At 44.5% G+C, this 72,089-nt stretch overlaps 1 pseudogene; it reads left to right on the top strand.

Moving 5' to 3' along the window:
• The first annotated feature begins 28,939 nt into the window (after positions 1 to 28,939).
• Positions 28,940 to 56,392, top strand: LOC112627492 (annotated as a pseudogene).
• The last annotated feature ends 15,697 nt before the right edge of the window (positions 56,393 to 72,089 follow it).

Here is a 72,089-nt window from a genome sequence, read left to right as displayed (position 1 = left end):
TCACCTAAAGGGCCCTTGGTCTAGAGATGGGTTCAATTGATGAGATGCACAAGGAGCGGTAGGCAGGCTAATAATTTGGATCCACTTCATACAGACTTTTCATTGATGTCTTGGCAGTCATTTGTTGGGGAGGCCACAGAGGATGAGGGAAGGAGGTCTCGGTGGCTTCTCAGGGGTGGGAGCATATGCCTGTGTCACAGTCAGCCCACTTGACTGCACGATGCTGAGCTCAGCAGCACACAGGACCCATATCACCAGTGGGCATTAGGGGCCACCTGAAGAGTGACCCCTGCAAGCCCCAAGTGGATTCTCAAACTTGAGAATTAGTCAGAATCACCTGGAGGCTGTTAAAGTACAGACTGCTGGGCCCCACTCTCAGTTTCTGGTTCAATAGGCCTGGAGTGGGGACTGAGAATGTGCATTTCTTTTCTTTCTTTCTCCCTCCTTCCTTTCTTTCTTTTTTTTTCCTTTTTTTTGTCAGAGTCTCGCTCTGTTGCCCAAGCTAGAGTGCAGTGGCGCAACTCGGCTCACTGCAACCTCTGCCTCCCTGGTTCAAGCCATTCTTTTGCCTCAATTTCCAGAATAGCTGGGATTACAGGCTCCTGCGACCATGCCTGGCTCACCATGTTGGCCAGGCTCGTCTTGAACCTGACCTCAAGTGATCCACCCGCCTCACCCTCCCAAAGCACTGGGATTACAGATGTGAGCTACCACACCCAGCCAAGAATGTGCATTTCTGACAAGTTCTCAGGTGATGCTGATGGATGTTGATGCTGCTGGTCTGGGGACCTCAAGAAGAGCATCCTTGAGGAGGAGCCTAGCAAAGTCACTCTTCACATTTCTTTGATGTTTATGGGCCCCTTCCAGGTGGGGCCCCTTCCTTTTACTGGCTGACTCACCCTTTAAACTGATGCGCTGCAAGTCTTGAAAAGAGAGAAATCAAAAACCCATTAGTCTGACTGGGAAAGCCCCGGCCAGCCTCCCAGAGAGGAGTTTCTATGTGATGCCAAACTCACATAGGTGTTTAAAATGTTTGTTAATTTACTTCACCTGAGGTTGCAGTGAGCTGAGATTGTGTCACTGCACTCCAGCTTGGGTGACAGAATGAGACTCTGTCTCAAAACAAACAAACAAACAAACAAATTTACCCCACCTGAAAGGTTTCTGCATCAGGGGATGGTGGATTCTAACTATCTAAGTGGCCTAGCCAGATGAGCAAAAGCTGGTAATATTTTGGGCTCTTTCAAGAGGGGAAGTACAGGGCTGGGCACAGTGGCTCATACTTGTAATCCCAGCACTTTGGGAGGCTGAGGCAGGACGATTGCTTGAGATCAGGCATTTGAGACTGGCCTGGGCAACATAGTGAGACCCTGACTATTAAAAAATAAAAAAAATAGCCGGGCATGATGGTACATGCCTGTAGCCCTAGACATTCAGCAGGCCAAGGCACAAGGAGCACTTGAGCCCAGGAGTTCAAGGCTGCCATGAGCTATGATTGCGCCTCTGTACTCCAGCCTGCGAGACACAGCAAGACCTTGTCTCAAGCAAAAAAGAAGAAATACAGTATGAAAAGGACAATATAGTATGATGAAAAGGAGACTTAGCACATGCACTTCTACCCAAATGTACTTTGTGTACATGATGTCACCAAGCCCATTCAAATATGCATAGATTATAGATTTGCTTGAACCTAAGCCTTTTGCATATTCAGTCTGGTTGCTATGAACACAAACCTGAAGTTGACAGAAGGAAAGAAACCTGGGGATCAATTAAACCAACAAGGCGCATTTTTTATTTTTCGCTCCCACTCCCCAGAACCCAGGTTCTGAAAGACTGTGGCTACTACTCGTTCATTTCCCATGAATGCACCAATGAGTACTATCAGAACTCCTGCACCCAAGCCAAAAGCTGGGGCTGCCTTTGTGCAGAAAGAGGTCCTCTTTCATTACATCTGGAAATACTGAGGAGAGCTCAGGGGTGCTTCTTCCTGCGTGGGAGCCAGCTGGGAACCAATCACTGGGCTGCAAACAATGGCCACATTCCTCTGTCACTGTGCTCTCAGCAAAATGTTATCAGTCTCAATGAAAATGAAATAGGAAAAATGCTAGGAGCCTTGAGGTATTCCTATCTTCTGAATGCAGCTGGCTTGAGAGCTGAGAAACATTCATTCTTTCTAGCCAAAGGCCTATAAAAACCTACAGGTAGAATCCTACGGGATATCTGAAGGAATCCCACTCTATGGGAAAGATAAACATAGTATGCACAAGTTTAAAGGGTTAGTTTCTATTTTTAGGACTCAAAAATAAAATTCAATGCATCTTCAGCACTATCGACTTCATTCCTTAGAAATGCCAGCAGGAAAAGAACTAACCTGGCTCACTTTAAAGAATGCCCTTGAAGATGGAGTATTATCAATCTCTCTCCCCTAGGGGATGGCCCAAGTTGCACTGCTGCTCTAGTCATTGAATACAATCACACTTCTTTCATATGCCTAAGTGAACCGTAAATTTAAAAATGCTTTAAAAATGCATATTGAGAACAAATGCTATCAACTTGATCTAAAACAGCATTCTTTTTTTAAATCTTAGCATCTCAGCCTTGCCTGTAGAGCATGAAGACCATCAAAGAGGCGAGTCAAAGTTAACTAACTCAGAAAAGCTCTTAGGAGAGCCCATCAACACAATTGATTCAGGCTGCAGAAAGCAAAGGAGACAGACCTGGTGGGGTAAACCAATTCAGGAGAGGGACCATAGGCCGGGTGTGGTGGCTCATGCCTGTAATCCCAGCACTTTGGGAGGCCGAGGTGGGTGGATGGCTTGAGGTCAGGAGCTGGAGACCAGCCTGGCCAACATGGTGAAACCCCGTCTCTACTAAAAAATACAAAAATTAGCCGGGCATGGTGCTATTTGGAAAGCTGAGGCATGAGAATCAGTTGAATTCAAAAGGTGGAGGTTGCAGTGAGCCAAGATTGAACCATTGCACTCCAGCCTGGGCAACAGAGTGAGACTCCATCTCAAAAAAAAAAAAAAAAAGGACAGGCACCATATACTCCTTTAAAACCGAAAGAATAAAATAGCCTCAATCAAGAGAAGGAGCAATGAAACAAACGCCCAGAGAAAACTCCAGTAGACTGTGACAGTTGGCTTTCCCCTAATGGTAACGCTGCCAGAGAGGAGAGCTAAATCAGAACAGGTTTAGGAAAAATTGTGTTGCATTTTGTTTCCATGTGGAAGCACTAACAGAAGTGAAGAGGCAGCATGTTCCATTCACTTTTCTGAAAAATCACATGGCTTGATTTAAGGGAGGAGACCACCCCTCATATTGTCTTATGCCCAATTTCTGCCTCCAAAGAAAGAAGAAGTAAAAACTAAAAGGCAGAAATGAAATCTACAAGCAGACAGCCCGGCACCACACGCTGGGCCTGGTAGTTAAAGATCAACCCCTGACCTAATCAGTTACTTGCATTAAAAAAGCACTGTGAAGATCCCTGTCCTGTTCTGTTCCATTCTAATTACTGGTGTATGCAGCCCCCAGTCATGTACCCCTGCTTGCTCAATCGATCACGACCCTCTCACGTGGATCCCCTTAGAGTTGTGAGCCCTTAAAAGGGACAGAAATTGCTCACTCGGGGAGCTCAGTTGTTGGAGACATGAGTCTTGCTGAAGCTCCTGGCCAAATAAAGCCCTTCCTTCTTTAACTCAGTGTCTGAAGGGTTTTGTCTGCGGCTTGTCCTGCTACAGATTAACTTTCTCCCTACCCAGGGCAGGATTGAATAAACCTTACCTCCTACCCCCAGCCGAAGCAAAAGCTACAAAAGGGGGGTTTGTGGCAACAGCTTAAAAAACAAATCAATGAGTGAGAATGCCCAGATGGTCAATCATTATATTTGTTATTTTTGCATTTGGAGGGCACTCCCTACCTCCTTCACCTCTCCCCACCATCACCATCTCCTTCAAACAAGAGTCACACAGAAAATACCTCTCAAATGGAAAATCTATTCTGTTCCATGCCACAGGCTTAGGTGTTTCTGTGGATTCCAGATAATGAGATGGCCATATGTCAACTTAGAAAGGGTGGGGGCTGTGATGTGACCCCAGCATCCTGGTCAGCTCCATGCCAGTACAACAGTCTTCCACGTTAAAATGTAGATAAGACACAAGTACATGTACATTTATGGAGGTTAAATATCAGAAAGTGAATCCACTTTAGAGGTTTATAAAACGAGAGGCGGATGATGGTAGGGCTGCATGTGTTGGGCACTGGTGCCTGTTGCAGTCATAATTAACACTGCTTAACTGACATCTTGCTGAAGAAGAGAGGGCAATGGGGTGGTAAGAGAGAAAGTAGACATAAGAAAGGAAAATGGAGGCCGGGCACGGTGGCTCATGCCTGTAATCCCAGCACTTTGGGAGGCTGAGGTGGGCAGATCACAAGGTCAGGAGTTTGGGACCAGCCTGACCAACGTCTCTACTAAAAACCCCATGATGAAACCCCGTCTCTACTAAAAATAGTAGTAGAATGGTGAAACGCCATCTCTACTAAAAATACAAAAATTAGATGGGCTAATAAATGTCTTCTTTTGAGAAGTGTCTGTTCATATCCTTTGCCCACTTTTTGATGGGGTTCTTTTTTTTTCTTGTAAATTTGTTTAAGTTCTTTGTAGATTCTGGATATTAGCCCTTTGTCAGATGGATAGATTGCAAAAATTTTCTCCCATTCTGTAGGTTGCCTGTTCACTCTGATGATAATTTCTTTTGCTGTGCAGAAACTCTTTAGTTTAATTAGATCCCATTTGTCTATTTTGGCTTTTGTTGTCATTGCTTTTGGTGTTTTAGTCATGAAGTCTTTGCCCATGCCTATGTCCTGAATGATATTGCCTAGGTTTTCTTCTAGGGTTCTTACGGTTTTAGGTCTTACGTTTAAGTATTTAATTCATCTTGAGTTAATTTTTGTATAAGGTGTAAGGAAGGGATCCAGTTTCAACTTTCTGCATATGGCTAGCCAATTTTCCCAACACCATTTATTAAATAGGGAATCCTTTCCCCATTGCTTGTTTTTGTCAGGTTTGTCAAAGATCAGATGGTTGTAGATGTGTGGTGTTATTTCTGAGGTTTCTGTTCTGTTCCATTGGTCTATATGTCTGTTTTGGTATCAGTACTAGGCTGTTTTTGTTACCGTAGCCTTGTAGTATAGTTTGAAGTCAGGTAGTGTGATGCCTCCAGCCTTGTTCTTTTTGCTTAGGATTATCTTGGCTATGCAGTCTCTTTTTTGGTTCCATATGCATTTAAAGTAGTGTTTTTTTTCCAATTCTGTGAAGAAAGTCAATGGTAGCTTGATGGGGATGGCATTGAATCTATAAATTACTTTGGGCAGTATGGCCATTTTCACGATACTGATTCTTCCTATCCATGAGCATGAAATGTTTTTACATTTGTTTGTGTCCTTTCCTTGAGCGGTGGTTTTTAGTTCTCCTTGAAGAGGTCTTTCACATCCCTTGTAAGTTGTATTCTTAGGTATTTTATTCTCTTTGTAGCAATTGTGAATGGGAGTTCGCTAATGATTTGGCTCTCTGTCTGTTATTGATGTATAGGAATACTTGCGATTTTTGCACATTGATTTTGTATCCTGAGACTTTGCTGAATTCGCTTATCAGCTTAAGGAGATTTTAGACTGAGATGATGGGGTTTTCTAAATATACAATCATATCATCTGCAAACAGAGACAATTTGACTTCCTCTTTTCCTAATTGAATACCCTTTGTTTCTCTTGCCTGATTGCCCTGGACAGAACTTCCAACACTATGTTGAATAGGAGTACTGAGAGAGGGCATCCTTGTCTTGTGCTGGTTTTTAAAGGGAACGCTTCTAGTTTTTGCCTATTCAGTACGATATTGGCTGTGCGTTTGTCATAAATAGCTCTTATTATTTTGAGATACATTTCATCAATACCTAGTTTATTGAGAGTTTTTAGCATGAAGCACTGTTGAATTTTGTCGAAGGCCTTTTCTGCATGTATTGAGATAATCATGTGGTTTTTGCCATTGGTTCTGTTTATCAACTAACGGGCAAAATAAACAGCTAGCATCATAATGACAGGATCAGATTCACACATAACAATATTAACCTTAAATGTAAATGGGCTAAATGCCCCAGTTAAAATACATAGACTGGCAAGTTGGATAGAGTCAAGACCCATTGGTTCGCTGTATTCAGGAGACCCATCTCATGTGCAAAGACACACGTAGGCTCAAAATAAAGGGATGGAGGAATATTTACCAAGCAAATGGAAAGCAAAAAAAAGCAGGGGTTGCAATCCTAGTCTCTGATAAAATAGACTTTAAACCAACAAAGATCAAAAGAGACAAAGAAGGCATTACATAATGGTAAAGGGCTCAATGCAACAAGAAGAGCTAACTATCCTAAATATATATGCACCCAATACAGGAGCACCCAGATTCATAAAGCAAGTTCTTAGAGACCTACAAAGACACTTTGACTCCCACACAATACTAGTGGGAGACTTTAACACCCCACTGTCAATATTAGACAGATCAATGAGACGGAAAGTTAACAAGGATATCCAGGACTTAAACTCAGCTCTGCACCAAGCGAAACTAATAGACATCTACAGAACTCACTATGCCAAATCAATAGAATATACATTCTTCACAGCACACCGTCACACTTATTCTAAAATTGACCACATAATTGGAAGTAAAATACTCCTCAGCAAATGCAAAAGAACGGAAATTGTAACAAAACAGTCTCTCAGACCACAGTGCAATGAAATTAGAACTCAGGATTTAGAAACTCACCCAAAACTGCACAACTACATGGAAACTGAACAACCTGTCCTGAATGACTACTGGGTAAATAACAAAATGAAGGCACAAATAATGAAACCAATGAGAACAAAAACACAACATACCAGAATCTCTGGGACACATTTAAAGCAGTATGTAGAGGGAAATTTGTAGCACTAAATGCTCACAAGAGAAAGCAGGAATCATCCAAAATCGACACCCCCAACATCACAGTTAAAAGACATGGAGAAGCAAGAGCAAACAAATTCAAAAGCTGGCAGAAGACAAGAAATAAATAACTAAGATCAGAGCAGAACTGAAGGAGACAGAGTCATGAAAAACTCTTCAAAAAAATCAGTGAATCTGAGAGCATTTTTTTTTTTTTTTTGGGAGGTACCTTGAAGGGAATATGAAATCTTGGCCAGGAAACTGGAGGATTTGTGACTGCAGGTGGTGTTTTCATTATTTTTTCCTGCTCCAGGTAGAACTTCAGGGAGGGGATGATCTGGGAGGTAAATGGCTGAAATCCACTGGATTTGTGTTTGTGGCCTATAGCTCCTAATACCAGAAAGAAGGGCCTTTTCTGGGGTTGGAGTATTTCTTAAGAGGCCTGGGAAGAATGTGATTGCCTTGCACTAACTGGCCTTATGAAGAGGACCTTAAACTGAATTGCCAAGTTATTAATCTCAGGATTCACAGACTTTGGAGGATATCAGGTATGACTCAGAAAGATTTATAGGAAGGAGCCGGAACCATATATATTTATGGCCTCTGATGTCCACAGTGACAACTTGAGAGTAATAAATAATAAGCAAAATGGAACTTGAGATAAAGCATAACACAAAGATGGGAGTGGGGGCAGGAGGGAATGGGATCTGGTCGGCCACTGGGTAAATCCAACTTGCTATGCTTTTAAGGAAGTTGTTTTCTGGTGTTTCAGGCAACATGTGAATTACTGAATTGAATTCTGTGGTAGTACTTTAAGAAGGCTCTATTTGATAAATTTAGGTTCATTTAGAGAATAATAGCCAGGACTGGGAAGAGATTCTATTCTGTGTGCCAGGATAGCTGGTTAAATTATTGTGGATTCAGAGAGGAAAACATGGGGGTTCACCATAGCTTGTCTTCAACTACTTGAAGGACTACATATGTGGAAGCACTAGTTTTTATTTGTTTTTGGTGAACACAGGGCATAAAACCAGAACTAATAAGTCAAATTACAAAGAGGTGATTTTCAACTCAATATAAGGAAGTAATTTGTAACTATTTAGAGCCATCTGGTGATGTAATATTTAAAAAATAGAATGTTCCTCATCCTTAATAACTTAGAAGGCTGAGATGCTAAATGAGAAATCATATAACTTCATGAGATCCTTGTACAGCCTAAGAGTCTGTTTCTGAGTTAACATGTACTAGGATAACTCAAACTTCATTTTAACAGTCACCTTCAATCTTTTTTTTTTTTTTTTTTGAGACAAAGTTTTGCTCTTGTTGCCCAGGCTGGAGTGCAGTGGCGCGATCTCAGCCCACTGCAACCTCTGCCTCCTGGGTTCAAGCGATTCTCCTGCCTCAACCTCCAGAGAAACTTGGATTACACCCTCAACCTTTTTTATTTTTCCTCCTTGAATAACTCTTTTTACTTCTGTAAAATCTGGATTTCTGAGTTCCGGGGTGCAGAGTTTATGGAATAGCATACGGAACCATTGCCATTCCAGAGTTATGGAAGAGCATCTGGAACCATTGGTTATAAACCATTGTTGTTATTGATAGGTAGAGGTTTAATGATCCATATATATACACACACATATGTATATTTATATATACACACACATATATATTTTACCATAAAAAACAATGTTTTCAAATGTAAATTGTGATAGAGGGTGTAGAAAATGTTACGATTACAGAGGGGTCCCCACATGCCTGTGATCATAATTGATACTTCTAGGAATAATCTTAGGAAATCTCATGGACCTGTGAAACTGACTGTCTAATTCCTTCTAGAGGTAATAGTTGCAGTTTAGTAGACTCAAATGGTAATTGTCATGCAGTTTTACTGAAGTTTGTGTTGCTTCTTTTTTGTGATTGGAAATCTTACAGAAGGAGGGGAAAAGATCACAATTTTTTAGGTTAGTTATGAAATTTTCTGTAGACCCTCAAATTATGAGTAATTTAACGAGAATTTTCAAACACTCAAATTCTATTATGTGACGTAATACACATTATGGTGATTAAAATCTAAATATATTCAGTCCTTACTTTGATCATTTCTATGGTTTGGATAGTAATAGTTGCATTTAGGGTAAAAATACGAGTGATGACGTAAGACTTCAGAACTTTCTCCAGAAGTTCTTTGTTCCTACAGTTATTTTTAGTTATATTTGCTTTACATGCTTATATATGTGTTTTAGGGGCTAACATCCTTTTAAGAATCATTTCTGTATAGTCAGAATACATATTAACTGTGGTGTTGATACCACAGAACAGTTATCTGGGCATGATGTTCATCTGTAAAGCTCAGAGAAACAAAAAATATTATTTTTATTAAAAAACCCTTAGTATTACATATGGATGTGCTAAGCTCATTTTGAGTTCTGCCACATGGTAAAGCAATACTGTTTTTTATTTGTATTTATGTGTTTATTGAGACAGGGTCTTGCTCTGTTGCCCAGGCTGGAGTGCAGCATGATGCAATCATGGCTCACTGCAATCTCTGCCTCCCAAACTCCAGCCATCCTCCCACCTCAGCCTCCTAAGTAGCTGGAACTGCAGGTGCATGCCACCACACCTGGCTAATTTTTGTATTTTTGGTAGAGACAGGGTTTCTCCATGTTGCTCAGGGTGGTCTCGAACTCCTGGGCTGAAGCAATCCATGCACCTGGTCCTTGCAAAATATTAGGATTACATATGTGAGCCACTGTGCCTAGTCCGATATTTTTAAACATTTTAATTTATCATTTACTTTTGCTTTTTTGTTTAAAATCTTAAATTTTTTTCAATATTGTTTTTTGTTTACTTACCTGACACCTGCAGCCTAATTTTTGCCATATCTCCCAAAATGTTCTGTGAGTGCAAATATAGGGGTGTGTTAATAGATGTTTGCTTTGTGGGGATTGCAAGGTTTTGGGGAAGCCAGGTTCAAAATATCTTTTACTAAAGGACCTCTTGGAGCCTTAATGCTATTTTCTATTTTTTCCAAATTTGTTTAATAATCTACCAGACAGCATCTCAGAGGATGGTGTCCTTTGGCTTACTCTCTGGGAAATGCTTTGTTGGAAATCTGGAGTTCTGAGTGACTCCCATGTGTTTTCTGCCACAGAGGGAGAAAGGCTGATGTGATCCCTTAGTGGGCAGATGTTAGAGCTCTCTTCTGACAGATTTTTACAAAGTTGATCACAAATATACTTTTATAGTGAGTGGAAGTCCCAGGTTGGGTGTGAAACAGAGTTGTTTATAATTGTGTAAAGTTTCATGTTGTTGCCTTTAAAGCTTCCCTAGACTGTTTTCAATTCGGCAGTAAAATTGTTATAAAAGTACTTCTCTTGTCATAAAACCTCGTGATCAGTTTTGGAAGTTGAATGTTAGGTAACCCAGCCACATATTCACATATCCAAAATAAACACAAGACTGAGAAATAGTAAAGTTTTAACCTTTGTGTCTCTTCCTCACAACACCAGCCTTTTACGAGCTACCAAGCCATAGCTGTTATCTTTTTCATAGTTTAATGTTAAAATATCTTTTTAATGAAACCCTTACTGATCGGGGAGAAAAGACATAACTATTGCGCTTTAGTTTTATGTGCTTGTTTATAAAATTGTGTATGTTTACTCAGTATTCCCATAAGCATTGGAAAAGGAAGACAGGTCATTTTTTGTTCAGAATCTTATTTGAGAGAAAAAAAAAATGATCAAACAAAAGATTTGGAAAAAAATCTGCAAATTCAGGATAAATGTCTAAAAACATTTTTAAATGTGATTATAAAATTGACCAGTATAGCTTTTCAACATTTTGTTGTAAGAATCCCAAGAATTTAAGTTTATGATCTTAGTTTACCACCTACAATAGAGACAAACACATGAAGTTAGGAATAATGCCATTTTCAGTTTTAAAATCCATTACAGTGTCTTCATTCTTTTTTTGCCACAGTGTGTTGTCATTATTCAAATGAGTAATTAGAGTAAGTCAGCTTGTGACCTACCCAAATAAATCTTCTGATTCCTAATAAAGTGTTTTTCATCATACCAAATGCCAGCTATATCAGAGGGGATTAAAAGTACTGAGTACTCCATTGATTATCAAATGCTAAGCATGGACTTAATTTCTCTTTAAAGCAGCAAAAAGTTGCTCTGCCAATAGTGACCTGAAGCCTTCATGAAGTAGGTGGGATCTCAGCTAGGCAGTGAAATGTGAGTGGGGTTTGGTCAGCTGGTGGAAGTTGGAGGAAAATTATTTACGTAGGTGAAAAGTAAACACATTCGGGTATCTAGGAAAAAGAATGAGGTATTCAGAGTATACCAGACCAGTCTGAGCTATAACACAAGAAGGGCAGGATTCATGTAGAAGAGTTGTAGGAAATAGTGCTGCTGTAATATCTTGTACTTATACAGTTCTTATACAGGTTCCATCCACTATTATGGAGGGAATGGTAGTTGAGTTAAATAGTGAAACCCTGGAGCACACAGCCTTTAGGGGAGCTACTAACCTATTTGTATGGTCAGGAAAGACACCTATTTTTCCCTGCTGTCCTCAGCTTCCAGTTATTCTCCTACAGAGTCCCCTAGTCTGTGATCACGTTCAGACGAGAGATTTGTTTTTGTTTTTTCCAGGGTAGGAGGAAGTGGTCACCACTTATACTAAGCAGTCTAGTCTTCTGTTTATAAATGACCAAGGATGGGGAGCCAAATTCTAGAACCTTGACTAATCCTGAGATTCTCCAAGAGAATCCAAGAGAATCTCGAGATTACGCAAGATAGTAAAGTGGTCTCATGTTAGTTGTTTCTACAGCTCTCATCAGAAGCAGACACAGATAATTTTTGTAGGAAAAGCATCTCTAGTTTAAGCCTGTAGGATTCCCAAAGATTAAAAGCAGGCAAGTATGAATTCAGCCAATCATAGCAGTCAAGTAGTCAACCCAATATATTTGAGAATTGCCAGAAATCATGAATAGATATGTTTCCCAAAGACTATAGGTTTTGGAATCATCAGATACAGAACATAGACTTCAGATATTAGAATTGTGAGAAAATAGTTCCATGTGAAATCTAACATAAAGAAAAAAAGAATCATAAAATTGAGCAAGCAGTAAGACCACCAGGAATGATGAGGAAGACCTGAAAAGAAAATGGATGAAATAGAACTTACAGAAATGAAAATATATAGCTGGGTATAGTGGCTCACACTTGTCATCCCTGCGCTTTGGGGGACTGAAGCAAGAGGATGGCTTGAGTCCAGGAGTTTGAGACCAACCTGGGGAACATGGTGAGAACTCGTTTCTATAAAAGATAACTCCCACCCCCCACACCCCCCAAAAATATTAATTGGGTATGGGGCACGTGCCTGTAGTCCCAGTTACTGAGGTGGGAGGTGAGGAGGCTGAGGTAGGAGGATCGTTGGAGCCCAGGAGACCAAGGCTGCACTGAGGCATGTTCGTGCCACTGTAGTCCAGCCTGGGTGACAGAGTGAAACTCTGTCTCAAAATAAAATAAATACAAAATGTAATTGTTGAAGTAAGAAACTCAGTAGATGGATTAGACATCAGAAAAGAGAATTGATTAGACAATTATCTCCAAAAAATAAGTCAGAATGTTACACAGAGAGACATGAGGATGGATGATAGTGCAGAAGTTGGTGAAGTGGAGGCAGGGAGAGAGAGCAGAATGAGGTCTAAAATATGTCATAGTGGAATCCTAGGAGGAGATATTAAAATTATATTAGAAAGTGGCAGAAATAGAAGTTCTAAAGGTTATAGAAGCAAGTCCACATAAATCAGTCACAACAAATGTAAATGGACTAAAGTTACCAGTTAGAAAGATTGAATTAGAAAAACAAAATCCAGCTGTTTTAATCCATCATATTTAAAATATGAGGATACAAAAAGATTGAAAGTTTTTATAAAGAAGAGAGAGTGATGATGATATGCCAGTATACATTAACCAAAAACAAGTGATGTAGTTTTAGTATCAAACAAAATAGGATTTTGGAACAGAAAGCATTAGTAACAATGATGCTTTGATAAAACCATCTGTTAATTAGATGATAAAAGATGATAAAAGTCTGTTAATTAGGAGGATGTAGCAATTTTTGTACTTCATGTACCTATCAAAATGGCCTCAAAATACAGAGGAAAGACTGATAAAACCGCAGGGAGAAATTGACAAGTTTGTTATCATATTTAGAGATTTCAACATACCCTGCTTACCATAAATAAGTTAAACAGAATGTCCATATGTGGATTCGAATAACTATTCAATGGGCATGGTATAACGGACAAATATAGACCTCTGTACCCAATAATTAGATATTATATATTCTTCTCAAGCATATATGGACTATGGGAGAAAAATTAATTATATAGTAATCCATAAAGCAAGTCAGAAGATTTAAAAACAATTGGTAGCACATACCATATAATTTATAATTTAAATATGAAGCAATTAGGGTTAGAAGGCAATACTGAAGAGATTAACAAAAATCTACATGAATTTGGAAATTAAACACCCTTGTAAATCATGGTTTAAAAAATCAAATTAAATTTTTTAATGCTTGGAACTGAAGCATAATTAAAATACTAAATTTTTATCTATTCCTCTCTCTCCCCCTCTTCCTATCTGGAACATTCACGAAGCTAATCTTTTTCAATGAACACCTCAAATACTGAAAAGTAGAAAAAGGACAGATGTTATTCTCAGATCTTAGTTAAATCTATAAGTTAATAACAAAACCAGAAAACAAATACTTGTGGAATTTTAAAACTCATGCAAACAGCCCTTAGCTCAAATAGGGATTTGAAATTAAAACAGCAGAATACCTAGAGAATAGCAGTAATGCAATTATTACTTACTAGAGACTAAAGGAGAGCTCTGAGGAACATTCATTGCCTTAAAATCCTTATGTCATTAAGAATGAAAATGAATAAAGCCTCTTAACTCATTGTCAGAAAGGACAATCAAAAAACCTGAAGGAAAGAAGGGGGAGATTATTAAAGACATACATGCAGAAATCAGTGAGTTAGAAAAATAGAAAGGGCTAAATCCCCATTACAGTAAAGCCTCTGCAGAAACATTCCTTTAACTTGGGCTTTGCGTACCTTGCTACTGATGATGGAGACTGGGAAAGGCCAACATTCTTATTTTCTCCTTGTATTTTGTGTGATGGGCAGTAGGGTTGGGAAGTGACTGCTTCACAATCATTTCGGAGTTTCAGTGTATTTGTACTTTTTATGCATAGTTTGTCTCTGAATCTTTTATTTTTGTCCTTTTTGTGAAAATACAGACTAAAAAAACACTTTTTCATTGATGTTAAGAAAAACGTGTTACTACACATTTTATATCTTAGTTTTTTAGGCACATTATGGCAGGGCTTTACTATTTTAAAGAACTCTTAGAAGTTGAAAAGGACTACCCTGTAGAAAAATGGGAAAAGTGCTTACGTAAATGTAATGTCATTTTTTTTTTTAAAAAAAAAAAGGGAAAAGGGGCCAGGTGCAGTGGCTCACACCTGTCATCCCAGCACTTTGGGAGGCCGAGGCGGGTAGATCGTGAGGTCAGGAGATCGAGATTACCCTGGCCAACATAGTGAAGCCCTGTCTCTACTGAAAATACAAAAATTAGCTGGGTGTGGTGGTGGGCGTCTGTAGTCCCAGCTACTCAGGAGGCTGAGGCAGAATTGTTTGAACCCCGGGAGGCAGCGGCTGCAGTGAGCCAAGATTGCACCACTGTACTCCAGCCTGGCGACAGAGAGAGACTTTGCCTCAAAAAAAAAAAAAAAAAAAAAGGGAAAAAGGATATTAAGTCTGTTTACAGAAACATAAATAAATGGCTCATGAACATAATAATGGAGACAAGCTCAGTCTCACTCAATAATATAAATACAAATGAAAACTATACTAGGAGTCCATCTTCCATTTAGAATATTGTCAAAAATCACAAAGGTTTGAAGTACTGTGTTGGTACCTCAAACCTTACAGACCAGTGTCTGTAAGCATGCAACTCTTTGTGAGGGAAAGCAGGGGGCAGTGGCTAATAACAATTGGCTATGCACGAATATTCTTCTATAATCTTACAGAAGAACATACAAGAATAGTGGTTAACTTGTGTGGAGGAAGGAGAATGAATGAGAGGAAACTGGGTGGTTTGAGGACAAGAGTAGAAGGGAGAGTTTTCACTTAGGATGTAGACATTTTTGAGTGTTGTACTGTGTGAATTTATTACGCAAAAAATTTTGGGACATAATATAGTAGATACATGCGTACCGCTACAGAGAATGCTGATGGTATATTAATTGGAAGTTAAGGTACAGGTTGGTTGTACTTACAGTGACAAAATTAACCCTCGATTTAGCTCCTTAAAAAGATTGTATATTTTTAGGGCCAGGCGCAGTGGCTCATGCCTGCAATCCCAGCACTTTGGGAGGCCGAGGCAGGTGGATCACCTGAGGTCAGGAAGGAGTTTCAGACCAGCCTGACCAACGTGGCGAAACCCCATCTCTACTAAAAAGTGAAACTCCATCTCAAAAAAAAAAAAAAAAAATTGTATATTTTTACCAAAAGAGAACTCCTTTAGTAATGGCTTGGTGCCAATTATGGGCATTCTTTAGATTTCTTTTCTTTGTTTTTTTTTTTTGAGCCGGAGTCTCGCTCCGTCGCCCAGGCTGGAGTGCAGCGGTGCGATCTCGGCGCATTGCAAGCTCCGCCTTCCGGGTTCCCGCCATTCTCCGGCTTCCGCCTCCAGAGTAGCTGGGACTACAGGCGCCCGACACCGCGCCCGGCTGTTTTTGTATTTTTAGTAGAGACGGAGTTTCACCTTGTTAGCCACGATGGTCTCGATCTCCTAACCTCGCGATCCGCCTGCCTCGGCCTCCCAAAGAACTGCGATTACAGGCGTGAGCCGCCGCGCCCCAGCCATTCTTTAGATTTCTAACTTAAAATGTCATTCCTATGTGTAGTCATGGAAACTTAGTATCTTCTTATCTGAAAGTAATATTTTGTAGTTTTAATAGAATTTATGAGGGAGTTTGGTTTTATTAACATCCAGATAGCGTCCTTTAACTTGATTCCTCAATATGGAGATAGACTCTAGAACCAGAAAGCTTTGTAGTTGTCCAGTGGTAGGAAGACTTATAAAAATGAACTGTGAGATTTGTTGATGTTTATTGGGGTACAATTTTGGTTTTGTTATTCTTATAAAAATGTAGAGAATAATTGAGAAATAAGACTATTAAGTTAAAATTGGTTTTGAAATGGAAATATTCAGTTTCCTGTGTACTTTTAGGCACAGTGGTAATGCATTCATACATTGTAATAATTTTCACCTAATTTTGATTTAACATGTGTCTCTTTCAGAATCCATATAATCTTAGGAAGAGCCCAACAATCCTGTTATTCCATTGTACAGATACATGAGAAAAATAGTATGTTTAATACAATGTGTTTATTGACATTTAGGACGTTTCATATAAGGTACTTGATATGGTTTGGCTGTGGAATCTCAACTTGAATTGTATCTCCCAGAACTCCCACATGTTGTGGGAGGGACCCAGCAGGAGGTAATTGAATCACGGGGCCGGTCTTTCCCATGCTATTTTCGTGGTAGTGAGTAAGTCTCACGAGACCTGATGGGTTAATCACGGGTTTCCGCTTTTGCTTCTTCCTCATTTTTCTCTTACTGCCACTGTGTAAGAAGTGCCTTTCGCCTCCTGCCATGATTCTGAGGCCTCCCCAGCCATGTGGAACTGTAAGTCCGATTAAACCTCTTTTTCTTCCCAGTCTCGGGTATGTCTTTTATCAGCAGCATGAAAACGAACTAATACCGTATTGATATTTACCCTGTTTTAGTTTTCTGTTTTTGCTTTAGTTTCTTAAAAAAGTAGTTACCGTAGTGAAAAATTTTAACTTGTGCTGCATACAAAATATTTTAACGAATCTTTAACACTGCTTCAGTCAAAATCTTGGTATCCTGTAAACTTAACCTAGGTATCTCCAAGTCAGAATCAATATATATATATTTTTAAGTGCCTTAATGAATGACCCACTCTACTTACTCGAAATCAATGGTCTTAGGTTAGGAATTGAGTTAAAGGCAACTCTTTATAGATGGAGTTCTCGTTGTAACTGGGTAAATGCAATCAGAATCGTGACTCGCTGTTTCTGAAACATCTTCAGACTATACTTAATACTTTTGACAGTCTTACATATTTATCTATTCAAGTAAGAATAGTTTAATTTCAGTATATACTTGAGTATTGAATTGTAAATTTTTTAAAGTTAAATCAAAAATGTCTTTCATAAATGTAGTGGTCTTTAAATTTTTCTTATACCTTACTCACAGTGCATGTTTTGAGTTTTTGTCTCTAACAGTGAGATTTTAAAAAAAACAACTAGACTTGAAATAATTTCATAAATAACAAGACAAGAAATAATTTTATAAAGCCGTTTAAAATCATGTAGAACATATTTTTATATGCCATATTATACTTTGCACTAAAATTGTTTCTCTGTCTCCTTGTTTTACAAGGTTTTCTTTTACTAAGTAAATGAACCCATCACATTTTCTACATTATTTGGTGGGGGATCAAGGCAAAAAGGAGGTGGGGGCGCTTTTGGCAGGGTGAGGAGAAGTAGGACATGTATATAGAATTTTTAAAAAAGGTTCCAGGTAAATCTCTAAGTAGAATGATTTTGTCCCCTGTACTTCCATTTCATTTATTCCCAGAGCCGTTGCATGGACATTAACAGAAAACAAATAAGTAATCACTCTGCTAAGCTTTCCTATATTGACCTCAATGCACAAATGTTTCATTTGTTATCTTCCATTTGATGCAAGAACTGTGCTTGCAAATAAAATGTCAATGAGCTTGTTAAGCAAACAGAAAACGGAACTTACCTGTAATTAGAAGTTAACAAGCTTTTGAAAATATATTAGTTGACAAGGAAGTCAAGAAAAAGAGGATAATAATAAAATATATCAAAACAAAGGTAAATTAAAAATGGAGGAATTTTCTAAATTAAACTCAAGGCTGCCAGATTAGAAAGACAATATAAATGTAATACAATCTCTTTTCCATTAATGTTTAAAACTTGTCCTATACTGACCTGTAAATTTGCCCCACTGATGAAATGGAATCTGAAAGTCGGGATACAGATACTCTGGGAAGAACTGCTCCAGATCAGCTCAAAAAAGATACATACTATTAACGGGGGAAATATTGTGAACTGCAGTCTTTAATAGATAACATTGATCAAAACATTCCTGTGGGTAAATTACATAAAATACGTTTCTCACCAACAAAAGCCTCTATAAATTTTAGACTAATCTGATGACAATTTAGCTTATTTTTTAAAATGTGTAATGATATCAAGAAATGCCACCATAAAGGCCTGAATACAGTCTCTGAGCTTAAGATCTTCCCCATCTTCACCTCCGTTTCACATTTGGTTGTACATATATTTGAGAGAGCTTCACTCATTTGTTTTGGGAGTAGTCTATAAGCTTGGACGTTTCTTGACGGCAAGAATCAAACCTTTTACAGCTTCTAGCATGCCTCTGTGCACCCCACAGATCCTCAATAAATAATGTTACCCTACTTTGTCATAAAATATAGGACATACTTAGCTGTACAGCACAGTGTGATTTGATCACACCCAACCTATGAGTGGATAATAACAGCACTGAATCTGTTTAAAAACAACATTTTCTATTCCCTTTTCATCTGCATGGTATATTCGTTTGGTTTCTAGTAATGTTGGCTCTATCCGTATGTTTTTAGATAGTAGTACAAACTATGTTGTGCCTAAGTAAAATTATACCAAAAATTTTTATGGGGAAAAGCTAATGCGGTGCTCTTAATTTTAGGATTTTAGACATTTGAAAATATAAATTTTCAAATGAGATACTGGACAGTGAGAGGTTTATTTTGGAGGCTGCAGGAAATTGAAGTATCGGGGTAAGACTGATAGGCTCCTTTGGCTACTTGTGTATGGGGTTAGGGAGAATACACAAGTTTACAAAATCTAATAAATTCTCTCAGTGCTTAGTTTTGTGACTTTACAAAAACTGGAATTATTTTTTCCTAGCTCTCAGTGGAGAAATATAAGCTGTGAGTTTAACATCATGTTTACTGTGCTTTGGCCAGGATTTTGCAAGCTTTTGTGGAAAAAATTATATTGCTTTCCTTATCCTGTTTGTCACATATATATATCAATATGCTTCCTTGTATTTTGCTATAGTAAACTGTATCTTGCCTATAGAGACATAAGTCAGAGTGAATTAAAAGAAATCTTTACTCTGAGGTGGAAGCGTTGTCTAATGGACCGTATGTTTAAGCTTTGTTAATAAATCACACTAGAGCCCAGCGCAGCAGTGTGCGCCTGTAATCCCAGCCACCTGGAGGGCTGAGGCAGGAGGATGGCTTGAACCTAGGAGTTCAAAACCAGCCTGGACAACATAATGAGACCCCATCTCAGTCAATCAAGCAACCAATCAATTCCACTAAAAAGAGCAAGATCTTAAAACTGTTCTAACAAATGTCTGGGTGTCTAAAGCAATGAAAATAGTTTATGACAGAGTTACAGCAGTCATCAGAGAAAAACCCTGGACAAATTACAAATGTGTACCAGTTGTGAATTGCTATGACTGCAATTGAAAACCAAAGTTATTTTTGTACAGTCTTCTTGGGTGTATTTGTGTTTAGTAATAACTTGTTTGCAAATTTAGAGGACTCTAGCTATGATTTCTTAGAGACTTTGAACTTGAGGAGCTCACCGTTTAATAGAAGAGAGAACTAGAAACCAAGGTTAAATGTAGAGAGTGAGGTTCTGCAGTACAGGGTGTATGCAGGGTGCAGAAGCACTATGGCATCGTGTTCTGGCCTCATCTTCTACTGCTCTAGACTTCCTGAAGTGCCATGTCCTGAACCTATCTTTTTTTCCCACTATCTGAACCTCTCTCTGTAGGTGCCATTCTCTCTCCTTGCAAGCCTTTTCCACAACTTATGTGCCTGGTAAGTTCTATTTCCAAAATCTTCTTGAAGCCTGCCTCTACCTCATCCAAATAATTGTTTTGTCTACTTCTCTGTTATTTCCTTATAAATAATTACATTCAGGCCGGGCGCGGTGGCTCAAGCCTGTAATCCCAGCACTTTGGGAGGCCGAGACGGGCAGATCACGAGGTCAGGAGATGGAGACCATCCTGGCTAACACAGTGAAACCCCGTCTCTACTAAAAAAATACAAAAAACTAGCCGGGCGTGGTGGCGGGCGCCTGTAGGCCCAGCTACTCGGGAGGCTGAGGCAGGAGAATAGCGTAAAACTGGGAGGTGGAGCTTGCAGTGAGCTGAGATCCGGCCACTGCACTCCAGCCTGGGCGACAGAGCGAGACTCCGTCTCAAAAACAAAAACAACAACAACAAAAAAGAAGTACTAAACCCTTGTTCCCAGGGAAAATAGGCACATATATACATATCTCACATAGGTTATAATCTTAATTCCTAAAAACAACTCATCCTGGTAGATTGAATTTTCTTTATTTACAAAAGAATAAAGGAAGTACAGAAGCGTTAAGTGATTTGCTTGAGGCTGCTTCACTAACAGGTGCCAGAGTTAAGATTCAGACTTCGTCCAATTGGTCCCAGAGCCAGAGCTTCTTGCACTACCCTGCACTGCCCTCTGCTGTCTCTATCCTTGGGTCATATTTGTATGAGAGCTGAAACAAGAAGGCTCAGGGTCACCTTAGTTGACCTTAGCTTGGGACGTGTGCAAGGAGTGACAAATTTTTCACTACTATGTGTATATTCATGAATCACCTGGAAAGCTCCACAAGTATTAATTTGGAGATTACAAACACATTTTAGTAAGTAAGCAAATTTGCAAATATAGGATTCACAAATAATGAGCATCAACTGTATTTGTAAAGTGACTGCTAGGGTCTGGTTCATGATAACCCTTTCCCCCAACAATGTGGAATGTTTCTTTAGCTTCTTTGATAGTTCATTCATTTATTCATTCATATTTTTATTAAACACTTACATTAAGCCAGATTCTGCTGTAAACTGCGGTGAACAAGCTAGAGATTAAGGTCCTGCCCTGTGGATTTTATATTACAGTAAGAAAGACAGAGAGCTAAGTCTGGAGCTCGGGGGAAGTAGACAGTCACTTGACCAAGGTGAAATCTGGTGTGCCCCTTCCTACTTCACATCCCCAGACATACTTCCAGAACGTTTCTGTTCTGTTCTTGGGTATAAACTCTTCCTTTTGAGCCTCTTTCCACTGATGCATGTCAACCTCTACTTGTCTTTTGTTTATTTTGAGGCCACTTGCCCATGTTACTGGCAGGGTATTGCAGAAGAATCATGCCGACTTGCTCTTTGAATTCTGGTTCTGCTACCTACCAACTGAATTGCTTTGGTCCAGCTCTTGGACTTCTGAGCCTATTTCCTAATTTCAGAAGTGGTGATATGATGTGTTAGACCCTGATGGGTTGCAATGAAGAGGCACACACATATCATCTTTGGTAAGGAGGGCTGAATGTAAACTTGGATGGGAAGTCATCTAAGTAGCCATATTGTTTCTTGGCCCTAGTACTTTCAAAATGTCACAGAACTTTAATTTAGCAGTATATAGGGTAGGATTTGAGGTCTGAAGACCTGCCCTCTTTTCCTTTGTTCACCCAACATTTCTATTTTCCAAGAGAAGAGTATCTGATTGGATTAGCCTGTCACCTCCTAAAAACGGAAGGCCCCTATTGGAGAGAATTTTGAGCCATGCCATGTTCTTGGTGATTGATCTCCCTTAAATTCAACCTCTATGTTGTCCTTAGCTGAAACACTGAGCCTTGGTCCAGTTACTTGTGGCCAAACAAGTAAGGTTGGTTTTATGTATTATTGGTCACATGGATATGCTACAGATATGCTTTTTGTGTATGCTACAGTTGCACAATAGTTGTATGACTATAGCATATTCAGAAAGAACCATTAGGAGACAGTTTCTTTAGAAGACAATTGAGAGTATAACAAACTCTAGCGGTCCTAGAGTTTCATGGCCTTCTGTCCAAATACTTATCTAATATGATCATAGATAATTGTTAATAAAGCATCTAACAAGGTGATTGACACATGTCAAATATTCAATGCATTTCCCTTTTGGTATTGTAGTTAATACTATAGTGTGGTTATTACTTGTTAATATGGCTGTTTTTCCATACTAGACCATGAGCTCTATGAGGGCAGTTTCTACAGTTTCATCTTTCTATCCTAGACACTTAGTTCAGTGCCTGATACATAGTAATAGAGGCACAAACATTTCAAGAGTTAAGGAATTCTCAAGTCTTACTGAAAGAATGGGAGGATATAAAGGTTTCCCAGAGAAGGTGTTATTTAAGCTGATTGTTTAAGGATGAGTAGGAATTCTTTCTAGATGAATAAAACCTTGAGACATCATTCCCAGCAGAGACCAGCAGGTGCAAAGACACAGAGATATAGATAGGGTGAAGTTTACCAAACACTCCTAGATTTAAAAATACCAAAAAGAAAACAATCAAAATCAAAAATTAAAATTAAAAATCACCTACAGAAAAAACTATGAATGGGCTTGGCCAGAGAGCATGTCACAGTTGATTTAACTATGGCCGTAGATACTCAGTAACGGATGGAAGTTTTGGGGGAAGAGCATAACATTCTCAGGTTGTTGGCAGAGTATCTAGAACAATTTAGAAATACAGGTATTGAATTCTGGGAAAGATGACACTGTAGGGAATCATTTCCTTCTCTGTGTAGGAGGCATGTATGTTCAAGGTCACACACTGTTCAAGGTCGCACATTGCTCAAAGAGACCATGAGCAATCAAGGGAGACAGATGGGCGAGTACCTGGTTATCATGTGACAAGTGAGGTAATACAGATATGAAGAAAATGCTATCTGAAAATGAAGAAGGAATAATTAGTAATATATGGAGTGCTAGGGAAAGGTTTCTCAAATGAAGCTGGCTGGGCATGATGGCTCACACTTGTAATACCAGCACTTTGGGAGGCAGAGGTGGGAGGATCCAGCAGGGTCTAGGAGTTCACGACCAACTTGGTTGACTGAGCAAGACCCTGCCTGTCTATATCGAAAAAAAATTTTTAAATGAAGTGATATTTGAACACTCTGGAACACTATGCAAATATAGGACAGACTGAAAGAATATATCCAGCTTAGTTTGAATTAACATTTTTAGAAATTTTACATTGCAAAAATTGTACATATTCACTGTTGTGAAATTAGAATTGATAAACAAGGAGGGGGGATCTACAAAGCACTCCGTAGGTCCAACATACTGAGATAATGCTTAATGCTTTGATGGATTTATTTTATACTTTCTACGCATATGCATGTATTGTATACATACATATGCATTGTTAAATAGAAATTGTTATGCTGGGTGTTCTGTTTATCCATTTATTTTATGAAATACATCCTCAAAGAGTACATTTGCTTTGCTCAGGGGAGTCTTTTGCTACATTCTGCTGTACATAATGAAAACTAAAAAAGGAGTTAACTTTCCAGCCTTGTGATCTTGTGCTGATTTAAATAGAGGCTTCATCAAAGGCACATTCAGAAATGAACTTGGTGTGTGGGTGGTTATCCTTGGCATTATTGTTTGTGATAGTATGATGAGGATGGCTTCAGTGTCTGCCAACAGGGAACAGGTTAAATAAACTGTGGTACATCCAAACAATGGAATACTGTGTAGTTGTAAAGAAGAATGAGAAAGACCTATGTACTCAGGTAGAAGAACTCAGATATATTGTGTGGTTTTTAAAAAGGAACAAAGAATGGTATGGTATATATGGTATGCTGCTTTTTGTGTTGAGAGATAAGAGCAGAATAAGAATATACATCTGTATTTGCGAATGTAAATTCTGAAATGATACATGAGAAACCGATTAAAAGTGTTTGGCTGTGGAGGGAGAATAGGATATGAATGGGATTTTGCCACATACTTTTGTAGTTATATTTTTAAATTTTTCGAACTATGTGTTTGTATGCATTACCCCTTTAAGAATAAGTGAATGAAGGAATGAAGTGAGATTATGGAAAAAGGATCTAAGGGGCTGCCCATCTTTTTAGTACCCAGTGAATATTAAAACATAGCAATAGCAGCAAAAATTGGAAGAGTAACCCCAGGAAGGTGGGGAGTCAGCCTTTCCTTTGTCTTTGCCTCAATTTCATATATATTAAAAAACACTGAGAACAATAAAACAATTTAAAACAAAAATGTTTCCAGACATTTTAAAATAAAAGGAAGATGGGGCAGCTTCGTGTAGTGTACATTCCAAAAATTGACTGAATGACCTCAAGAGGCAGGGATTCTACCTCTCGAGCCTACATGGGATACATACATGAGAAAAAGTAAGAAAAGAAAATTTAAATATAAATAAATAAAAATAACACTTCTTCTTGATTATAAAGGAAATCACGTTCTGTAATAATTTGGATGACAAAATATAAAGAAACATTAATTTTGTCAGTCAAAACATTCTGGTTTGTTGCTTTTTATACTTTATGCATATAAACATTGTAAAAAGTAGAATCATAATATATAATCTTTTGTCACTTACTATATTTTGGGCATGTTTCTATGGCAATAAATATATCCTGGTATCATCATTTTTAATGGCTGGATGTATATTAAGTTAATCATTGCACCTCAGAGGTGAATTTCCTCATATGTACATTTTAATGGACTCGAGCAAGCATTTTACGACTGAATTCATAGAAGTAGAATTTCTGGAGGAAAATAATATAAAACAGTTTTAGGGATTTTAATAGAAATTTTCAAATTATCGTGCAGGAAATTTGGTTCAGTTTATACTCCCACCAACAGAGACAGAGCTCTAACTTCCCCCTTCCATTTGCCATCTTTCCTGGTCTTTAAGCAGAAAATCTCATTGTTTTCATTACATTTCTTTGATTTCTAGTGCTTTTGAATCTTTTATATGCTTACTGGCTGTTTTTGTTCTTGTGGAAAGTGTCTGTTTCTCCATTGCCCATTTTCTGTTGGAAACCATTTGTTTTCTTCTGAGTAATTTTATGAAATTAAAAAATAATTTTATCTTTTAAAATCATATTTCTGAGTAATTTTAAAGTTTTCTTTATGGACTGGGGATATCAACCTTTTTTCTGTCACCGAGGTTACAAAAACTTTCTCCTACTAAGTAATTTGTTGTTTAGCTTTATTTTTTCTTTCCTCTTTTAGCTACCCAGGCTCCAAAATCACACTTTATTTATTTATTTATTTATTTATTTATTTAGTTATTTAGTTTTGAGACAGAGTATGGTTCTGTTGCCCAGGCTGGAGTGCAGTGGCATGATCTCGGCTCACTGCAACTTCTGCCTCATAGGTTCAAGTGATTCTTCTGCCTTAGTCTCCTGAGTAGCTGGGATTACAGGCACCCGCCACCACACCTGGCTAATTTTTGTATTTGTAGTAGAGGCGGTGTTTCACCATGTTGGCCAGTCTGGTCTCAAACTCCTGAACTCAGGTAATCAGCCTGCCTCAGCTTCCTGAAGTGCTGGGATTACAGACATGAGCCACTGTGCCTGGCCACATTTCACTTAATTTTTTTTTTTTTTTTTTTTTGAGACGGAGTCTCGCTCTGTCACCCAGGCTGGAGTGCAGTGGCCGGAATTTTTTTTTTTTTTTAAGAGGAGTTTCACTCTTGTTGCCCAGGCTGGACTGCAGTGGTGTGATCTCAGCTCACTGAAACCTCCCCCTTCCAGGTTCAAGTGATTCTCCTGCCTCAGCCTCCTGAGTAGCTAGGATTATAGGCATGCACCACCACGCCCAGCTAATTTTGTATTTGTATTAGAGATGGGGTTTCTCCATGTTGGTCAGGCTGGTCTCTCGAACCTCCGACCTCAGGTGATCCACCCACCTCGGCCTCCCAAAGTGCTGGGATTACAGGTGTGAGCCACCACGCCCTGCCATTTCACTTAATTCTTATCCTGCTGAATGAAAGTGTTTTAACTTAGTGATTTTAGTGTAAACAGGAGCAGGACAGAATGTAATTATCTAGGTCTCGCTCTGTCACCCAGGCTAGAGTGCAGTGGCATGATCGTAGCTACAGCAGCCTCGAACTCCTGGGCTCAAGCGATTTTCCCACCTCAGACTCCCGAGTAGCTAGGACTACAGGCGTGTGCCACCAGGCTTAGCTAATTTTTAATTTTTTTCGTAGAGATGCGAATTCGCTATGTTGCCCAGGCCAGTCTTGAACTCCTGACTCCAAGTAATCCTCCCACTTTAGCTTGCCAAAGTGCTGGGATTACAGGTATGAACTACTGCTTCTGGCTGAGAGTTTACTTTTGTTTGCTAGTGGTGTTTTTGGTATCTTTTCATATTTGAGGCTTTAGTGCTAGTTCTGAAGTATTACACTCACCATCTGAAGTTTACAGGACTTCTGTTTTAATATTAACAACTTTAGTTCTGCATCTTTGCAAGTATACACAATATGCCTACCAGGACTCTGCTTTGTATCAGTCAAAAGCAAGAAGTAATAAAGTAAAACTTTGCCTGGCTAGAGGCTTTGAAAGAATGAACCAAAAGGCCGGGCGCGGTGGCTCAAGCCTGTAATCCCAGCACTTTGGGAGGCCGAGACGGGCGGATCACGAGGCAGGAGATCGAGACCATCCTGGCTAACACAGTGAAACCCCATCTCTACTAAAAATACAAAAAATTAGCCGGGCGAGGTGGCGGCGCCTGTAGTCCCAGCTACTCGGGAGGCTGAGGCAGGAGAATGGCGTAAACCCCGGAGGCGGAGCTTGCAGTGAGCCGAGATCGCGCCACTGCACTCCAGCCTGGGCGACAGAGCGAGACTCCGCCTCAAAAAAAAAAAAAAAAAACAAACAACAAAAAAAAAGAATGGAATATTCTGGTTTAATTCTATTAACTTGGAAGTATGAAGGTGAAAAAAAATCAAAACTTTAATTTCCTGTTGAATGCAATTTGAAAATACAGCCAGTGATCCACTTTTCTTCTCTAGGAAGTTTGGACATTCAGATCTACTTGGTCTTTTATTATAGAACTCCTAGTGTGCCTTAGACTTATACTGTGAAGGTCCCTTTCTAAAACTTTAGATGTAGGAGGATGTAAGTGGTATTGTGTAAGATCAGACTGGATAAGAACAGATACCTGTAAATATACTTTTTAGATTAAATCTCTGATTGACACTTGTTTTCTTTTTTTTTTTTTTTTTTTTTTGAGACGGAGTCTTGCTCTGTCACCCAGGCTGGAGTGCAGTGGCCAGATCTCGGCTCACTGCAAGCTCCGCCTCCCGGGTTCACGCCATTCTCCTGCCTCAGCCTCCCGAGTAGCTGGGACTACAGGCACCCGCCACCTCGCCCGGCTAGTTTTTTTGTAATTTTTAGTAGAGACGGGGTTTCACCGTGTTCGCCAGGATGGTCTTGATCTCCTGACCTTGTGATCCGCCCGTCTCGGCCTCCCAAAGTGCTGGGATTACAGGCTTGAGCCACCGCGCCCGGCCGACACTTGTTTTCTTGTTTAACTTATTAAACACATTAGCTGGAGGGTGGGAGTAGGAAGGAGATTTATGTCTTTTAATTGCATGTCTTCCTTTCATATAAAGACAACATGTAGTATCCCTGGCTTTGAGCCTACAGAAGGAAACACATTTTTCTACCTGCTGTATGCCAGAGGTTCCTGAACACCTGCGGGGCTTATTGCAGCACAGATTGCTAGGCCCTACTCCAGAGTTTCTGATTCATCAGGTCTGGGGTGGGGCCTGAGAATTTGCATTTATAAAAAGTTCTCAGGTGATGCTGGTGGTGTTGGTCCAGAGACTACATTTTTGAGAACCATTCTTGTATACTAACTGTAAATTGTAGAACTCTAGAAGAAAGCTTAGTTTGGTCTGGGACAAGAAGCACACAGGTTATGGAGCAAATCATGAAAGATTGAACCCTTGATCCCAGCCTAGTGTGGAATTCAGGTAACAAGCAATACACAGTGACATAACACAACTCTTGGTTTTCATGATTACAAGTCATAGCCAAGTATCGAGTGAGAAATTCAGTTTCATTTGCAAGGTTTGGAGAGGCCAGGTGATTCTCGTCAAATAGGATTTAGTGATTAACCCCTTGAGAGTAGGAGTTATTTATGTCCTTTTTCTCTCCCCCATCACTTAGCATTTAGCCTTACTTTAGAAGGACCTTGTACTTTTTTTTAAACTGGTAAAGAGCTTTGAGTGCTTATTAAATTGAAAACTGTGTTTTTAAAGATATTAGACATGTTTCTTACTTAAAAAGTCTTAACAATAATGTAGGAGAATAAAATAATCTTTTTCCAAAAAAGAGAAATCATTGTGATTATTTTATCTTATTGGAATGTTGGATAATACAGTCTGCTGCATTAATCATCAAGCGTGCTATGGGTTTTCCACTTTTATAGGATTTGTACCACAATTGAGGTAATACTGGTAATTCTTGTGCTCCATTTGAAGATGAATAATAAAGGCCAAAATCAAAGACCTGGCATAGAAGCTGTATAATGAAGATAGCTCTGAAGGAACACATATACACACACATAGACACACATGTATATAAAGTACGTGCAGATTTTCTTTTTAAGTTTTAAAGTTTTAAAAGTGAAAGCCAGCCCTGCCCCTCTCCTGGAGTGGGCAGGGACAGCAGTTGCCTGTGCAGCTTTCCTTGTGAAACCACAGGTCCCTCTGGCCACACTGCCACCTAGCCATGTCTCCTTTCCCTTTTTTTTCCCTTTTACCTCCTTTCTCATTGACCAATGGGCTTGGAGCATTGAGGCCATGCCCTTATCCTGCGTTCTATTGTGGCCCTGGTTACGCCTCCGCTGGCTCAGTCGCACAGCTGCGTGGTAGCTGGCTAGAAGTGTTTAGCAGTGGTTGCCAGGATCACACTGATGTGGTCCCAACCCCACCTCCCTCCCTGCCCTGTGGTGTCGGAAGAAACTGACACAGCAAATTGGACACAGCCAAGAAAAAAAGGTAAAATGCAGCCAATTGGCCACGGCCAAGAAAAAAAGGTAAAATGCACGGGGTCATGGCTACCTGACCCAGCTCCAAGCCCCCTCCGACAGCAGGACCACTGCCAGAGTCTGTGCCACTCCTGAGGCATACTGGGCTGGGCCTCTGGGCTTCCCCAGCCAAAGTCTTGTCAGCCAGCCCCACCCCATCAGCAGCCCAGTCCCCACCCTCACTGGTCACCCCTGGGTGACTCTGGGCTAATGACTCCCAAGGCTCTCCACTCCAGATTTGGTCCTCACCTCCTGCCACCCAAGCCAGACCTCCCTGGGCTCTTTGAGCTCACATCTCCAAGCACCCCCTCCCCCACTGCAGAGCAATGTGGCCCCCCCAAGGAAGGAGTTGTTGGGAGAAAAGCTGAGTATTGGGAGAGAAGCTGAGGCAGGGCTTGCATGTCTGACATAAAGCAAAAGAGTCTTGGAACATGTCTGGGGTCCAGGGTATAAAACCCCTCATGACCTTTGGAATACCAAGCTCTGTGCCAAAGAGTGGAAGGCTGCCCTGCTGCACCACAATCTAAGCCCAGGGCATAAAACCCCTTGTGGCTTGGATGGAATCCAGGGCTCAGGGCATAAAACCCCTCGTGGCCTCTGGAATGTGTCTAGACTTGCTGGCTCCTTGCTTCTAGCAAGCCCAGGTTCATAAGACGAGTGTATCTTAAACTAGAAGAACATGTTTTCCATTATCTCAAGTAGCATAATGTGTTCCATATACTTCAAAGAAAATGCTAAACCGTCACAGCTGTAGCTCATTCACTTGATGCACTGCTTTCTCTCAACCCTCACATCCTTACTACCTGCTTCTTTGTTTGATCACCAGTAAATAGTGTGGGCTCCCAGAGCTCGGGGTCTTCGCAGTCTCCATACTAGCGTTGGCCCCCTGGTCCCACTTTATGCCTTAACTAGTCTTTTCTCATTCCTTTGACTCCACCGGACTTCGTAGCCCCCATGGCCTGGTGTAGGGTCTGATTATCCCAACAAGGAATGGAATGTAGTGAGTCACAATCCCCCTGGGAACTGTCATTATTGCCACAAGACCGGCCTTTGATCTTAGGACCCAATCCCCTAACTGTTCTCACCCCCTTTCTGGTTCCTCTGGTTGCAGCACAAATTTCCAGCTGGAAGGGGAATGGGAACTATGGAACCTGGGAGCAAGAGGTTTCAGGTTGCCTTACTCCCTTAACTTAGACACTGACAGTGTGAAAAGCTTACACTCCCCACCATCGCCTCCCCCTGCACCGGTGAGCAAACATTGACAGTTGTCAATGGGAGAATGGGATTGGTTGGTTTCCTTCCAGGCGTCTACTCTTAAGAGAGACTGTAGCATTTTGTTTTCTGAGTTCTCTACCTCATATTTGAGTTCTCCATGGTTCTGACACCAGAGTGCCTTTCAGTCAGTGGTCTCTGGAGTGAGATCTGCTCATCTTCTGTGGAACAGATCTTGGGAAACTGAACTTGACAGCTTGAATCTTCCTCATCTCATCTCAACCTGGGGTACTTTGAGTGGCACAGGATAAATATGGGGCATCTTTCTGAAGCATCAGTTTGGCTTCATTCTCTTGAAAGAGAAAAAATAATATACTTAGGGGTGACAGTCACATAGATTTCTAAGAGTATACCAGACTTCTCTCTGAAATGAGGCTTGGGTTGTCCTCTTTCTGATAAATTCCCAGATTTAACAGAAAGGCTGCCTTCTGTCATGAGGATACATTGATGTAAAAGTTTGAGAGGTGCTGTACTTCTTACACTAACAGATGTGTGACGATGTGTGACTCTGAACTGCACAGTGTACAGTTCCTGCCTACTTCATGTTTACTTTTCTACATCTGCCTCTGGTTTTGGTCCCTGGCAGCTGCTGATTCATGGCAAAACCCCAGAGCTCGGAGTCAGAAGACTGAGTTTAAGTTTCATTATTGCCTTTTTTTTTTTTTTTTAGCCATCGTATCAATCCTTGTCTGTCCTTAAGTGATTATGACAACACCTTGTACAGTTGTTGGTGGCATTAAATCAGATGGTGTATAAGAGTATTTTGTAAAAACCGTAACGTAGGATGTGACTGTAGGGGCTTGTAGTTCTCATGAGTATTACTGCTCTTCTTTTCCAAAGTTGAGAGAATATTAGCAGAGGAACAGCCCTTGTGTTCGGCAGGAGTAAAGAGGAAGAAAAGGAAACAAAATGGCAGTAGCACTGAGACAACAACTTCTGGTGGTTGCCACTCACCTGGGGATGTGAGTCTTGGCTGGCCAGGCTTCTGGGGACAAGGGGCCCAAGGGGCAGTAGAGGGTAATTGTTAAGATTGTGGAAAAACTGTCAGGTACTGGTAAAGAATTCTGGGTTCGAATCCTACCTCTCCATCTGCTAGGGATAAGATTTAGGGCAAATTGCTTGAGCTCTCTTTGGGCCTCCTTTTTCACATCTGTAAAATAGGGGTGCTATTGTTTTACATATATTTGTGAGATTTAAATGAGATTTGTTATTGCTGTTGTTTTTATGTTAATCCCTAGTACAGGGCCTGCTGTAAACACCCAGGACACCCAGGAAATGGTAGTTACTGTTTGATTTTCCTCATCCCCATTCTTAAGGGGAAACCAGGCCAATGAGAACAGCCATTTGCCATCAGGCTGTCCCTTTAGGAGTCACTGAAAGGGCCCCAGCATGTGGTGAGGAGAACCCGAGGCACTAGGGTTAGGAGAAGATCTAACTTTTGCGTTCATCTTTGCCATCAGTTTGCTGCGTGACCACAGAAAAATCACTTCTTCCACTGGGCCTCAGTTTCCTCCTCTGTAAGATGATACCAGATAAGATCAGTGTCTTCCAAATTTGTTTTTTAGCTGGAGACCCCTTTGTTCAAGTGAACCGTTACTCAAAAGTCTGGTTTTTAAAATAGAGGTGGAGGTCTTCTGGACCTCTCCCAGATTTATCGCCCACGTCCTGGGCCTGTGGAGAGGGGTCCAGTGAGCATATGAAGAGCTGCACTGGTCAGGTGACCCCACTCCATGTGACTGCATTGCTTTGCAGTCACATGGAGTGGGGTCACCTGACCAGGGCAGATGGATGACTTTCCCATCTATCTGTTCTGGCCCTTGGCAAGGCAGCAGGTGGCCATTTGGTGGGAGGAGGTCACAATCACAGGTCGTGGTTTTGACCTCCTCCACTCTTCTTTAGCATTTCGTTTCCCTGAACCCCTATCTTCCTCATTCCCTGACTTTCTTGCCTCTCTCTAAGTGACTCTTTCTCCCCCTGCCCTTGTTTTTCCCTTTTCGCTTCCTGTAGATTCAGGACCTTGTGAAGGTGCTGCGTTCCCCACACTGGACATGTGGAAGGTGAGGGAGTGCTGAGACTTCTCTCTGGCTTGCTCTCTCCAGCTGTGCATGCCCTTAGGCTTCTCTGGTTTGGGGGAATACTTTGTCTTCGGCTTATTTTATTTTGCTGCCTTAACCTTCAGCCTGTTTGTGTCCACTTCTTCAGCTGTTTGACTGGTTTTTTTCCTTCCCCCACATCTTTTATCATTTTAGAGAAGGTGAGACATACCTTAAAGTTTAACAACAATTTGAGAATAACTTTCAGAGCAGGCCTGTGGGATTTGGGGCTTTTTTTTTTTTTTTTTGAGATGGAGTCTTGCTCTGTTGCCCAGGCTGGAGTGCAGTGGCAGGGGCACAGTCTCAGCTCACTGCAATCTCTGCCTCCCAGGTTCAAGCCATTCTCTTGCCTCCACCTCCTGAGTAGCTGGAATTACAGGTGCCCATCACCATGCCCAGCTAGTTTTTGTATTTTCAGTAGAGACAGGGTCTCACCATGTTGGCCAGGCTGGTCTCGAACCCCTAACCTCAAATGATCTGCCCTCCTCAGCCTCCCAAAGTGCTGGGATTACAGGCATGAGCCATCATGCCCAGCCTGAGATTTGGGCTTTTGAATGCCCAATGTGATGCTCTCAGACTAGGAGGGATGGAGGGAGAAAACCCAACCAACCTTTAAGTTTTGCCCTAAAGGCAAAGATCATTAGACCACATAGAAGTTTGTCACTTTTTAAAATTAATTCACTTTGGTTTAAGAGAGAAAACACAGGGTTAAGAGAAAATGAGTTCACATTATAGTTGGAAGGATTGAAGCTATTTTTTCAGAGGAACTAACTGTAAAAGATATGAAGTTAACCAAACAGATAAATGACTGAAACATTCTGCCCCTAATCTCTTTAAAATCAAATGAACACTTAGCCATATTCATTGGGCTCTTGATAGCAAAGGCACTTTGCTAAATAAACAATGGAGAGAATAGATGAACAAGGTAGGCTGCACACTGAGGGAGGCAGACTCGTCTGAAGGAGGCAAGAGAGAATTTTGGAACATTCTAAATGCTCAGCTCTGGGGTAGCTTGGTTCCGAATGGACTCGAGGCTGGGGGAAGTGGCATTTGAGGCTGACTTGAAGATTAAAGGTGGGTAAACATTCATCCATAAGGGGAGTAGGGGAGGCAGGGAGAGTGGTGAGGTCATGGCCATCATTATGAACTCACAGAGCACCTTTCAGGAGCACAGGGAGCCTGGTGGGGGGCAGGGCATGGGGGTACACGGGGCTAGGTTGTGATTTGGCATTTCCTTCATATCTTACTTCCCTGGGGTGCTCCTGACAAGCCAGAGGAGCAGGGCACAGATGGCACCAGATCCTGTTGAAGATGGGCATGGGGAGGGGGACTGAGACAGAGCACCCTTGCCTGCTGTTAGAGACTTTTCAGTCTTCACACCTGTTACCCACCCCCGCCAATGGGTCAGGTCTGTCCAGGTGCTATGACTCACCTTGCCAGCTCAGAGGAGGTACTGAGTGGTGTGGTGCAGAGTACACGCCTAGAGGCATCTTGCAGCCGTGTATTTGGCTTTTTCTCTGCCGATGGTCCAGTGGATTGGGGGGTCTGGAGCCTGCTTCCTAATGCTCTGAGATTCTGTGCCCAGCCCAGGTCTCTCTGTTCTGGAAACAAAGGCCCAGATCCCCATATTTCCTTTTTGCTGTTTAGTTTTAGTTTTTGTTTTTGAGACAGAGTCTGGCTCTCTCTCCTGGAGTGCAGTGGTGGGATATTGGCTCACTGCAACCTCTGCCTCCCAGGTTCAAGTGATTGTCGTGCTTCAGGTCTCCCGACTAGCTAGGATTACAGGCATCCACCACTGTGCCCAGCTAATTTCTTTTGTATTTTTAGTAGAGACGGGGTTTTGCTATGTTGCCCAGGCTGGTCTGGAACTCCTGGCCTCAAGTGATCCACCAGCCTCGGCCTCCCAAAGTGCTGGGATTACATGCATGAGCCACTGCATCTGGCTCCTTGTTGCTTCTATACCTTCTCTATATCCATAACTGTTTCCCATGTAAGTTTTTTTTTAATTTCTCATTTTTATTACCATGTAAATTTTCTTTCTTTTTTTTTTTTTTTTTTTGAGATGGAGTCTCGCTCTGTTGCCCAGGCTGAAGTGCAGTGGCGTGATCTCGGCTCACTGCAAGCTCCGCCTCCCGGGTTCATGCCATTCTCCTGCCTCAGCCTCCCGTGTAACTGGGACTACAGGCGCCTGCCACCTCGCCTGGCTAATTTTTTGTAATTTTTTTTTTTTGAGACGGAGTCTTGCTCTGTCGTCCAGGCTGGAGTGCAGTGGCACGATCTCGGCTCACTGCAAGCTCCGCCTCCCAGGCCCACGCCATTCTCCTGGCTCAGCCTCCCGAGTAGCTGGGACCACAGGCGCCCGCCACCTGGCTAATTTTTTGTATTTTTAGTGGAGATGGGGTTTCACTGTGTTAGCCACGATGGTCTCGATCTCCTGACGTTGTGATCTGCTCACCTCGGCCTCCCAAAGTGCTGGGATTACAGGCGTGAGCCACCGCACCCGGCCAACCATGTAGGTTTTCTACTCCAGGAGTGCAGATCTGTGACTGCGGTATCCTGAGTAGAGCTGATAACATTTCCAGAAGTAGGGAATTATGGAGAGAGAGAAAAATATCTTAATGTGATGGGACCATTTGAGGAGAGTAGGCTTTATTTGTTTTTTTTAACTCCATTCTTAGCTACAAGACTTAAAATTATCTTCAGTTCTGCTAGCCTCTGTAGCACTTGCTCTAAGGAGGGAAGCAGATTTAGGTTTTCAGAGGCCAGGACCGAAGGGTCCAGTGAGCAGGCAGTCCTTTCCCTGGAGCGAGGTGTAGCCACTTTCCCCAAACCCAGCTTCCTGTCCAGGCCCTGGCTCCCTGGTGTTTCTCTCTTGTCATGCTTAGCTGGTCAGCCAGCTTTTTCCACTGTCTGCCCACCTGGCCTGTTGGATATTAGAAGATCTCTAGAGCCAGATGCTTGGGCCAAGAGTAAGGCCACAGTCTGGAGAGAGGCTGGGTGGGGCTCTGGTCAAGCAAGTAGGTCCAGCTGGGGGCAAGGGAGAGGCTCCACATGACTCCAAGTCCTGAATCCTAGGATGGTCCCCAGCTGCTGTTTCCAGGAAAGAGGCCCCACAATTTCGAAGTTGCCAAGAGCCATAGGGCAGATGTCTTACCTCTGTTTTTTTGGGTGGTTTCTTGGTTGGGTTGATGTTTCTGGATGTAAAAGGACAGGGTAGGTGTGATGACTATGGTTGATTCTCTTTTTACCTCCAGAGAGTGGGGAGAGGCTTCTAGTTGGGCCACTTTTTTTTTCCCTGAAAAGGCCTGAATCAGTAACACAGTCAATAGGTGCAGTGGCTTATACCTATAATCCCAACACTTTGGGAGACCAAGGTAGGAGGATCACTTGAGCCCAGGAGTTTGAGACCAGCCTGGGCTACATGGTGAGAACTTAGAGAGACAGGGTCTCGCAATCTCACGGGTAGCTTGTTCTCTAGGACCAATTGGCCTTCCTGGGGATGGGGCTGGGGGAAGGCTGAGACTGGCCTTTTACTTGAGGTCTGGGGAGATGCAAGATTGTTGGAATGAGCTTGGGAGCTTCGCTCACCCCACCCTGAGTGCCTGTTACCAGAAATTGAATGACCCTCTTATATGTTTCTTCCCACACAGAAACATGATGCTGACAATGACCCTCATCTTACGGATGAAACCAAGTGAGTGTCTCCTATTGGGGCAGCAGTCTCTAGGCCGAGGGAGTCAGGAAGGCCACTGCCCATGACCTTCTTTTCCATCAAGCCACCTGCACCCCTGACCCATGTCTCCACCCCTAGGACTTTCTCATCGACCAAGAGCCTGTGGTAACTCTACCAACAGCTCAATGATGTTGCCTCTGAGGTACCTCAGAAATTGAAGCCCAGAGTGGGGTGCAGGGGCAAGGAAAGTAGGATAGAAACCGAAGCAGGTTTTCACAAGAGAGGGCAGATCCTGGGAGATCAGCTGATTTGCTGCTGGGCAATGTTGAGGAAGTCGCCTCTTCCCTCAGCCTTCTCCCTTGAAGCTGTTCACATGAAGGAGTTGGACCACGTGACTGGTTGCATCATTTTTTGCTGCAGAAGCACCAGATGAGTGCTGCTCTGAAGGGAGGGATGGTGGGGAGATAAGAACCATGAGATATTTTGGTACAAAACAGTTGTGGAATGAAGGGTTCAAGATAGGCAGAAAAGAAAATGTTGCCAGTTGCTGGGGAAGAAAGGAAGTCAGAGGGCTTAGACACTGAGGGGGCAGAAGATCTCCATGCGCACCATCATCTCTTGTAGTCAGCAACAGGTATCCACAGGGAGGGCCCTGCATCATCTTGTTAAGAATAAAAAGTTCCTCTTCAAAGTTTCTGTTTTTAAAAACAGTAAGTGTTAAGAATAATAGTTCCTTTTAAAAACTTCTTTAAAGTTTTCTTTTTATGCTATAAACTAATAAATCTTTTAGTTTACTAATGACTCTTTGTTATGCCCTAGGTAGCTGTTAAATATAGTAGAGAAATAAGTGTATTCTATGTTTCTATGTCCTTATATTTTAAACAAAGCCTAAGCTGTTTATTCTAGTTTCTAGTCTGCCTAGATATGCTCGGACATGCCTAGGCATGTCCCAGCTCATAGCCTATGCCTTTTCCTTATTTGGAAATGTTATTATCCTAGTTTCCTGTAAGTAACCCCCTCCCTTTCTTTGTTCTCCATCGTGCCATTACCTATTTAGGGAAGTTTTAAGATTTTAGCAAATCAGAATCAGTTTAGATTGTGAGTTCCAGCTCTAGGACACAGCAGTAGGGTCTTGATGCATCAGGGATAAAAACTCCTGCTTTCCTTTGTTTGGTGTGCTCTCATGGCAATCCGACTTGCAAACAGGATCCTTCTGCAGAAGTAAAATTGCCTTGCTGAGAAATCTTTTGTGTGTTCGTGTTCCTTGCGACTCTGAATTTTCATTTCTAACAATGTGCTATCCTGAAGAATCTGGAGGTAAGAGGGCCTGGGCCAAGGTGCAGTGACCCCCTGGGCCAGCCCTCAAACCTCCTCCCACAGTGGGGGTAGGGTGACTCTCTGCCCGCTGAGACAGCCCAACAGCTCCCACCCCTAATTATTGCCCTCTCTAACTCTCCCCGCAGTCCTCCAGCTCCTCCTCTCTGCATGCGTCTCAGAACCAATACCAAGAGGTAACTGTACCCTGAACTCCAGCTATCTAACAATCAACTCAATAGAATGATTGAGACATTCTTAAGAGTCCAATAGGGCCCCCTGGTGCCACTCTGCCAATCCTGGGCTCCAATTTCCCCTTGGGGCCCTGAAGAAAGGGGCTAGGGGTGCCTGGTGCCAAGGGTATATGGGGAGCTGGGGGGCCCAGGTCTCAGCTGGAGGCACCCCATGGAGCATGCATCATGGCTCTTCTGTTGCTGCCCTCTTTGCCTACTGTCTCTTTTCCAGACACCCCTGCTCCAGTCCTTGCCACACACGCCTTGAGATTGTTGCCTCTCAGGGAAGTGCTAGTCTGACTGGTTACCAGGAACTCCATATTTCTGCCCTGACTCAGTCCCTAATTTTCTCTTTGATTCTGGATAAGCCACCTCTCCTCCTTGGGCTTGTGTTTCCTGAGGAGGTAGAGAGTATCAGATGTCTCTGCTAGCTCTGAGAGTCCAAGATTTAAAGGTCCACTAGAATGTAAACCTCAGGGCCAAGGAATCCTGTCTGCCCTTTTTTGTCCTATATCCCTGCTATGAAGAATTGTACCTGGCCCGTGTGTGCTCAGTGTTGAGTGAATGCATTTTCTAAATCACAAACTGGCAGAATGTTGGGCTTTTCTCAGACTCCATCTATACATGTCACTAGTAGAAGGTCGTTGACTACAAGTTGTCCAAGATCTTGGAATTTTGAACAAAGAATTGGATAAAATGCCCAGCAAAGCAAAGAAAGAATGAAGCAACAAAAGAACCAAAGCAGGGATTTATTGAAAACACAAGTACACTCCACAGTGTGGGAGTGGGCCTGAGGAGCCTCTCAAGGGCCTGGATACAGAATCTTCCTGGGTCCAAATACCCGCCAGAAGTTTCCCATCGGCCACTTCATGCTCACCTCATGTAACTGAAGTGGTAGCCGCAATCAGTCTGATTGGTTGCAGAAAGCATCCAACCAGAGGCTGAAGTGAAGTTACAAAAGTCACACTCCTGTGCAAACAATCTGGTTGCAAAAAGCAACCAGCAACCAACGAGAGGCTAGGGTGAAGTTACAAAGTTATACTTCTTTGCAAATGAAGACTTGACCAGCAATCAGTTTTAACTTGTTGCAGACAGCCAGTTTCCCTTCTGCCTCACAGAAAAGGTGAAAGGTAGTAGCCTCTGGTTCTTTCGTTACTCAGACATGGAAAGCTAGGGTTTTCTTTTCATTTTGGTTCTAGGAAGTCGGCGCGAAACAGTCTTAGGTTCCCTGCCTCCGGACCCTATTTTCCTGCCTCATAGAGGTTTATGTTACTGTCGTTTTGGGAGAATCCAGATTCAGACTTTCAGTTCTGTGGCTGTGGGCCAAAACCAACAAAGACCCAAATCCTCTGTCCTTGGGAGCTTGAGGAGAGTTGACCAGTTCGTGGTCCCAGTGGGTCTGAGAACTTTGCCTTTAAAATCCACTCCTGGCCTCTACCTACCGCTTCATGGTCTGGGGAATAGAGTCGAGGGGGCCACCCTTGGTCCCCTTCCTTTGACCCTCCCCACGAAACAGCACAACCAAGAAATTGTGGATCAACTGGAAGTAGTAACGTGATTTCTTTGCTCACAGCATGACTGCTGGGTTTGGGGGGCACTCAGATGTAGAGGCCCCAGTCTCGTCTTGCCTACTCCCAGCCTGGGGAAGAAGGCTTACCCCCCATATTCCACCTCATCCCCACAGGGTCCCTGATAACCTGGTCCCATGGGTGGGCCTGTCCTGGGGCATTGGCAGCATTCAGGGGGCAAGTCCCTTGCTGGGCCATCTCTGCCTCCCCCTAGTAAGAGCTCTGTCTTCCTTTTCCTACAGGAAAAGCAAGAAAGCCAGCAAAACCAGGGAGAGCCCTAAAGAGGCAGAGGTGAGTGGAGGGTGTGAAGTTCCCTCCTGTCCTCTGGAGAGTGTTGCTTTCCTTTTCTTTTAGCACTTGCTTGGCTTTTCTCCCAAAGGTTCAAATCCAGAGAACCAACATCCTGATGTCTGAGAAAGGAAAATTAAATACTGAACTCTATCATATGCAATGTGCTGCCAGGAACTTTGAAGGTGGGAATCTGGGCACCCCGTCATCCTTCAACCTGGTGCTTTGACAGGCCTTTTGGGGGAGTCCTTTGGGCCCCATCTCAACCTCTCTCATTTCAGGAGAGTCCACGGATCTGGCCAGCCGCCTGCAGTATTCCCAGCAGCGTGTGGGAGAGTTGGATTGGACTCTTTGCTGTCTCGACGCAGCAGAAGAACATGGACAGGGTGAGTCCTATTGCCTGCCACATCCCTTGGCAGCCCAGGTTCCCAGATGGAGGAGTGAGGGACCTTTAGGTCCCTTCTACAGGATGGAGTGTCCTGCCCAGAAAACAGCTTGGGCCATTTCTCATTGCTTTTGTATGTCGTTGTTAGAGGCAGCCTAGGGCTGAGTTGGCTGCTGTGGGTGAGTTGGGGAGCGCTGTGGGGAGCAAGCAGAGTTTGGACGTGCAGCACTGGATGCAGAGCTCGGAGGCCAAGTGCCTACCATGCCCTTACCTGGCTGTGGCCTTGGCCAAGTCCTAAGTGGGGGATATGGTACTTACACTGTGAAGGTACAGAAGAATATCTTTAGTATGTTACCATTTGTGTAGAGAGAGGGAACGTGTGTGTGTGTGTGCGTGTCTGTGTGTGTAAGTACTATGATAATATACATAAAACATGCTTGAAAGTGGTTTCAGAGCCACTGGCTGCGTTTTCTTGAGGCTCAAAAATGAGAAACAAACTAGGAAAGAAGGGAATTTATTGCTGTAACCGGATACAGGGAGAAGGCTGGAGATAATTCCACCAGGCCAACTCGAATTGTTACAATTTTCTTAGTGCTTATATAGGTTGGGGTTATGTGCCTACGTGCAGCATAGCATTCACCTAAGTCTATTGATAACTAATTTTGTTTCAACTAGAAAGTCAGAGGCAAAAAGTGCTGGCTAATCTGATTAAGCTGTGAGGGCCCCAGTACCCTCAAGACCTGTCTACTGTGGTACCAGAGTGATTATTTCTATCTTATCTCCCTCACAGCTTGGTCTGGAGAGCTGCCTTAGACTCTCCAATGAATCTATTCAAACAGCTGCCTCTGTTACCTTGACTCGTCTCAGATTCCGTCAACCCGAGACTAGGAATATAAGACTGTCTCTATTATTTTGACTTGCTCCAGGTTAGGGAGAAGCCTATGCAAGGGTCCTACTGACCATATGTTTCTTTTCTAGCTTTGATACCTAGGCATGAATTTCTCTAGGTTTAACTATTTGCTCAATGTTAAGGCAGCTCTGTGGAAATTTGTTTGTGTAAACTGGAGTGCTGTGCAGGGCTGTCTGTGTGGCTGTCATGAAGGCCTGTCTGTGTGATTGTCAGGGAGAATTGGCCTGCCACAAAAGGATTCATACAAAACTCAGGAGAGAGACACAGGGTGGCTGGGAGATATTTCCCTTCTGTACCTTCTGAGTTTTGTACTATGTGAATTTATCATCCTTTCAAAAGGTGAACAAAAGATTAATTTCCTCCTTCCTTTCTGTGTCCCAACCCCCATTAAAAAAAAGGGCTTAGAGAATCAGATATACCTGGGTGTTCAAATCCCAGCTCTGTCTGAGTGATCTTAGGCAAGCAATTAACCTCTAATACCCCATGTTTTTTACCTGCTCAACAGAGGTAATAGTAGTAACTGTCTCATATAGTGGTTGTGAGAATTAAATGGATTGCTAGCATGGTGCCTGGTGAAGCACTCAAAGGTTCAAATAGTGATAGTAAAAATGGTAATAACAATAGCAATATTCTCTGATCTCTCTGGGCCTCTGGTAACCAGCTATAAATTCGATCTCTTTCCCTGTCCCTTCCACCCTTATTGAGTTTTTTGAGAAACAAATGAGACTATGGGCTTGGAAATGCCTTGAAAATATGTCAGCTGTGATTGAGAGTAAGGAAGTGTTAACTGGGGAATAGTTATTATAGCTATTGTTACTGGTCAGCCAGCTGCTCCTCTGCCTGCTATATCCTGACTTAATCTTTCTGTATTTGCAGTATAACAAGGAGGTAACCAAAGACGGAGATGCCCTCAGGCTGGAGTTATACAAGAACAGGTAGGACGGGGACGGTGGGATGGGAGGTCTGGGGCCCTTAGCATGGGTGATGTGCTGGGAGGTGGGAGGGGTGCAGGTGAGCTTGGTGAGGTGGTCATACAGGTTTGCATGTGTGCACAGGCTAAGCTCTAGCGCTAGCTGTGCCCCTGACTCACGGTGTGGCCTTGGGGAACTCATGTCTTCTCTCTGGCGTGCCACCTGTGACTTGATTCCTGAAGTCCCTTCCAGTGCCACGGTTCTGTTGTTGTGGGGCGAAGGTAGAGGAGCCATCCTTTCTGCTCTTCATTGTAGTCCTTTCTGTTCTTCGTTCATTCCTTTCTCTCCTGCCTCTGGCCATAGCCAAAAACAATGAGGACCTGAAGCAGAAGAACTCAGAACAAGAAGAGAAGCTTCAAGTCCTAGTGACTGCGAAGTCAGGGATTTAACTCAACTTGAAGGAGCTGCACAGGAAGCTGGAGAGGCAAGAGGCTGCAGCCCCAGGGGTGGTGGGAGCCCCATCCAGCTGAGGACATGGTCTAGGGATCATGCAGGGTATGGGGAGGCTCCAGCCAAGAGCTGGAAAATTTGGGTCCTTGTTCTGGCCCTGCCATAGAATCCTCTAGAGACTGCTAAAAATCTACAAACTGGGGCCCTGCCGTAGACCTGGGGAATCAGAATCTCAGGGTTAGGGCTTACATTTTTTTAAAAATTGCATCATAGATGAAAACCATTATTTTATAGATTACACTTATATGGCTAGCTCATGAGTCTGTTTATTTCCTTCTGAGGTTCAAGCCAACACTTCGACTATTCCACGGTAATAATCGAGAGTAGAGTTTTTGTTTGTTTGTTTTTTATTTTGGGACGGGGCCTCCCTGTATCACCGGGGCTGGAGTTCAGTGGCGTGATCTTGGCTCACTGCAACCTCCACCTCCCAGGCTCAAGCGATCCTCCTGCCTCAGCCTCTCAAGTAGCTGGGACTAAAGGTGCACACCACCATGCCTGGGTAACTTTTGTATTTGTAGAGACGGGGCTTTGCCATGTTTCCCAGACTGGTCTTGAACTCCTGATCTCAAGCAATCCACCCACCTCAACCTCCCAAAGTGGTGTTATTACAGGCATGAACCACCATCCTTGGCCTGAAATCTTTAAAAAAATTATTTAATTTTTTATTTCTAAAGCAGAGAAACTCGACAGTAGAGATCTTTATTGACCAAGTTGTACATTAAGCCAGGCTCTAGACCTTTTAAAGGGCACTATGTGGAACAGCCCAGGCTCCCCAGATCTGAACTTCTCACTATTTACTATTTGATTTGATTCTAGGAAGTCGGCACGCAACAGTCTTAGGTTCCCTGCCTCCAGACCCTATTTTCCTGCCTCACAGAGGTTTATGTTACTGTCCTTTCAGGTGAATCCCTTCTCCTTCTGCACTTGCTTGGCTTTTCTCCCAAAGGTTCAAATCAGACAGTTGGAATCTTGATGTTTGAGAAAGCAGAATTGAAGACAGCACTGTATCACACTGAATGTGCTCCCAGGCAGTTTGAAGGTGGGAATCTGGGCACCCATCATCCTTCAACCTGGCGCTTTGACAGGCTTTTAGGGGTAGTCCTTTGGGCCCCATCTCAACTTCTCTCATTTCAGGAGAGTCCACGGATCTGGCCAGCCGCCTGCAGTATTTGCAGCAGTTTACGGGAGAGTTGGAATGAACTCTCTTTGCTGTCTCCACGCAGCAGAATAACATGGACAGGGTGAGTTGTACAGCCTGCCCCATCCCCTGGCAGCCCAGCTTCCCAGATGGAGGAGTTGAAGCTGGTTATGAAGCTCTTGATGCTAACCAGCAGTTACAGCAGGCCATGGAGGAGCGGGCACAGCTGGAAGCACACCTGGGGCAGGTGAGGCTTTGCGGAGGGAGGGATGTGGAAGGAAGATAACCCCAGGTGGCCAGGAGCAGGTGAGGACCAGTGACAGCCCTTCCTAACTTCTGTGCCCATTCTTGCAGGTGATGGAGTCACTGAAACAACTACAGATGGAGAAAGATCAACACGCTGAGAATCTGAAAGGAGAGAGCACCTTGTGGTGGCAGAGGATGCGGGAGATGTCAGAGGAGGTGAGACCTGACCCTTCAGCCCCAACCACAGATAGGTCACTTGATTGTTCCAGGCATCTGTGAAATGGGAGGAGCACAGCCAGAGGGGGTTCATGGGTCTGGGCTTTGTGGAGGTAGGGGCAGAGAGGGAGACGGTAGCCTGTCCAGCCACCAGCCCTGCTCTCCAGGGCCCTTCCCCCCTGTGCTTTGGGCAGGTGCACACGTTGAGGGAGGAGAGGGCACATAGCATGAGTCGAGTACAGGAACTGGAGACGAGCTTGGCTGAACTAAGGAACCAGATGGGTGAGCTGGGGCTGGGGTGACCTGGGAGCAGGACTGGCGTCAGAGGGCTGTGGGGATGGCTTAGAATGCCCCAGGGAGGTGGGCGCATGGAAAGGCTTTGAGGCAGAGGGAAAGAGGTCTGTGCCAGGAGATGGCAAGTCTTGTCATCTTCATGAGCCTCAATGTCCCCATCAGCCAAGAGGAAAAAGTTGTCAGCCACCCACAAGTGTCTCTATCTGAAAGTGGCTTGGAAGATTGGCTACCATCAGGGTGTGAGGAATCATTAGCAGGGAGGCCAAGTTTGGGGAGCTTGAGGTGAGGAGTGGATCAAGAGAAGGATTTTGTTTTTTTTTGAGAATGCAGAGGGTTTTTTTGAGAATCATTAGCAGGGAGGCCAAGTCTGGGGAGCCTGAGAGGAGCTGTGTACCAAGAGGAGGGTTTTTTTGAGAATCCAGAGGCCCTTATTGTCTGCTTCCTTTCTCAGCTGAATCCTCACCCCTGGAGCCCCCAGTAGGGGGCACAGCCCTCATGTGAAGTGGCACTTCTGAAGGGACCTGTGAGCCAGAGCCCTGCTTTGATGGCTGTGGGCGAGAGGGGATCATTTTTCTGATCTGCCTCCATCCTTCCCAGTGCCATGGGAGGCAGACACCAAGTTCTGGGGTCTCTAGCTGCAGCAGCAGCTACAAGCAGAGGCTGAGCACCTGTGGAAGGAGCTGGAGAGTGTGGCAGGACAGCTCCAGTGGGCCCACAGGCAAGACAATGAGGGCTTGAAACGCCTGAACTGGGAGCAGGAGGAGAGGCTGCTGGAGCTGAGCTCTGAGGGGAGCAGGCGGAGGTACGCAGGCAAACCCTGGGGACCATGCAGAACGACCTCACCATCATCAGCCCTGCACTCTCCCAGAACCCTGAGCTCAAGGAGCAGCTGCAGAGAGCAGCTTTGTAAAACTGGTGCATCCCACCTGGGGAGACTGTCCTCCTCCCTAGCCCTCCAAGACTTTGTTTCCCCACCTGTTAAGTGGGGGCAGTGTAGCCTTTATGTGAAGTGGCAATTCCAAAGGGACCTGTGAGCCAGAGCCCTGCTTTGATGGCTGTGGGGGAGAGGGGATCATTTTTCTAAACTGCCTCCGTCCTTCCCGGTGCCATGGGAGGCAGACACCAAGTTCTGGGATCTCCAGCTGCAGTGGGAGGCGTGATTGCTTGTCTCTGTCCAGAGCAATGAGAACATGGAGATCACCAGTGCACTTTAGTCTGAGCAGCACGTCAAGGAGGAGCTGCCAGAGAAGCTGGGTGAGCTGTAGGAGATGGTAATCCCCGCTGATTATGCCACTGTAAGGGAGAAGGCAAGGGAGAAGAGAGAGGCAGACAGCTACATTGTACATTGCCCAGACTACTACTTCCTCATCACTGTCTTCTGCCCAGGAGGGCCCCAGTTAGGGTCACCTGCGGCACAGACTGGCCTTCTGGAAGAACAGTGCCTTTCTCCTCCCTGACTTTGGTGCACCTTCCTCCAGCCTGCTGTGGCTGCCACAGGTCAGAACCTGCTGCTGTCTTTTGCTGAGCTCCAGGGGGAGTGAGGTCCTCATGTGTTCATGAAAGAGGCTGTGCAGCCCCTGCTTTGAGCTTTGGCCATTCGAAATGCTGCCTAGCAGCCCAAGGCCTGGGCAAACCATATCCACACCCCCAAGTGGCTCCAAGCATGCATGACTGTCAGTCTGACTGCACCAGCATCTGTCCTACCTGTTCCACACTCTTGTGTCCATGGCACCGAGGCACCTTCTCTCCCGCATGGCCCCCTAGCACCCTGCGCTCTGTTCTGTGACAGACGCCAAAGACCATGCTGCGTCTGTATAGCCACCTGCTGATGACACCGTGTTACCTGGTGGTGTCCCTTGCCCTGGTGCCAGTCTCGCTAGTATAGTGGCACCTCAGGTTCATGCCTCCTCCTCTGCCTACTGCCCTCCTGTACCTACTATGGATTCTCTTCTTTTTTCACAAGTAGTTTGTTCCCTAGGGCGAAGTGCCCTTCCTGGGGACTGGGATGGGGGAAGGCTGAAACTGGGCTTTTCCTTGAGGTTTGGGGACATAGAATATTGTTGGAATGAGCCTGGTAACTTGGCTCACCCTGCCCTCGGTGATTCTTACAGAAATTGAGTGACCATCTCATATGTTTCTTCCCACATAGAATGATGATGCTAGCCCCAATCTCATGGATGAAAGTAAGTGAGTGTCTCCTATCAGGGCAGCAGTCTCTAGGCTGAGGAAGTCAGGGAGACCGCTGTCTAAGACCTTCTTTCCCATTGAGCCACCTGCACTCCTGACGTCTGTGTCTCTGCCCTTAGGACCTTCTCATCAACCGAGAGCCTGCAACAACTCTCCCAACAGCTCAATGGCGTTGCTTCTGAGGTACTTCAGAAATTGTGGCCCAGAGGGGAGTGCGGGGAGAAGGAAAGTATGATAGAAAGAAGCTGAGGCAGGGATCACAAGAGAGAAGGAAGATCCTGGGACCAGCCGATTTGCTGGGCAATGTTGAGGAAGTTGCCTCTTCCCTGAGGCTTCTTCCTTGAAGCTGTTCATATGAAGGAGTTGGACCCTGTGGCTGGTTACATCATTTTATGTAACCTGCTGTAGAAACACCGGATGAGAGCTGCTTGGGAGGGAAGGATGGTGGGGAGATAAGAACCATGAAAGAAGTTGGCACAAAGAGGTTACAGGATGAAGGGTCCAAGTTATGCAGAAAAGAAAATGTTGCCAGTTGCTGGGGAAGAAAGGAAGTCAGAGGGCTCAGACACTGCAGGGACTGAAGATCTCCATGCGCACCCTCATCTCTTGTAGTCAGCAACACGTATCTATGCAGAGGGTCCTGCATCATCTGCTACCTTGAAGGATCTGGAGGTAAGAGGCCCTGGGCCATGACCCAATGACCCTGCAGGCCAGCCCTCCAACCTCCTCCCACAGCGGGGGCTGGGTGCCCCTCTGCCAGCTGAGACAGCTCACACACACCCCAACCCTAATGATTGCTCTCTCTACCTCTCCCCTCAATCCTCTTCCAACTCCTCCTCTCTTCATGTGCCTCAGAGCAGATACCAAGAGGTAACAGTCACCCTGGGCTCAAGTTATATAACAATCAGTCAACTGAATAAAACCATCGAGTCATTGGTAAGAGTTCAATGGGGTCCGCTGATTCCACACTGCAAGTCCTGGGCTCCAGTTTCCCCTTGGGGCCCCGAAGAAAGGACTGGGGGTCCCTGATGCCAAGGGCAAATGGGGAGCTGGGGGGCCGTGGCCTCAGCTGGAGGGACCCCAGAGCACAGAGCATGCATCATGGCTCTTCTGTTGCTGCCTTCTTTGCCTACTGTCTCTTCTCCAGACATCCCTGCTCCAGCTCTTGCCACACATATCCTGGGGTTGTGGCTTGTCAGGGAAGCACTGGCCTGATTGGTTTTCAGGAGCCCTGTATTTCCACCCTGACTCAGGCCCTAATTTGTTCTTTGATTCTGGACAAGCCACCTCTCCTTCTTGGGCTTGTGTTTCCCAAGGAGGTAGAGTTAGAGAATATCAAAAGTCTCTGTTAGCTCTGAGAGTCCATGATTTAAAGGTCCAGTAGAATGTAAACCTCAGGGCCAAGGGATCCTGTCTGTCCTTTTCTGTCCTATATCTCTGCTGTGAAGAACCATACCTGGCCCGCATGTGCTCAGTCTATGTTTGTTGAGTGAATGCACCTTTCTAAATCATAAGCTGGTAGAAGGGTGAGCTTTTCTCAAACTCCATCTCTAAAGGTTTATGTTACTGTCCTTTCGGGAGAATCCAGATTCAGACTTTCAGTTCTGTGGCTGTGGGCCAAAACCAACAAAGACCCAAATCCTCTGTCCTTGGGAGCTTGAGGAGAGTTGACCAGTTCATGGTCCCAGTGGGTCTGAGAACTTTGCCTTTAAAATCCACTTCTGGCCTCTGCCTACTGCTTCCTGGCCTGGGGAATAGAGTTGAAGGGGCCACCCTTGGTCACCTTCCTTTGACTCTCCCAAGGAAATAACACATCCAAGAAATTGTGGATCAACTGGAAGTAGTAACGTGATTTCTTTGCTCACAGCATGACTGCTGGGTTTGGGGGGCACTCAGATGTAGAGGCCCCAGTCTCGTCTTGCCCACTCCCAGCCTGGGGAAGAAGGCTTATCCCCCAGATTCCACCTCATCCCCACAGGGTCCCTGATAACCTGGTCCCATGGGTGGGCCTGTCCTGGGGCATTGGCGGCATTCAGGGGGCAAGTCCCTTGCTGGGCCATCTCTGCCTCCCCCTCGTAAGAGCTCTGTCTTCCTCTTCCTACAGGAAAAGCAAGAAAGCCAGCAAAACCAGGGAGCCCTAAAGAGGCAATTACAGGTGAGTGGAGGGTGTGAAGTTCCCTCCTGTCCTCTGGAGAATGTTGCTTTCCTTCTCTTTCAGCATTTGCTTGGCTTTTCTCCCAAAGGTTCAATCAGGTAACTGGAATTTTGATGTTTGAGAAAGCAGAATTGAATACAGCACTGTATCACACTGAACATGCTGCCAGGCAGTTTGAAGGTGGGAATCTGGGCACCCATCATCCTTCAACCTGGCGCTTTGACAGGCCTTTAGGCCTTTGGGCCCCATCTCAACCTCTTTCATTCTAGAAGAGGCTGAGGATCTGGCCAGCCATCTGCAGTATTCCTGGAAGCATGTGGGTGAGTTGCAACGGGAGCAGAGGAAGGCAGATAGGGTAAGTCCAACCACCTGCCCCATACCCTGGCAGCCCGGCTTTCCAGATGGAGGAGTGAGGGACCTTTAGGTCCCTTCTGCAGGATGGAGTGTCCTGCCCAGAAAGCAGCATGGGCCATTTCTTGCTGCTTTTGTGCGTGGTTGTTAGAGTCAGCCTGGGGCTGTGTCGGCTGCTGTGGGTGAGTTGGGGGCACTGTTGGGAGCGAGCACTGGATGCAGAGCTCGGAGGCCAAGTGCCTACCCTGCCCTTACCTGGCTGTGGCCTTGGCCAAGTCCTAGGTGGGGGTATGGTACTTGCACTGTGAAGGTACAGAAGAGTATCTTTAGTATGTTACCATTTGTGTAGAGAGAGGGAACGTGTGTGTGTGTGTTTGTGTGTGTACTATGATAATATACATAAAACATGTCTGCAAGGATTTGTAAAAAACTTAGGAGAGAGGAACGGGGTGGCTGGGAGATATTTCCCTTCTGTATTTTCTGAGTTTTGGACTATGGGAGTGTACCCTTCAAAAACTGAACACCAGATTATACCCCTTTCTTTCTGTGCCCCCACCCCCAGCTGTTAAAAGTGGAGGGTGTCCAGCTTCTTGGCGTCTTGAACAAAGAATTGGACAAAATGCACAAAGTGAGGAAGGAATGGAGGGATTTATTGAAACTGAAAGCACACTCCACAGTGTGGGAGTGCACCTGAGCATAAGGGCTCAAAGGCACCGTTAAAGAATTTTTGGGAGTTTACCCCCTAGAGGATTCCATTGGTTACTTCGGGTAAGCCCTATGTAAATGGAGAGGATGAAGTGAAGTTACAAAGTCATTTAGCCATAGGCCCCATAGGGAGGATATTTCCTGTTATAGCTGAAGTGTGAACAGGCCTTATGTTCCCTGCCTCCAGATCCTATTTTCCTGCCTGACAGTGAAAAAATGGGCTTAGAAAATCAGATATACCTGAGTGTTCAAATCCCAACTCTGTCTGATGATCTTAGGCAAGCACTTAACCTCTGACACGCCATGTTTTTCAACTACACAATAGAGGTGATAATGGTAACTGCCTGCTATGGTGGTTGTGAGGATTAAATGGGATTGCTAGCATGGTGCCTGGTGAAGCACTCAATAAAGGTTCCAACAGTGGCAGTCATAACGGTAATAACAATAGCAATATTCTCTTTTCTCTCTGGGCCTGTGGTAACCAGCTATAAATTTGATCTCCTTCCCTGTGCCTTCCACCTTTACTGAGTTCTTTGAGAAACAAATGAGACTGTGGGCTTGGAAATGCCTTGAAAACATGTCAGGCGTGATTGAGAGTGAGGAAGTGTTACTGTGGAATAGTCACTGTAGCTGTCGTTCCTGGTCTGCCAGCTGCTCCTCTGCCTGCTGTATCCTGACTTCACCTTTCTGTATTTTCAGTACAACAACCAGTTAACCGGAGACAGTGATGCCCTCAGGCTGAAGTTATACAAGAACAGGTAGGACGGGGACGGTGGGATGGGAGGTCTGGGGCCCTTAGCATGGGTGATGTGCTGGGAGGTGGGAGGGGTGCAGGTGAGCTTGGTGAGGTGGTCATACAGGTTTGCATGTGTGCACAGGCTAAGCTCTAGTGCTGGCTGTGCCCCTGACTCATGGTATACTTGGGCAACTCATGTCTTCTCTCTGGTGTGCCACCTGTGACTTTTGATTCCTGAAGTCCCTTCCAGTGCCACGGTTCTGTGGTTGTGGGGTGTGGGTAGAGGGTTGATCAGCAAAGCAGCACTTTCTGTTCTTTGTTCATTCCTTTCTCTACTGCCTCTGGCCATAGCAACAGCAATAAGGAGCTGAAGCAGGAGAACTCAGCTTTGGCAGAGCAGCTTCCAGTTGTACTGACTGAGAAGGCAGGGATGCAGCGTAACTTGGAGGAGCTGAAAAAGAAACTAGAACTCACTGACCTCACGCTTCAACAGGCGAGAGGCTGCAGCCCCGGGGGTGGTGGGAGCCCCATTCAGCTGGGGATATGGTCTAGGGATCATGCAGGGTATAGGGAGGCTCCAGCCAAGAGCTGGAAAATTTGGGTCCTTGTTCTGGTCCTGCCATAGAATCCTCTGGAGACTGCTAAAAATCTACAAACTGGGGCCCTGTCATAGACTTAGGGAATCAGAATCTCAGGGTTAGGGCTTAATTTTTTTTTTTTTTTTTAATGCATCATAGATGAAAACCATTATTTTATAGATTACACTTATATGGTTAGCTCATGAGTCTGTTTATTTCCTTCTGAGGTTCAAGCCAACACTTCGACTATTCCATGGTAATAATAGAGTAGAATTCTTGTTTGTTTATCTGTTTGTTTGTTTTGGGATGGGGTCTTGCTCTGTCACCGGGGCTGGAGTGCAGTGGCATGATCTTGGCTCATTGCAACCTTTACCTTCCAGGCGCAAGCGATCCTCCTGCCTCAGCCCCTCAAGTAGCTGGGACTATAGGCACACACCACCACGCCTGGGTAATTTTTGTATTTGTAGAGACACGGCTTCGTCATGTTGCCCAGGCTGGTCTCGAACTCCTGAGCTCAAGCAATCCACTCACCTCAGCCTCCCAAAGTGTTGGGATTACAGGCACGAGCCACCATGCCCAGCCTGAGATCTCTTTAAAATTATTTTTTATTTCTAAAGCAAAGCATCTTCACAGTAGAGATCTTTATTGACCAAGTTGTACATTGAGCCTAGCTTGAGCCCTTTTAAGGGGCACTGTGTGGAACGGCCCAGCCTCCTCAGATAGAAACTTCTCTTTCTTTACCATTCAGTTGTCTAGCTGGTGTGAAGGCCCTAATGCTAACCAGCAGTTACAGCAGCCCATGGAGGAATGGGCACAGCTGGAATCTACCTGGGGCAGGTGAGGCTTTGCAGAGGGAGGGATGTGGAAGGAAGGTGACCCCAGGGGGCCAGTAACAGGTGAGGACCAGTGACAGCCCTTCCTGACTTCTGTGCCCATTCTTGTAGGTGATGGAGTGGCTGAAGTATCTGCAAATGGAGAGAGACCAGTATGCCCAGTATCTGCACGGAGAGAGTGCCATGTGGTGGCAGAGGATGCGGGAGATGTCAGAGAAGGTGAGACCTGACCCTTCAGCCCCAACCACAGATAGGTCACTTGATTGTTCCAGGCATCTGTGAAATGGGAGGAGCACAGCCAGAGGGGGTCCATGGGTCTGGGCTTTGTGGAGGTAGGGGCAGAGAGGGAGACGGTAGCCTGTCCAGCCACCAGCCCTGCTCTCCAGGGCCCTTTCCCCCTGTGCTTTGGGCAGGTGCACACGTTGAGGGAGGAGAGGGCACATAGCATGAGTCGAGTACAGGAACTGGAGACGAGCTTGGCTGAACTAAGGAACCAGATGGGTGAGCTGGGGCTGGGGTGACCTGGGAGCAGGACTGGCATCAGCGGGCTGTGGGGATGGCTTAGAATGCCCCAGGGAGGTGGGCGCATGGAAAGGCTTTGAGGCAGAGGGAAAGAGGTCTGTGCCAGGAGATGGCAAGTCTTGTCATCTTCATGAGCCTCAATGTCCCCATCAGCAAAGAGGAAAAAGTGCCTGTTGTCAGCCACCCACAGTTGTCTGTACCTGAAAGTGGCTTGGAAGTTTGGCTACCATCAGGGCGTGAGGAGTCGTTAGCAGCAGGGAGGCCAAGTTTGGGGAACCTGAGATGGGCTATGCACCAAGAGGAGGGTTTTTTTTGAGAATCCAGAGGCCCGTATTCCTTATTGTCTGCTTCCTTTCTCAGCTGAACCCCCACCCCCGGAGCCCCCAGCAGGGCCCTCCGAGGTGGAGCAGCAGCTACAAACAGAGGCTGAGCACGTGCGGAAGGAGCCGGAGAATCTGGCAGGACAGCTTTAAGCCCAAGTGGAAGAAAATGAGGGCTTGAGTCTCCTGAACTGGGAGCAGGAGGAGAGGTTGCTGGAACAGGAGGAGAGGCCAGCTGGAGCAGGAGAGGCTTCTGGAGCAGGAGCGGAAGGCCGCTTCCTTTCTCAGCTGAATCCCCACCCCCGGAGCTCCCAGCAGGGCCCTCCGAGGTGGAGCAGCAACTACAAGCAGAGGCTGAGCACCTGCGGAAGGAGCTGGAGAATCTGACAGGACAGCTTTAAACCCAAGTGCAAGAAAATGAGGGCTTGAGTCGCCTGAACCAAGAGCAGGAGGAGAGGCTGCTGGAGCAGGGGGAGAGGCTGCTGGAGCAGGGGGAGAGGCTGCTGGAGCAGGAGGAGAGGCTGCTGGAGCAGGAGGAGAGGCTGCTGGAGCAAGAGGAGAGGCTGCTGGAGCAGGAGGAGAGGCTGCTGGAGCAGGAGCGGAAGGCCGCTTCCTTTCTCAGCTGAACCCTCGCCCCCAGAGTCCCCAGCAGGGTCCTCCAAGGTGGAGCAGCAGCTACAAGCAGAGGCTGAGCACTTGCGGAAGGAGCTGGAGAATCTGACAGGACAGCTTTAAGCCCAAGTGCAAGAAAATGAGGGCTTGAGTCGCCTGAACCAAGAGCAGGAGGAGAGGTTGCTGGAACAAGAGGAGAGGCTGCTGGAGCAGGAGCGGAAGGCCGAGCTCTGGGAGGAGCAGGTGGAGGCGCTCAGGCAAACCGTGCAGAACGACCGTACCACCATCAGCCGCGTGCTCTCCCAGAAACACGAACTGAAGAAGCATCTGGGCGAGCTGAAGGAGATGGTAACCCTCGCCCAATTCAAGAAGGGCAGGGAGGTGGGTACCAGCCTCTGGGGAAGGGAAGTGGAAGGCCAGAGGCAGCTGCCTCTGGTGAGCAGTACAGGTGACCCCAGCACCCTCCAGGGCAGTGCCATGACTATTTCTTGCTTCCTGCCCTCTGACTTTTAGAGGTGGGTAGCCTTGGACTCCTCCCAATATCCTCTAGCTGGCTATCATCCCAGCTAGAGACATGGAGCCCTCCAATCACAGGGAAAAGACAGTGGTGTAAGAGGCTCCTTAGATTCAAACTGAATTCTGGCCTCGGCTCCACTGCTCACCATTGAACTGCTTTCCATCTCTAAGTCTTGGTTTCTTTCACTTAAAAAGGAAATGAGCATTTTCCTCGCAGAGGCGCTTAGGATTAAATGAGATAATACGTGGAAAGCATTAGGCATGTAGCACACGTAGCAGATGGGGGTTGGCTCCTGCTTTTCCACCTGTGGCTTACAGGTTAAATGGTGGAAAAAGGGTGTGTGATTTGAGGCTGGGGAAGGAGGCATGGGGCTCTCGGCAAGGGAGGCAGTCACTTAGGCCTGGAACAAGGGGCCAGGGGCCTGGGCAGGCGACAGTGTCTCACGGTGCCCTTGTTACCCTGTTTCTGGGCCCAGAATCTGGAAGCCAGCCACCGCTTGACCTCACACCCAGCGTCTTCCTGCAGGTGGAGCTGAAGAGCCAAGAGGCTCAGAGCCTGCCGCAGCAGCGAAACCAGTGCCGGGGCCACCTGCAGCCGTACTATCAGCAGCTGATCTCTGAGAAAGAGGCACTGCACAGGCAGTTACTTCTGCAGATCCAGCTCGTGGACCAGCTGCAGCACCAGAGAAAAGAGTAGCAGAGATGGCCCGCCAAGAGTTGCAGGAGACCCAGGAAACGGAGTTGCTGAGGGCAGGTGCCCGAGGGAGATGAGACCTGGCAGCCTCTGTGCCCTCTCATTCTCTTTCCTGACCCCTTAGGAGCGCCTAGAAGCAGAACCAGTAGCTACAGGCCCAGTTGAGCTTCATGGCTCTCCCTGGGGAAGGTACGGGGGAGACCACTCAGAGGAAGAGGAGAGAGCCCCAGGAGGAGCGGGGGACTGTTAGCAGCATAGGATTGAGGAGTTGGAAGAAACCCTTAGAAGAGCTGATCATTATGCAGACCGGGTGTCTGCACTAAGTTCGGCATCAATATGGTGACCTGGGAGCGGGGGACCACCAGGTTGCCTAAGGATGGGTAAACTGGCCCAGGTCAGAAGTGGAGCAGGTCAGAACTCCCAGGTCGATAGGTAGTGGGACTGTGCCTGGGCAACATAACAGGACCTTGGCTCTTTAAAAAAATACAATAAAAATACAGAACAGCTGCTCATTCCTCTCTGGGGAGGGGCTGACCTAGGGTTACACAGTGAGGGTGGGAGCAGAGGTGGGCCCACTGTACCTCCCTTGTTGGGTTGTCTGAGGACCCCTCTGGTCACCACCCCCCACCTCCATAGGAGATGGACTGCAGAGTGAGGAGGAGGAGGAGGAGGAGCCTTGGTCCATGCTGAGCATCCTAGAGGACCTGGAGAACTGGGAGGCCATGGTGAGCCTGACTCCCCCTGCCCCACCTTTGCTGCCTCCCTCTCTGCTCCCTCCCAGACACCCTTATGCTCTTGGTTTTTCTGCCTTCTGATTTCTTTGGACTCTCACCCCTTCCCTCGGAGCCAGTGGTCAGACTCCATTTCACCTGAGACCAACAGGTGCACCCTCTGAGGCCCCAAGGGAAGGGCTTCTCTCTACTGCCCTGGCCCGTTCATCCTGTGTATCCCCCTACAAGAATGCGCACCTCCTGCCCACTAGTGACTTTTTAAAACTTGGCTTTAGCCAGTGCCGAAGAGGAGCAGGCACAGCCACATGGGTGGCTGAAAGAGCAAAGGGTGCACTGCCAGCCAGCGCCTTCTCAGCTGGTGGCCTTGGCCCAAAAGCAGCCAGAGGCGGCCACCTCAGCCCCAGGGACTGGGGGCGATTCTGTGTGGGCAGAGCCACGGGGCCTTGCAGGGGACCATGGAGAAGCTGCAGGTGAGTGAGTCTTTCCTGGCATGGCCAAGAAGGGTGGGGGCAGGGCAGGTTGTTGCGGGGATGTGACCCCGTTATTTTGACTCCAGAGCCGCTTTATGGAGCTCATGCAGGAGAAGGAGTGGGTGGAGAAACTGGAATGTCGCTGCATTCAGCTGTCTGGAGAAACAGGCACCATCAGTGAGCGAGAGGCCGGGGCACGGCCGGTGGAGCTGCAGGGTGGTCAGAGGGGCCCCAGTGTCTGAGCCCTGTCCTCCTGCAGGAAAGTACATCACATCATACCAGAGCCAGAGGTCAGTGCTGGAGACGTGGCACCAGGAGGATGAGTACGTAAGCAGGTTGGCCCAGGACAAGGAGGAGATGAAGGTAGGATGCGCAACATCTCTGCAGGGGTGGGGGTGGGGGTGGGCGTGGGCATGGACGTGGCAGCTGAGCACCCCTCCCTCCAGGTGACGCTGCTGGAGCTGGTGTTGCAGCTTGTGGGCGGCCACAACGAGTGGCATGGCAGATTCCTGGCAGTTGCCCAGAACCCTGCTGATGAGCCCGCTCCAGGGGACCCAGCCCCCCAGGAGATTGGGGCTGCCGACTCGCAGGGTGGTGAGTAGAGCCCTTGGGCAAGGTGTGCTGGCAGGATGAGGGGAGGGCTCACACGGTGCTCTGAGCCATGCCTCCCCGTCTCCAAAGATCTCCCACAGTGTGGAGCCTGAACAAGAAGAGGCCGGGGAGGGTTCTCCCCACAACAGCCCCACTGCACAGCAGATCATGCGGCTGCTTCATGAGGTGCAGAACCCCCAGGAGCGCCCAGGCTTGGGCAGCAACCCCTGTGCATCCCCATTTTTTACTGGGCTCAGGAGAACAAGGTGAAGATAACAATCATCTAAAAGCCGGCCACTGTCAGCAAAGCCTGGAGAAGTGGGGCCAGAGGGTCTCCCCAACTATGTCCCTGCCACCCCTTCCCAGTTACCCCTTTACCCTTACAGTAGCAAAATAAGACCCCTATCTAATGAGGGAGACAGGTGCAGATGAGGTGAACATCATTGTCATCTAAAAACAGGCCACAAAATAAAAAAAAAGTTATGGGATTAAAAAAAAGTTATGGGAAGAAAAGTTATGGGATAAAAAAAGTTATGGGATTAAAGAAGTTATGAAAAAAGTTGTAAGAAAAAAGTTATGAAAAAAGTTAGTTATGGAAAAAAGTTATGGAAAAGTTATAGAAAAAAAGTTATGGGATTAAAAAATAGTCATGGATAAAAATTTAAAAAATAAAAAATAAAAAGCAGGCTACTGTCAGCAAAGCCTGGAGAAGTGGGCCTGGAGACTCTGCCCCTACCATGTCCCTATCACCCCTTCCCAGTCACCCTTTTACCCTTAGAGTAGCAAGACAAGCCCCTGTCTAATGGGGTGAGACACACAAGTGCAGACCCTTTGCCGCCTTGGCCAGGGCTGAGTCCTTAAATTTCTGGATGATGATGATTGTTATTTAAGAGCTAGAGGCTCAGAGTTTATTTCTTTCGAGGAAGCCTCATGGCCTCTCTGATGGCCTTAATTTCACCAAAGCAATTTTTCCCTCATGGGAGCTCCCATCTTACTCAGAGGGGCAGTTGAGGCAGGACAATGGAGCTAATGTAGACCAGGCGAGGGTACGAGCTGCTGGAGGTAGGTCCCCTTCCTCAGTGTACATATTGTATCTGTGCAACATTTTGTATATTCTGGGGGTAGGGCTGCCCCCTGTGTCATACATAGCGGAGGTTGGAGTTGGCACATGGGGAGGAGGTTCTAATAATTATTTGTGGCTGGGAAACTTATTTGATAGCATATGGCAGAGGAAGGAGGCAGGGATGGGGTTGTGGCTCCATGGTGATGAGACTCCTGTTTATTTTGCTTTTTATTTAGGAATAAATAGCTTTTGGCCATACTGCTCAGCCTGGTGTGTTCCTGTTTCCTTCACTGGCTCCTGGAGTTTGTGCCACTGAACGGGGAGCGCCAGAGTGTCTGAACATGTCCAACCGGGCTGATGGGGACCTTCCAGGCCTGTTACCTGTATGCTGCCTGGTGACACTTGGGGGATTCCACGGGGACTGCCATGGTGCCTGTGGGGCACAGTCCAGCCCTGACAGCCAACAGGCTCAGAAGCCTGATCTACCGGTGGCTGGGAAGGCAGGTACCAGCACCCAAGGGCACTGACTTCCATCCAGCCCAGGCGTCTTCCATTCCATCGTCCTCCCTCCCTTGCCTGTCTGTGCCTGGTGACCTGTTTTTTCTGTCCCTCCAGAGTGCCAGCTGCCCTGCAGGCTTCCTCCAGGCTGAGTTAATGGCCCTGCGCCCTTGTGGCGAGAACCAGCTTCACAGGATGAGCCAGCTAAGCTCCAGGGGCTTTCCAGGAAAAGTGTCCCTTGGAAAGGATGTGGCCTTTTCACTTTTCCCAACAACACTCTGTTAATAATGGCTTGGCCCTTCCCCTCCCCTGAGTTCCACAGAAAACACAGCTAGCAGAGGACGCATTTCCCGTCATTCAGGATGGGTTTGATTATCAGCCGAGGGACAGCAGGACTGGTAGAGACTGTCAGGCCACATGGCTGCCTGCACAATACATCCATGCTTGGCAGGGGACTGAAGGGATGGCGGGGACTGGCTGTCCACAGGCCGGGCATGACAGGGAGGCCTCACTGGAGGTGGCACACTTTGGAGGGGCAACGTTCCTGTTGGCTACTGAACTCTTCCTTTGGGCAATAAGTTGAATGTCAAAATGAGGAACTATGGGTCATTTACCTTGATGTGATATACCTGGCTCCTTGCCAAAGGATACCTTACTTTTGGTTTTGCTAAGGGAAGAGGAGACAAAACATGAAGGCACTTGTTGACTAAAAGGAAGTCTTGAAAAATGCTTCAGCATTGAAAACAGAAATGGAAAAACTAGAAAAGAAACCATACTTCCCAGAAGCTCAAGAGAAAATGTCCCCTCTTTCCATATGGCCCACAGATGCCAACTGTGGGAGAGGGTGGCATGTTTAAAAACAGGCAGAATAAGAACCTATTCACAAGCCAGAGATTTGGAAGTGACATTAGCTACCCCTCTCCAGATATAGGGGAAAGTACAGATCCTTGGAAACCCTAGACCTCAGTCTATATTACTGGATTCTCTTTTGAGCAGCAGCTTGGAAAGGCAAAGATGGGGAAGATTTTTAACTTCCTATGAATTATGCAGCTTCTTGCTAAGCATGGCTGAGAGTTTATTTGGGCAGGAGAGATTATGTGCAGGAACCTAAGAGGAGCCTGCTCTGAAGAATGCTGTCAGCATCAAAAGGGGCAGAGGAGGAGCTGGAATACAACACCCAAACTCCACAGACTCCAGGGCACATCTTGGGAGAGGTTCCAAATGTGGGCCCTAGTGATGCCATCTGCAGCAGAGAGAGCAAGTTCCAAAGAAGATGGGACAAGGTGCCGTAATTTGATGGTGAAATATCTTGTATCAAATTTTGATAATAGTATATAACTCTGTGTATTAATTTCATTAATATGTATTTCAGGAAAAGTGGATAAAATCTAATAATCTCTTCCACAATATGTGTATATAAGTGAGTGAGGATGCCGCAACTGCCTACCTAGCAATCCTAAATTATCCAACTAGCACTCAGGGGAGCCGTAAACTTTAAGGGTCTATATATTTAACCACTACTCAGGTCACTGGGCTCCCTAGCCCAAGTATAGTTTCAGCCAATCTGGCAGCGTGGACCCAAATTCGGGGTGATCAAAATCAGTCTTCCTCTGATATATACACAGAATACCCCACCCACCCCAGCCTTGCACCCAACTACAGCCCAACTTACAAGTTCATTATCGTGATCCCTGCCCTTTGGAGAGCATCACATAATTCACAACAAGTAGCTGATTGAAGAGCAGGGAGTTGGTTTCATTCCTCTTTTTCCTCTTTATTTCTAGCCTACTGCATGGTGTGGTCAGGTTCTGAACACTTACTTATTATGGAATAAAGGAGAAAGGGGAGAAGAGGGAGAGAGTTGGAAGACAGCTAAAATATGCTTGTGTCTAAACAATGAAAAGGAGAGAGAATACTGCAAGATGACTCTTTCCCCTCTTGAAGCCCTCTTACTAACCTCATGCCTGTTTCTTTCCTTATTCTTGCCCTTATCCTTCTTCCAGTGACCCATTCTTTCTCCACTTTTGATGTCACTGATCTTTTCCTGTTTGGGGCCTTATTTCTACCCCATTTGCTTGCAAGACTATCTACCTTTCTTTTTCTCATTCTCTGCGTATCTCATCTGTTTGTCTGATTTTTACAAATTTGATCTCTTATTCTGTCATCTGATAACTTTTTTCTTTTAAGAAGGAATGGCAGGGCCTCAGGAGAGCCAACGGGTAAAAGAGTAGATAAGAGAAAGAGCATCATCTAATGTTTTCCACAGGGGCAGGGCCCATTCATCCCTCCTCCCTATGCTTTGTCCCAGTAGGTCAGAAGTGGTCAGTCAAGGGTGTCCTATCTCATCTCTCTCTGGGCTCCTTTGAGTTGTCCTCCTGACCGACTACCTACTGTTACCATCAACATGGAAGCTAACCCTTTCAGGCACTACCCAGTTTCTGTTGTTAACTGATCTACCTCAAAGAGGCAGCCCCAGGCCCTAATTTTGAACAGCAGTGAAGACATACATTCTACAAAAATCAAGAGAACTCCGTGTTTTTCCCACAGTTTGCTTCCCCAGAAAACTGACACCTGAGAACTCCATATACCCAAATCTAGGCTTGGTTCGGAGGTTTCTAGGCAACTTCCTAACACATGCACAGAGGCTACCTCTAAGGGGTGAATCCTAGTTTCATCTCCCAAGTCCAGCTTCACCCTAAGATCAGCTCCACTAACTCTAAAGAACCTTATGGTACAGGAGCTATTTCTCATTCATCTTAGAACCATGGATTCTCTGTTTGAATAATAAAATAACTTCCCTAAAGGCATTAAAATTTAAATTTATTTTCGAAAGCATTGTAATACGTAGAAAAGTTTAGGGAAGAAGCAGTTGCTTGCTGTACAGAATGAATCTATTGGTGTCATATCTAAGAAAAACCATTGTCAAATCCAAAGTCATGAAGATTTACGTCTGTTTTCTTCTAAAACTTTTATGGTTTTAGCTCTTATATTTAGATCATTGATCCATTTTGAGTTCATTGTGTATATAGTGTAAGAGTTCAACTTCATACTTTTGCATGTGGCTGTCTAGTTGTCCAAGCACCATTTGTTGAAAATACTATTCTTTCAACAATATTTGAAATATATTTCAATTCAAAATTCAACAATATGTGTCCAAGCACCATTTGTTGAAAATACTGTTCTTTCAAATGGTCTTGGTATCCTTGTTGAAAATCAGTTGACCCTACTTGTATGGCTTTCATCCTGGACTCTCAATTCTATTCCATTGCTTTATATGTCAATCTTGTGCTAGTACCACACTGTTTTGATTACTGTGGCTTTGTGGTAAGTTTGAAATCAGGAAGTGTTTGAATTCCACTTTTATTCCTCTTTTTCAAGATTTGTTCTATTTGAGGCCCATTTGCAATTCCATATGAATTTTGGGATGAGCTTTTCCATTTCTGCAAAAAAGATCATTGGGGTTTTGATAGGGATTGCATTGAATTTTATTTGTAGATTCTTTAGGATTTTTAAAATATATATTGGGCATTATTGCTATCTTAAAAATATTAAGTCTTCCAGTCCATAAATATGGAGTGTTTTTCCATTTATTGGTGTCTTCAATTTCTTTTAGCAACGTTTTGTAGTTTTCTGTGTATAAATCTTGCACTGCATTGGTTAATTTTATTCCTACGTATTTTATTATTTTTGATGCTATTACAAATGAAATTCTTTTCTTAATTTTCTTTTTGGGTTGTCCATTGCTAGTGTATAGAAATAAAACTGATTCTCTGCCTTGTACCCTAACTCTGCTGAGTTAATTTCTTAGCTCTAATAATTTTATTTGTAGATTCTTTAGGATTTTTGTATATATATACAGAATCATGTCATCTGTGAATGGTTTTACTTCTTCCTTTTCAATTTGGATGCACTCTCTTTTTCTTGTCTAATTGCTCTGGCTAGAAGTTCTAGTACAATGTTGAATAGCACTGGTGAAAGTGGGCACCCTTGTCTTGTTCCTGATCTTAGAAAAATATTTCAGTCTTTTACTACTGAGTATGATGTTAACTGTAGTTTTTAAAAAATGAATACCCTTTTATCATGTTGAAGAAGTTCCCTTCTACTAGTCATAGTTTTCTGAGTGTTTTTATCACTAAGGGGTATTGGAGCTTGTCAAATGCTTTTCCTGCATCAATTGAAATGATCATGTGGGGCCAGGCACAGTGGCTCATGCCTGTAATCCCACCATTTTGGGAGGCTAAAGCAGGTGAATTGCCTGAGCTCAGGAGTTTGAGACTGGCCTGGCCAACATGGCAAAACCTTGTCTCTAACTAAAAGTACAAAAATTAGCAGGGTGTGGTGGTGCGTGCCTGTAGTCCTAACTACTAGGAAGGCTGAGGCCAGAGAATTGCTTGAACCCGGGAGGCAGAGGTTGCAGTGAGCCGAGATCACGCTACTGCACTCTAGCCTGGGTGACAGAATGAGACTGTCTCAAAGAAAAGAAAAAAAAAAAGATCACGTAGACTTTTTCTCTTCATTCTATTAATGCGGTAGGTATATTATATTATTACATTGATTGATTTTTTTACGTTGAACCACTCTTGCATTCCTGGAATAAATTTCTATATTCTGTTATTATGCTTTACTGTCCCATCTTTTACATATTTTCTCCTGTCATGTTTATTTCCTGCTATATGTGTACATATTATCTCCGCATTTGTCTTTTTCCACACTTGTCACTCTTAATTACTATTTTGTGTCTCTTTTATTGCTTGCATGTTTGGTTGATTTTCCTAGATAAGCACATTATATTTCACTGTCACAGGCAGACTAGAACCAACTCAGCAATGGAGGGCGGAAGGACTCAAGGCAAAATGTAGTAGTTAACCAATTACAGAGGCAGAACACACTAGCTTAAGTCAAGATGAGGTTGCAATGTCTATTTGTCCCATGCCACAATACCTGTGAATCAAGAATGCTGACCTCCCTGGAATCTTCTTAAGATTCTGCCCTACAGAATGGGGAAAAGAACTACCATCCTTAGGGTGTTGATATGAACTATTGAGAGGCTCCTTGACCAATGGGAGCATGTCTCTGTGACAGCATTTTGGGAATTTAAGGAGCATCAGGAAAGCCTCACTTTGTTAAAGAGGTAAGTAAACTAAACCCTGCTAATAATGCATTTGAGTATACCAGCTTCATATCCTTAGGTGAAGAGCCTGGACCTTCTTAAACATTAAACACTCTGGGATAGAAATGATCAGATCTTTATGTCTACATGAGTACGTTGTGAGAAGAAGGAGAGACAGAAGAGGAAGGTCAGAGGTACAGGGGAAGAGATTCTTTAAAAAGGGCAAAACATGCACAAAATGTAGGTCAAGAGAACTATAAACAAACTTCCCCATTGTACAAACGAGCCCAGGGTGAATTCTGAGAGGGGGATCCAAGCAAACAGTGAATTTGCCTTCTACAATTAGGATGCGAATTCCCCTTAAAAAAGGTGGATGCTCAGACATGCCTAGCACAAGTCACAAGATACAGGATTCAGAAAAGACACTAGAAAAATCTCTCTTCCAAATGATGTTTAGTTTTCTGGTTCTAGCTATGCTACATTAAGGCTTTCCCAGTCTCTATCAGCAGGGGAAGGAGTATAAGGCATTGTTGCGAGTCTGAATTCCTGATGTGCAGCCCCCAGCTCTAAACCTTTCAACATAAACCCATCAAGGAGTGTGTTTCTGGTCCCAATCCTGGATCCCACAGATTTGACTGCTATGAGGTCTCCCTGTCCCTTATTTTTTTCCCTAAAATCTGATTTTGGTCTTACTGCAAACCCTTGAATTCTCATAAGATAGATGTATCAGGGAAATTCTAACTCCTAAACCTAAACAAAATAACTGTAAAAAATACCAGAAGAATTGTATTTCAATCAAGTTGTCTTATTTTAAATTGCTGTAATGTATTTATTTTTTATTTTTTAACTTTGAAGTTCAAGGGTACGTGTGCAAGTTTGTTACATAGCTAAACTTGTGTTGTGGGGGTTTGTTGTACAGATTTTTTTTTTTGGGTCAGCCAGATATTAAGCCTAGAACCCGTATACCCATATTCCTGATCCTCTCCCTCCTCCTACCCCAACCCTCCGATAGGCTTCAGTATGTGTTGTTTTTCTGTATGTGTCCATGTATTTTCATCATTTAGCTCCCACTTGTGAGAACATTTGGTGTTAGGTTTTCTGTTCCTGCATTAGTTTGCTAAGGATAATGGCCTCCAGCTCCATCCATGTTCCTGCAAAGGGCATGATCTCATTCTTTTTTATGGCTGCATAGTATTCCATGGTGTATATATATGTACCACATTTTCTTGATTTAGTCTATCACTGGTGGGCATTTAGATTGATTCCATGTCTTTGCTATTGTGAATAGTGCTGCAATGAACATATGCGTGCATGTATCTATAACAGAATGATTTAGAGTCCTCTTGGTATATACCCAGTGATAGCATTGCTGGATCAAATGGTATATCTGTCTTTAGGTCTTTGAGGAATTGCCACACTGTCTTTCACAATGGTTGAACTAATTTACACTCCCACCAATAGTGTATAAGCATTCTTTTCTCTACAACCTTTCCAACAACGTCTCTTATTTTTTTACTTTTTCCTAATAGCCATTAAATTGCCTTTAACTCCTAATTTCCAGCCATTCCTTGTCTGATTTTAGGTGACAGAGCTGCTGACAATTAGATTTGCCCCAAGGATGACTCCAGTGATAAACGCCATAATGGCTCCGTCTTTGCCCAGCCATTTTGCCAACCGGGAGAATGAACATTCATCCCTCCAGGGACAGGTAGGGAAACCAGTAGGAATCCCACTCCATCAGTGTGATCTTCAGGTGGGAAGGGGAGCGGTTGAGTCCCTGCACTGCAGGTGGAGGCTCACCTCCAGAGCTCATCGTGGGGGAATAGCCTAGCCTTAAAAAAACTATTCATACACAATTTTCAAGCTTGTTTAATGTCAGTATGATTCTAGATCCTTCTGGATGATTGATATTGGAGATGCAGTAGAAAGGGATAGCCCTGAGTACCGAAGAGGTGGGAAGAGGGTACTGCAAGAATACAGTCCCCCATTTCACAAGCTGATCTTCTGATTTTTATTGACTGATTGATTGAAATGGAGTCTTGCTCTGTTGCCCAGGCTGGAGTGCAGTGGCACAATCATAGCTTATTGGAGTCTCAACTCCCTGGGCTCAAGCTATCCTTTTGTGTCAGCCTCCCAAGTCCCCAGGCTGCTCTCAAAGTCCTGGGGTGAAGCAATCCTCCTGCCTCAGCCTCCCAAAGTGCTAGGATGGCAGGCGTGAGCCACCGAGCCCAGCCCTATACTGAGGACACTGAGAGGAGGCTCCCAGTCATGCAGGGCAGAAGCTACCAACCAGAGGAATCCCACCCTAAGGCAGCCAGGTCCAAGATCTGTTTCTATCAGGTCATGGAGGGACTGTGAGTTTAGGAGTAGGGGTGAGGTTGAGTGGTGTCAGGTTTCAGAAGTAACTCTAAGACTTTTCTCCATTTTAAGTCTGCTTGGGAGCATTTCTGTTCATTTGCCTACAGCAAAGCCACTCAGCAGCACCTACACTGTTTCAGGTCACTTAAATGGTACCCAAGGTCAGGGCTGGATTTTAACTTTTTAACTGGATTAGAAAGGAAGGCTAGTTGGGAGCACATCAGCTAGTACTCACCAGAAGCAACGTGTGCAGAAAAGAGTTAACATAGTAGGCTTGAGACTGCTATCCTTGAAATGGATACCTTGGCTGCTATCTGGGAACTTGGGTTTAGGGTTCCACACTTTTAGGGATCGAGCTGAGTGGGAGAGAAGAAGGAGAAAAACAATTTTCTATTATTTGGTCCCAATATATCCTTGTCTCTTTCCATTTCCGCTCCTTTCAGACACAACCCTTAAACTACTTTTCTCATATCTCGTTTTTCTTCTCTCAGAATTATAGAAAGAGATTCTTTCTAAAGAAGCTCACCAGCTGTACCAGAGATGCCTATATAGTCTGTTTGAATGACTCTATTGGGCTATATTTTCTGTTTGAATGACCGTCTTCCAGTTGATAGCAGTGCTCTTCTTGTCTGCTCATTTCTGATGCTGTGAGTTTTGATTTGTGTCTTCACTGCCTTCTTTTCATCTTTTTTTCAGATTCGTCTCTCCCCTTTCCCTCTGCTATGGTATCGATCTACATTTTTTGTTTGTTCTGAAGCTGTTCTTGAATCTGTTTCTGTATTTGTCTCTGACATAATCTCAGCACTTGAATGTTTGTGTGTCTTCCTTTCACAGCTAAATGCATTCAAAGACATCTTTTCTAGGGAGGCCTGGAGAATTAAGCCGTCTGAGTACATGAGCAGAACTACTTCAATCATCTATTTGTGATCAAAGAACAACTTTGTTGTTGTTGTTGTTTCCAGGCTCCAGTGGGTCAGAAATGATTAGATAGTACTCATGTTTGTCAAAATCTGTGCCCCGACCTGGCTGCCTGCAGGCTCTCCTAGATTCTATCAACAAAGACACACTAACATCCTTCAACAAAAAGCTATCAAGAAGTGGTTTCAATACATGTGTGGAGAAAACACAAGTAAGACGACGACAACAACAACAACAAAACCCCAAAATTTTAAAAACCAGAAAAAAATAGAAAAAGATGTTTTCAAGCCCCAGAGCTGACCACTACTAAGAGTCAATATTTCCAAAGCCCACTATTTTGATGAAATACTTGGAAGCTCCCTGGCCTCTGCTTTTTGACCAGTCTCTTTGGCAGCTGCTTTTTGACCAGTCTCTTTGGCAGCTGAGACACAGCCAATGGTATTAAAACAAAGCAACAGTGACCTTCCTCCCCACCTCCTACCCTTGCTGCAAAGGCAGAGCCCAGTACCCTAATGTACACGTGCAACTGACTCAGCCCCAAAAGGTTGTCCATCACTCCTGGCAGTGTTTCCAGGGCTTCCAGACAGGGCTCCAAGTCTTCCAGGGAGGGTTTCTCCAAGGATTTCAGCAGGGGCTCCAAGACTTCCTTTAAGAGGTTTTAGACAGTTTATGTTAAGATTTCAAGGAGTCCCTTGCAGGAACTATGAGACTTATCAAGGTTTCCAAATTTCCACTTATGGGCCCCAGTGGAGGCCATAGATTTATTCTGCGGGCTTTTAGATATTTTGGGCAGCAGCTTCTAGCACTGTCTTCTTCTTCAAGGTCTCAGGGAGTAGCTGATCATTATTAATCAGGGAGGCTTCTAGAGGATCCTGTCAGCATATGCTTTCCTCAGCCACCTCTTTTCATTCAGTCATTCAGCAGACATTTAAAGGGTACTATATTCTAGGCATTGGGCTGGGTCAAACTTATGCCACACAGCATCAGCCTCAAAGAGCTCACAGACATGGCTGTTCCCAGGACTCTCCTGCTGGAGGGGGCTGCCACCATCTGTTGCTGTCTTCAGCTCCTACAAGGCCCCTCATCTATAAAGCCTTGCTTCCCTGCCAGGTGGAACAGCTCAGGGTTCATCTTTCAGTTCTGTGACTGTGCAGCAGTTAGTCTTAGAGTCCCCAGTGGCAATTTTGTTCCAAGCTCTTTCAAGAAGTTTACTAAAATCTCCTGTGGAGCGGCACGAGGAGACTAAATCTCTGTCACCCCACCAGTGACAATTCTCAGGCTCTCTGGCCCTTGTTTGGGTACACTCTTTTTTTTTTTTTTTGAGACGGAGTCTCGCTCTGTCGCCCAGGCTGGAGTGCAGTGGCGCGATCTCGGCTCACTGGTGCCTGCCACCATGCCCAGCTAATTTTTTGTATTTTTAGTAGAGACGGGGTTTCACTGTGTTAGTCAGGATGGTCTCGATCTCCTGACCTCGTGATCCACCTGCCTCGGCCTCCCAAAGTGCTGGGATTACAAGAGTGAGCCACCATGCCTGGCCTTGGCTACACTCTTGAGGCAATGGTAGGGACCCTAAAAGACCAAGAGTCTGAAAAGGTCTTTTAGCCCTAATGCCAATCCCACCCAGCCACACTTTGCTAACAAAGTAGTCACACTTTCCAAGACTTTTCAAATTTATTCCTGCGAATCAAATTCCATAAGCCACAACTGAATAGGAATATATTCTTTAATGAAACACACCTGGAGCGGGTTTGCCACTCTCTAATAAGTCAGAGAAGCCCTGATGGGGTTTTGGAAAGTACATGACATCACAGTGGGTACCAGGAGAGGCCATGCCTGGGAAAAGGAGCAATAATAATAACAGCTACCTTGATAGCTGTGCAACAGATAACTGTTGAAGCAGTCTACAAATATTTTCTAGGGAACTCGTTTTACCTGCCCAACGTCCCTATGAGGTAGGTACTATTGTTTCATCCTCACTTTACACTTAAGAAATGGAGAAACTGAGATTGTAAGTAACTTGTTCAATGTCATACAGCTGGTATAATAGCAAGGCTTGAACCCTGGCAGTCTGGCCAGAGACTCTGAGCTCTAATGCCTGCACCTCTCCAAGGTGACTGGAAATGTCTCTTACAATACTTCCATTTCCTGTCAGCTTTCTTTTTTTTCTTCCTTTCAAATTTTCTTCCGTGATATTGGTTCAGCTACTGAAGACCACTTTTGGTCCTGGAGACAAGGGACAGGAGGGCTTATTGTTCCTTCCCTCAATGTTCCTGAAACAAAATTTTCTCTCTACTTTTCCACCCCTGGCCCATTTAGTCAACCCTTCTAATTGGCCCTTACTCTGTTTCCCCCTCTCAAAATATGAATCCTTGCAGACATCTTTCTTCCCTTCTCTCGAAGCTGAGAATGGAGGGAGAGGACTGGTCTGCCAAGGGAGCCAACCCTAAGGTCAGAGAAGGGAGCCCCTGGGTGCTCAGCGGGGTCTGAGCCTCAGTGTCTGAATCTGCCTGTGTGACTCTGGCGTCTTGGGGGGCTGACACCCTCTCCCTTGCCCTCTCCTGTTAGATCCCTTGTCTTTCACGGCTCTTTTCTCTGTTACTGTCTCCTGGTCTGTTTGTCTCCCCACCCATCTGCCCACCATCCATGTCCACCTTTTTGCTGCTGGAGTTGCTTTTTGGGGCCTGGCTTTCCTTCTTTCACCATCTCCTTGTCTCTGGACTCTTCTCAGTTTACTCTTTCTGGATGTATCTTGCTGAGGATGTGTCTGTGTCTGATTCTTGCCTATTTTTTTTTTCTAAAAGGCTAAAAGGGGAAAGGAGCTCATGACCCCAGGATAAAATCCATTCTTTTGTAACATGGTGTAAAGCCCCTTGCATCTGTCTTCACTTCCGCTCTTGCCACTGCTGCCCTGTAAGGCAGTGCTGCAGCCATAAGGAACTTAATTTTTTCCCTAAATGTGCTCCACCCCTCACAGGTTCTGTTCCCTCCACTGGAAAGACTTTGCCATGCCAAACCTGCTATTCAGCTAACTCCCACTCATTTTCAAGCCTCAGACACAGCTTCCTCTAGGAAAACAGCCCCTGGCCCAGGTGTGTCTTGCGTGTGCTTCCAGCCCATATTGCTGTGAAAGCGATGGTCATATGTATTGAATTTGCCTATTTACTTACTGTGTCTCCCCCATTGCACTTTGCTCTTTGAAGGCAAAGAATGACCTTCCTTCGAGAGAACATAGTGAGAAGACTGCTTTTGGCATCATTCCTTATCAACTGTTCTCTCCCCACATCATCCTCTGAAATGTTGGCTCTCTTCTGCCTGATTTGGGGATTCTACAAGCCCAAATACTAATGCTTCCTCCTCCAAGTCCCAAGAAACACCCTTGAGGGTATTTCTTCTAAAACTTCTCATGTCAGTCTATTTTTTTAAATCATGGAAGAAGGTGAGATTGAGTAGGAGTTTCATGGGGGTCCTTCCGATAACCATCTTGGTGGCTCCACTTACAGGCAGGAAACCTAGATAAAATCAGTCACATATCGATAACCCTTACCCATGTTCAATATAAACTTCAAGCATTTTTCAAAGGGAGGCATAATATCTCATTCACAAAAAATTTGTTGAAATGTTTCTTTCATGTATATCTACATATGTGTATATATGTGTGTGTATGTATGTGTGTATACATGTGTACATATTAGTGACCTATAGATAGCTCTACAAAAGGAGGCTTTATTCATATGTAAGCATAGGATAGGGATGTAGAATGAGTCCTGGATGACAGACAGCACCTTGAACCTGGCTTTTCTGGCTGCATCTGAGAAATTGTGAGTTAGGGCCATGGGCTGGGTTCTGAGAGGACCTGATCAGTTCCAAGCACCTTAAAATCCAAGCTGTGAAGTTTATATATTCTTCTAAAGAAAAATGTCTCCTTTAGTAGCGGTAGCCAAAGAAAAACTACATTTTTGCCTGGCAGAAGTGATAGCCTATTATCCCACCTGTAGTACCTGCTTGTTGAATGAATAGTTGAACGTTGCCCAGCCAATTCATATATCATTGTTTCCTTGTGTGTTCCCCAATCCTAGAGAGGGCTTGAGCCTTTGATATGCTTTGGATGTTTGTCCCCCTCAAATATCACATTGAAATGTGCTCCCCAATGTCGGATGTGTGGTCTAGCGGGAGGTGTTTGGGTCATGGAGTCAGAATCCTCATGAATGGCTTGGTGCTGTCCTCGTGGTAGTGTGTGAGTTCCCACTCCGAGTTCATGTGAGATCTGGTTGATGAAAAGAGCCTGGCACCTCCTCCCTCTCTCTTGCTCACACTCTCACCATGTGCTATGCTGGCTCCTCCTGAGCCTTCCACCATGAGTAAAAGCTTCCTGAGGCTATCACCGGAAGCAGATGCTGGCAGCATGATTCTTGTACAGTCTGCAGAACTGTGAGCCAAATAAACCTCTTTTCTCTATTAATTACTGAGTCTCAGGTATTTCTTCATAGCAACACGAATTGACTAACACAGCCCTGTACTTTTTCATGAACTGACTAACACAGCCCTGTACTTTTTCATGAACTGACTAACACAGCTCTGTACTTTTTCAAGTTTCTATTGCTGGCTTCACCACCACCAACTAGAGCCTCCAGCAGGGCTCACCCTGCCCTGGTCTCTCTCCTGGCAAAGTCAGCTTCCCGCAGCTGATCCTATACCAGTTCTCCAGGCAGACAAAAGCTCAGAATTACCCTCTCCGTTCTGCACACAGCAGTGCCCAGGACAGTCCTGTGCTTTAAGCCCTTCTTCATACAGTAGCTCTCTTGAGGAACTTATGCAACATTGGCGAGATAAGACTCTCACAGCAGTCTCCCTTTTCAATGATTTTGTTAGCTGTTTTAGACATTTACATTGAAATTCTAAGATTATTTTGTCGAATTTTGAAACAACAAACAAAAGGGATCCTTTAGAAGGTATTTTTAAATCTCCCACTGAATTGCGATACAGAGAGAGAGAGAGAGAGAGAGAGAGAGAGAGACAGGGTCTTGCTCTGTCACCCAGGATGGAGTGCAGTGGTGCAATCACAACTCACTATAACCTTGAACTCCTGGGCTCAAGTGATCTGTTCCACCCCAGCCTCCAAAGTAGTTAATTTTTTAAAGTAAGTTTTTTTTTTTTTTTTTTTGTAGAGACAGGATCTCACTCTGTTGCCCAGGTTGATCTCACACTCCTGGCCTCAAGCGATTTTCCAACCTCGGCTTCCCAAAGTGCTGGGATTATAGGCATGAGCCACCCTCCCCAGCCTGAGTTGTGTTTTTAAAATCAAGGTTCTCTTTGCATGTCTAATAGTTTTTGCTTATTAAAACACATAGGTGCTGGGTTGTGTAGTGTGTCTGTTTTTTACATAATTTATTCAATCTAGCCTAATAAAATACTGCTACTACTATTTCTGTGTGTGTGTGTGTATTTGGATTTGTCAGCTACTTTATTTTCAACTCCTTTGGAAGCATTTTGTTTTAAGTATATTTCTTGTTCAACAATATATTAAATAACATATGGGAAAAAACAAAACCCAATAACGTAGTCTCTCTTAATTAAAAAATTCAACCCATTCACATTTCATAAAATAATTGTTATACTCCCTTTTATTTTTTTCATCTTATTTTATGTTTACCATTTATTTATATCATTTTTTAAATTTTCCTTCTTTTCCACTTATTCTCCCCTGTGTCCCCTGTTGATTTAGAAATTCTACTCTATTTTTCCATTCTGCTCATAATTACCTCCCAGTTTGTAACACTCATGATCAGACACGTATTTCTTTACTAGTAAATAAAAAGGCATATTCCTCTACATGCCCCCTGCCGCACACACACAAATTCCACAATAGTCACAGAGAGACACATGTCCCATGTTTATGTCCAGCTACTCAGGCACACCTGGTTGGGGGCCAAACAAGCATAGTGGGCTCAGACCTGAGAATGGGACTCCAGGGGCCCAAAGTCCCTGTCTCCATTGATAGGCTAGCTCTGACAATCCCCAGTTACTGATACTCAAAACC

The sequence above is a fragment of the Theropithecus gelada genome, chromosome 7a (assembly GCF_003255815.1).
Source record: "Theropithecus gelada isolate Dixy chromosome 7a, Tgel_1.0, whole genome shotgun sequence".
NCBI lineage: Eukaryota > Metazoa > Chordata > Mammalia > Primates > Cercopithecidae > Theropithecus > Theropithecus gelada.
Note: the sequence above shows the minus strand (reverse complement) of the source record. Positions and strands in the feature narration are given on the sequence as shown.